The sequence below is a fragment of the Schistocerca gregaria genome, chromosome 2, assembly GCF_023897955.1.
Source record: "Schistocerca gregaria isolate iqSchGreg1 chromosome 2, iqSchGreg1.2, whole genome shotgun sequence".
Taxonomy (NCBI): domain Eukaryota; kingdom Metazoa; phylum Arthropoda; class Insecta; order Orthoptera; family Acrididae; genus Schistocerca; species Schistocerca gregaria.
In genome coordinates, this window is record NC_064921.1 from 494063384 (window position 1) to 494124331 (window position 60948).

Consider the following 60948-nt stretch of genomic DNA (forward strand, 5'->3'; position numbering starts at 1 on the left):
ATTGCTATCAATCAGGAAACTGACGTGGCGAATGGTTTCTTTAAAGCACTATACAATTCATAAATTGGTTCTCTCAGGTACATTTGTCCTACTGCATGATAGGCTAGAGATAACAGCAAATACCACTGCAAGACAGAGTCCACTGTGACGCACTGAGAAACTCTCAACGTGACACACTTAAACCACTATCCAGTCCACAGCAGTAGTTGTCATGGCTAGATGTCGGAGATCGCTGAAAACACCCGCACATCCCAGATGTCCACATGCATCGTGCCAACACCCTCATACGACGTTCAGAGATAAGTTAAAACTGCCACCGCGGCGCAGCTGCTGTGTTGGACGTGCGTGTATGCCAGAGTGCACCAGCCCCAGCCGTGGAGGGCATTCAGGAATGATTAGAGTGGCAGGAATTCGGATGTTATCAATACGTCCAGTGCAAACACACGACCATATTGAATATTCTCTCGTGCAACACGAATGTTTACTTATGTCGTACTCACCCGGCACACTGGTCACTTCGTCAGCCCTCGCAGCCGTGGGCAAGATCAGACAGGTCGGAACATTCCTTGTGTCCGTCACAGACTGAGCTAATTCGCAACTTCCGGTCGCTGATGCATCGTGACCACCACTGAAGCCAGCCGTAGTGCTCTGAGAAACAAGAAGCTGCATCTTGGACGTTTACAGTAGTTCTAAACAATTTCATCCTGACATAGACCCACCAGTTAAAAAAATCTGCTGTACTCAATCTGAGGCAGCGATGTTGTTGACCATACACCTCGAATTTCTCACGTGAAATGTAGATTTGTAAGAGTTAGTTTCGAGACAGAAGAAATCGAGGCATAGAGTCGTTCTTACATCAGTGAAGTATCGTTACTTGTTGTGAAAATCCTGTAACAATACGGAATAGGCTACATTTTCTATAAATATTTTCTTATCAGGTAGGGAAATATCTTTTTTGATCTGTTATGTCATGCATCATGGGACTAGAGTATTAAACGCATTTTTTGCTCATACTAAGACCTACCTCTATCACAGGACGCATCCTCACTTACGTACACCCTTAAAGTAAACAAATGCCTCGCCACATACGAAGTCTCTTAAGGTAACAGCAAAGATAAGATGTAAATATCAGATTTATACTACGTATCACTTTATAAATTAAGTAATGCTTCTGATTGTATTACGATGATCATCTCTCCCTGTGTAGGTGAGAGATTGAAATATAGCAAGAAGATATCACCGCAAGGATAAAAACGCCTGCTTACCACTGCAAGTCAAGAATCATATCTGCTGTACCCTGCCCACGTTTCCACTCGCCAGGTGGCACATCATTGATATCAATTTGATAGGTTAATTAATTAAATTGATTATAAGAGTCACTTTGCATGGCGAGTAATTTTCTTCCAGCAGTCGGACTACACTCACCAAGTAGCACAAATGGGAATCTCTGTGGGGAAGACAATGTTCTTTTTGAGGAACACTAGTGAGAACCAACATTTGAAGCTGACCGCAGAAGGATTCTACTGCCGGTAACATACATTTTGTGTGAGGGCTGTGCTATTTAAAACACAATCACAAGGACTATGTTACTGCGACTGCATAAAATGTGATCTTGGTTCTACAAGCACACGCAAGAGTCGCTGATAGTGTTATGCTTGTGTAGAAATGCTGTGTGTGATCTGGAATCAAGTCCATCCATTTAACCACATACTTCCCTTGGATCCTTTGGAGATGTCTTTTAATGATTACAGAACTGGTGAATCACATTCGTGACATGCTCATATCTCGAAACGAATCACCTTTTTTTTAGAACCTAACTATTATAGCAAAACGCTAGTGCAGTTTTTTGGACATCTCCTGTACCGTGTAATTGTTCCTCAGTCTCTGATTCAACCTCCCTGTAGCTTTGTGCATGATATCGTTCCAATTCAAGTTGGAACTGAGCAGAAGTCGGAAGGCGCTATATCTACCACTTTCTGCCACCCATGGAGAAACAGGGTGAGCTGAGTTAATGTAACGAGACTGTGTTTTGACCACTCAGTGGGAATGGGAACATGTCATATCTCCGCCAATTGTGTGCAGTGCGTAAGGCCAACGTCAAACGAAGCCTTTCCCTGCAACACACGTTAGTAGAAAAGATAGTAAAAGCATTTAGAGAACTGGAAAAAGGACGTGGATTTTGCTACTGCATTGTGATCCGTCTCGAAACTACAGACAAGTACTGCAGTCCGAAGGAGATCTGCGTCCCTCCAAAACGCATGTCACCAAAACATTCTCTCTGTTATCGTTATTTTATACCATCCAGCAGAGATAAACTATGAACTCTAAAAACTTCGCCAAACTTCCTATAGAGAACTCGATAAGATATATCAAAAACAAATACCGTCTACATGCTGGCGTCAAGCATACGTGGCAATCCTATTAAATACACAGGCAATGGTTCATTTGAGCAGGTGACCAGTGATCAAAGTCGCTTCCACAGACCTGTAAAAAGTTTCGTCATCTGTACTGTAGGAGGACAATATCCCACAGACTATCAATCACAAGAGAGGGTCCCTGTGTAGATGTCTGATTTTTTTAATCTTCTGTAACACATCCAAGCAGTGTATGACTACAACTACATACACCATCATCATTTCTTTTTTCTACCATGACTTTGAGGTCTGTATCAGGTGCTAAACCAATATTAATATATTTCGATCCATTGGCTCTCACAGAAAACTGGACATTGGAATCTGTAAATTATGCTATTATGCTGCTACTGCAGCTTCCACAATACATAGGATGATCGAAATAAAAGACAGGGGCAGTTTTTTTGTGGACAAAAAAAATGGAAGACATCATGATGTATGGAAACTAGAAGTGTTTTGTAGTGTTGTGGGGTGTTGCCTAACAGCTGTCTGAGGGTCACTGATGACCTGTATATTTAAAGTTATCTTTCAAGTGATGTGGTAGTAGATGTCTAGGTGTCCCATTGCGGTTGATCCTTCTTAGATGACCGCTGCATTTAAAGGTGTCTTTCACAGTGATATGGTAGCAGATGTCTAGGTGTCCCGTTTTGATTGATGCCCCATGTTCCAGTCATGTAAGCGATCACTCTTTCGGTGTAGGCCATCCCTGGAGAGTGTTGCTCACTCTAAGACTCTCTCCCCATCTCAAGAAAGTGATGTCAGTCAATCATCATGTGATAATCAACAGCATACCAGTGGATGGATGGGATGGAAAAGACACTGATGTTGTACTGTAATAAGTACCAGAGTTGACAGTATGGTCAATTTTAGCAGTTTCGCCAGTTTTTTCCGTAATTTCAGTGCTGACCAATGACATGGCAGCATGCTTCTCAGTTTCTGTACCATCACTAAACCACACCTCCAATACTTTGCAAGCACCATATACTAGATTGCGAATGTAGATAGATGACTGTGCAGAACGTCCATTCATCGTTAATTCTCGAACATATATATACCAAAGTACACTAGACAGAGTCCTATACCGATCCAGATATTTCTAGCACTTTCATCATAGTGCGTAATTTACGATTACAATTGCCCATCTTTCCCTATACGGATGGGAGTCATACAGCATTCTCACAATGTTAGGATAGTTATCTCCCTGCATTGTCTTTGACCAACCCTTCCTGCAACACTGTCACCAATTTAATTTACAACTGACCAGATGCAGCAGGTTCCCCGTCTCATGAAGGAACAGAGCGAGCCAATTCTGTAACTGCTGTTCTGCACCAATCTTACTCATGCTCCCATCCAAGTGGACAAGATTTCTCCAAATGCGCGCATGTCGAAGTGGTTAGCACCCCTTATCGGTGTATAGCAGATATGAAGGTGCTGTGGTGATATAACAGACAGTTAAGAGGAAGAAAACTGAGGTTTTTATGCATGATGGAACTCCAGATGGACATAACCTGAAGCAGTTTACGTAAATCAACTGTGCTATCAATTATAAAGTACGGTTCTAGTGTCTGGGGTCAGTACTAAGAAGATATTGGTAAGAGAGAAATGATTGTGGAAATAAACACATACATACCTAAGGCTACACAGTTTCGTACTTAATACATGACATAATGCTAGAGCAATGCGGCTTCCAATCTATTTGTCGTGAGGAACGCAATATTGTTAATATTCCAATGTAAGAAATATACCCCCAGCACATGACATACATTCTCCCTGCAAGTTTCTCTACGATAATCTATGACGACAAAATGTCAAGTGATAAAACTAGTACCTTGCACACCAAAGAAAACATCGCTTCTTTGTAACACGCTCAATAGATAGGCTTCCAGAGGTGTATGACGTCTGCTGTTTACGAAGTTCACTCCCCATTACGATTTGGAAATTATGATAAGTTTACGCCATCCCTATGAAATTATAGTCGCCAGCTGAAAATGCATTCAAAGAAACAATGACATCTTATGAGGAAATAAACACCATGATCAGTAGCCAGAGGAGATGTGACAGTATTGCTGCAGTTTACCACAGCCCCTGGTAATTTACCTCTCGCACACAGAAGTCATGGCCCGATTTTAGGCTATATTACTTAAGTGTGGGATAATATTGCCGTTTCGCCTTGCTGCACCTCTCACCACTATTGAGGTGTGTATATGTAGCATCAGTCTACTCTCCTCCCCCCAGAACACACAGTTTTATTGATTTTGCTCCGTACCCTCTGCATGATATTTGCTGTAATTTTGCGTATTTTCAGTCAATTTCCATAATTTTACTCGGTTTTGGCGATGTTACATATTTTATTTTTCAGTATCTCACATCAATTTTTCGCGATTATACCAGGTTTTCTTCAAATTATACTTACTTTATGTCATTTTGCATATTTCTTCCACAGTTCGCCATATGTATGTGGTCATACTGCTGACATACCCATGAGATAATTGATTTTATACTCATTGTTTGCGCATCTTATACACCACCCTATCAAAAAATCCTAAGACTTGCCCTTTCCTGACGAACATCAAAACTATCGCAACAGTCACCTAGTACCTGTATAAAACTGAAGATTAATGTCTAAGATGGGTAGAGAAATGGACTACTTCACATACATCGTCATTCGTCTAGAGGAGAGTGCCGTAACAGGATGGACATGTTTCATCAGCACCACACTTGAGTTGGAATAACCTCTGATGACTGTGGTCTGGAGAGATTTGTTGTTAACGATCACAGGTATATAGTTCTTTAGGTCACGCGCAGAACAGCAGTTGTATACAAGTCGAGTGCAAGTGATACCACACAACTGATACCCACTGATTGAGCAACGGAAAAAATGGTTAAATGCATGATAAATGGCCTGGAACAACATATCCCTCTCTCCCTTTCAACCACTCACTCCACCTACTTTCTATATTCTTTAACATGGATCCATGTTACTTTAGAGGCAGAGGGGTCTTTTTCAGGAAATCATCAAAGACAGTGGTCAACTTACATGTCACACTATTACCTCAACACATATGCACTAGAATAGAGTTAAAAAAACCACACAGCAACTGTTTGTTAGCTGACATTGCAAGATTGTGATTGGTGAAGAGCACAGAGAAGCATATTGTAAATACTTTTTGTTAGGGTTTGAAACACCTGAACAATACTGCACAAGGTCAAAAATGTGCTCCATTCTGTAGTTGTATATTGCAGTCATCCCATCTGGCAATACAACGCTTTTTAGTTAACGACACTTTATAAAAATCTATAAGATGGATTCTGATAACTTTGGGGTTAGACTTGGGCTTGTAATCCGACATATATAAATTTATTACTCTACGTTTGGAGACCAGCCAGTTAAACATTCCATTCCAACCATGTTATCACTGTCGACATAAAAAAGATTGCTTTCCTCGTCCCGGTGCTTACATGTCAACTTTTTGTCGTATTCTTCTTACTGTCGCATACTCGTTCCCATGTACAAGAATTGTCCTGTACCAGGCAAAAGACATGTAAGTACTCCCTCAATTTCCCTGCATTTCGGCGTTTTTTCCTTCATTTTGAACATATTTTTCGTCATGTTGCATAGTTTTCTAGGTTTTATATTACTTATGCCCATGCTGCCTCGCTCCGTATTCTAAAATTATTTATAAATGCAATACAGTTGCCAAAACCTAGCGCAAATGCACCATTTTTCTGGTCAGACAGCACAGTATAGCATTGTACTCGAATGCAACAGTCATCTCCAACCAGATACTCGATAGATGCAGTGCGTTTGCCCTGTTTTCACATGTCTGTGTCTGTGCAGGTGTCGCAGATGGCTCCCATGACCCAGTCCACCAGCCGGTGGATCCAAATTTGAACGCAGAACACATCTCTTGACGTAACGCGTGGTTGATCCACCTTAGAGCTCTATCACGAATGTGACGTATTGTGGATCCACCCCTGAACACTGTTGTAGGCATAGCGTGTGGAAGATCCACCTTCAAACCCTGCCCGCATTTGGCAGACTGTGGATTCGCATCTTAACATGTCTCTGTATATAAAACTTGACGGATCCACATTCGAACACTAACTCGTGTCTACTCTGGGTTATGGGAGCCGTCCGCAACACATGCACAGACACAGACATGCAGAAAACAGAGTAAATGCACCGCAGCTGTCGAATATCTGGTTCGATGCGACTGGATGCATTCAAGTCTGACCAATAAAATAGTGCACTTGCACTAGGTGTGTGCAACTGTACTACATTTACAAGCCGTTTTAGAATACAGAGCTGGAAGTGATGTCCTCATCGCATGGGCAGAAGCGACATAAAATGTATAAAATTACGAAAAATGACATAAAATACGTATAAATTGAGGGAAAATACACCGAAATGCAAGCAAACCAAAGAAGTATTTGTATGTCTTCTGCTTGGTGCAAGACGATTCTTATGCATGGGAATGAGTATGCGACAGCAAGAGGAATACGAGAAAAAGTTGACATGGAATCACAGAGAAATGGAGAAGCAGTCACTTTATTCCTTATTCTCTCTTCGAAAATAACTCGTACAAAAGGGAGAGATCTACATTTCACGTGAGAATTTCGAGGTGCATGGTCAACAACAGCGCTGCCTCGGATTGGGTAGCGCAGATTTTTTAAACTTGTGGGTCTATGTTGTGTACTATGACATATAAGAGCGCTCAAGACAACGGCTGCACCACAGCGTTAGTTTTCACCGACCTCTGAACGTCGGCGCTGGTGGCGTATGACGGGGTTGGCGCGATGCATGTGGACATCTGGGATGTGCGTGTGTTTTCAGTGATCCCCGACATCTAGCCATGACAACTGCTTTTACGGGCTGGATAATGGTTTAAGTGTGTCGTGTTAAGTGATTGTCAGTACATCACAGTCGACTCTGTCTTGCAGTGGTATTTGCTCTTATCTCTGTCCTATCATAAAGTAGACCATTCTCCTTCCAAATGTACCTGAGAAAACCAATTTCGAAATTGTACAGTGCTTTAAAGAAACCATTCGCCACGTCAAGTTCCTGATTGCAATCTCTGACATCTTGCCATGGCAAATTATTGCTATGGATTTGGTTGGGGATTAAGTGTGTGTTGTGTTTAGTGCTTCTCAATACATGGCAGTTTACTCTGTCTTGCTTAGGTATATGTTATTGTTGTTGTTACTATCGTATCACACGGTACACTTTTTCCTCCTCGTTCTTTGTGTTTGTGAAGCTGAGAGAACCAGTCAAGTTAGAAATTCTATTGAACTTTTAAAAAAGAAAATATACTTAGCAGACCTGTAGGGGCCAGGAACCCTATAACTGTGATAGTATAAAATCACGTCAAAATTTGAAGTTCTGACTATCGATTCATACGTCACTGGTTCCAGTCGTGACGAAAAATAATAATTGGTTTGGAATATTTAATGAAATTTCTCATAAAACAAATAACACTATTTTTTACCCATGCAGTGCCAGTCATTTTTTATTTTGAGTGGATTTAAACTGTGTGAAGCAAATTGTTTAAATGATATATTAACGATTTAATTAACGTTTCCAGATGCACATCTTCTGAAGCGACATCTTCAAGATGTGATATTCCACACCAGATTTAATAATGCCTGAAGCAGATCATGAATTGCAACACAAGGAAGTGTGCAAGAAAGGCTGGGGCAGCTTAGAACCCACGGCAGAATGAAATATCGCATGCTAGTTACTATGTCATCTTCAAACCACAGCTATCTCTCTCTCTCTCTCTCTCTCTTCTCTCTCTCTGTATGCAATGATTTTTTTAAAAGTGTATTTCGAGTCAGCCAGGTGGCAGCTCTGTGACATCGTCAATTTGTGCATATGGAGTAGCTACCTCATCTGCCTTACATCCCCTACATCATGATTACGTGACAGGAAATCAAACATTTATTAACTTCAGCAGTATTTCTGGGTCGACTCCCACTCAGGTATTTGCTTTGGATGGCAGACATCTCTCGCTTGTGCTGATATCCAACAGGTTGTTTCATGTGTTGTGGTTGGCAGGAGAGCCAACCGCCTTCCTAAAGGAGGCCGAAATGCACGCGTTTTGGCTCACGCAGGCTGGCGTGAGGTCTGGAACATGACAAGGGAATTAGAATTGAGAAAAACGGACGTAGCTGGTGGAATACTTAACTTTAATCCATTAATGACGAACGTCGCTCTTGACGGTAGATGATTTACAACATCAATAGAAACTGATCATGGCGCCTTGCTAGGTCGTAGCAAATAACGTAGCTGAAGGCTATGCTAACTATCGTCTCGGCAAATGAGATCGTAATTTGTCAGTGAACCATCACTAGCAAAGTCGGCTGTACAACTGGGGCGAGTGCTAGGAAGTCTCTCTAGACCTGCCGTGTGGCGGAGCTCCGTCTGCAATCACTGATAGTGGTGACAAGCGGGTCCGACGTATACTACCGGACTGCGGCCGATTTAAAGGCTACTACCTAGCAAGTGTGGTGTCTGGCGGTGACACCACATCATGCATACAGACCACTTAAGATCGCAGGGAATTGGGGGTGGGGGGCGATAGCAGTTTCTCAGGAATCAATATCAAAGGGTTGCCACCACCCGATGCTTTTGTTCAGGAATTAGTTTGGTATTCCTCTTAGCTGTGGAGCCACTTTTTCTTAATATGGATAATGTGCATATTTCTTTGTAAGACTGCTTCGTAATTTCAAAGGTGTTTTCACGAATACATAGAAATGAAATTTTTCGATACTTCACTACAAACACAGTTCAAATGCCTCTGAGCACTGTGGGACTTAACATCTGTGGTCATCAGTCCCCTAGAACTTAGAAATACTTAAATCAAACCAACCTAAGGATACCACACACATCCATGCCCGAGGCAGGATTCGAACCTACGACCGTAGCAGTCGCGCGGTTCCGGACTGAGCGCCTAGAACCGCTAGACCACCGCGGCCGGCAAAACACAGTTCAATATTTATTTTAGTTTCTAATAGAAATCCGGCAGAGTGAATAACTGGCAATGCGGGTTTGTCAGTTTGTATTTACACAGTAAAGTCAGCCACCGATGACGTGAGTCACAAATACACGATCGCGTTCTCCGTAAAAAGTTACCAATACTATTCGAAGTTCCTCTGTACTACTTAGTTCTGAATATTTAATAGGATTTAGGAAATCTGAAGTCTGTTAACAGTATGTTTTAAAGAAGTCCCATCTAAGTAGCAACACTAAAACTCCGGTCACCAGTTTCATAGCTATGAATATTATTACTCGATAACACACATGAAATTCTCTCATATAGCTTACTCACTGGCGTTGAATCATTATTCTTCCAACACGACACCGTAACCAATCACGACCACACAAATCTAAAAAACCGAATAACGATTTACATACGTTTCACAATAGTACGGTTAGGTAAAAAAAGAGACGTTGTTTTATAATTCACGCTCGTAATAACTCGCGCCTAAGAATGTTCGTATTATTAATAGATGTCAGTATGAGAAACTTCGCTTAAAACTTAAAACTGTCTGTCTGCAGTTTTTGAAAATTAACTCTCGGGGTCTTTTGAGACTAAATTTTGTTTTTTTTTTCATTATGTCTGCTCAGTGCTTCAAATTTCCAAGTTCGTAGGAGGTCGCTGGCCGCCAGCAGGAGAACAACATCGCGCAGCTACCTCTGACGCAGCGATGACCATAGCTGGCTGGAATACCTTGTCGTTCCTCATGATGGATATGAAACAGATGAAGCAAATACACCACATCTGTACAAAAACTGCGGTAACATTAACAGCGTAGCTGCACCAACAAATATCAATACTTAGCTGGAAACTTTATACTTAATGTCTCACGAATGTTCGTAAACATTAAAAGCCTCATCTGATTAAGGTCCCCGACTAAGGAGTAATATTGAAGAGCCAGTCGTACGAGGCGTTCTCAAGCTATCTTCTTCACTGGTTGACTACAATCCCTAGGAGCAGTTTTACTTAGTCGTTCCACTTTAAAGCACTGCGCATTAATATTGCCATAGATTTAATAGAAGCTACGTTTGCAGTTGTAGTTTGACAGTCGTGTAAAAAAGCATAAAAGGGACTTTCCACCTACATATGCGCAATACGTCATATTCGTTAATACTGAGGGTCAACTGCTAATTTTTGCACAAAACGTCAATCCTCTGCAAGTTCTTCCTAATTTCGCTAAAATTTTCTAATGTTGCAACTTCTCTATATGCAACACCACCACCTGCGAACCATGGTATCTACTAAGTCATTTGTAGATTCATACAGTAATGGACCTATAACGCCCCCTTAGAGTACGTCCGTAGCTACTTTTACGACTGAAGACTTCCCTCATTAGTTTTAGTATGATGTACAATATGGAGTAGATTTTATTTGCACTTTATAAATGATTAATAGTACATAAATTGTTAATCAGAATAATTTGGTGTTGACTATAATGAAAAGTTGATAAAATATCCCTTCCCAGGAACTGTGTTTTAATTATAATTTTGCATTCCATTTCCTAGCTTTGAACAAAATAAACTCATTGATTATGTCAATGAAATCAAGTTTAGTGGTTGTTTCAAACTCTTTTGACTGTCTTCTTTTACTTATTCTCAAACTTAAGTAGTTTTCTTATCACCTTCACTGCACTGAGACGGCACTCACAAGATCCTGAAATCACTGTACTTGTCACAAACACTCAAAAAGCTGTCCGATGTTTGGATAAGCCTGTCTTAGCACATAGAAGTTATTTGGATTAGTTCCGCTGTAGCAGCATCTGTTCTACATATGTCACGAAAATCAACTGCATATTCTTTTCTAGATAACTCCAGTGGCACGTTGATAGAATTAATAAAAATGACCTCCTAATAATACGTAGAAATTTTAATGCACGAGTAGGTAACGCGCCAGTGCCAGGCGTAGCAGGATTATTTGGAGAGTCATTACCATAATAATACTAAAGAACTCAAACAATTTGCTTCTACGAACCCTTTAAAAATGTAAAACATCTTCTTCAGGACAAAGTGTATCCACAAAATACACGCTGTGCACGAGATCAATAATACATTATATCCTAATAAATGATAGGTTAAGACCTCTGTTGAAAGATGTGCAGTTCTACAGAATGTGCATTTGACCACTATGTACTACTGACAAAGCGTGACCTGTGGAAACAATAGAAGATACGAAAACTTGGTTAATGCGGTCCACCGAATGAAGGGTACAAAGTACACTTATTGAAAGAAGAAAGCATAAATAATTTCTGTGAAAGAAGACTGAAGCAATAGCTATTAGAAACACCCACTGAAATGATCTGAAGGTGGAGTGGCAGAATGTTCGCTACTGCACAGCAAAAGCAGCTACAGAAACCCATGGTGAAAAAGAAGAAAATAAGAAACTTCTTATCCTTGAGCGAGGCGTATCCAGCCACCCCCTATGTAGAGTCCTTTTCTTCATAAGGTCCAGAGGAAAGGGGTTCGATAGGATCTAGAGTACTTTATTGGAGCAAATTCACTTATTTATAAGTATACAAAATGGTTCAAATGGCTCTGAGCACTATGGGACGTAACATCTCAGGTCATCAGTCCCCTAGAACTTAGAACTATTTTAACCTAACTAACCTAAGGACATCACGCACATCCATGCCCGAGGCAGGATTCGAACCTGGGACCGGAGCGGTCGCGCGGTTCCAGACTGAAGCGCCTAGAACTGCTCAGCCACCAGCGGCCGGCTATAAGTATACATCTACATATATTTCCCATGATGTACGGGGGACTCCTAAACCGTTTTCTCTGAGGATTAATCGTGTGCCGAGAATAATTTTTAAGTGTGCCTTCTGGTACTCAGAACGCCCCAATGGGCAGGAGGATCCTCGAATAATGCGCCTAAACAATTTGATAGTCGTGTGCGGTACAATGCATGGTGGTGGAACTGAGCGTAGTATCTCCTGCCCTCTAAGTTCCGTGGACGAACTGAGCAAGTTGCCTTTCAAGATCGTTGAATCGATGTCGATTCCTACAGAGTAGATTTCCGCTCTCTAGAAGATCCGCAATTCGAGGACATAAATCGCTTCCCAAGTATCTATGATTCTATGGAAGACTGGCATCAGTAGCATAGGCCCAGCGTTCTGTGCATGTGTTGGATGATCCTTTTTGGGAAACGTTAATGACCTGCACAATTTCCAATCAGTTGGGAAGCTTCGTTCCTCCAGTGACCTTCGATAGTTTGTTCATGTTAGTTTTATTTTATTTCTGACCTTTCTGACCTTATCTCTAAAACTTCATGTACCCGTAAAACGCTATCTGTCGCTTCTTCTCTTAGTGTTTCATGTGCTCGCCTAATGTCACTCAGACTACAATACAATGGATTAATGCAATGGGCTATCACATACTATTGCACATGTACCCTGTCCCTGGGTGCACTAATAAATTTTCATAGCTCTTGCTCGACACAGACGTTAAAGGAATCAAGTCGGCCTTAGACAGTGAGTGACAAACATAATCTAGAGCACATGAAGAGTGCCAATATTGGAGAAGCAGAGCAGTTCACACAGCAAGCATAGCCATAGTAAAGAGCGCAAACAGTGTAGTATGACCACATCCAGAATGCCATTCCCAAAAGTCTACAGGACGGAGTAATGACATACAACGTCCGAGCTCCTCCGCTCCAAGGCGTTATAGTGCTGATGAGAAATGCACATGCAGGGGAAAACCGTCCGTAACTGAGACACCACGGATCGTACACCACCGCTGTCACTGCAGGTTAAACGAGGCCAAACGGCTGCCTAACCTGTTACAGTGACGTTGTGTGTTTCAGATGCGTCCGGGCGTTCCATCTGCGTCACCGATTTCTCAGCGCAACTCACTCTGCAACACCTTACAAGCTTTTCATACTGTTTCTGACAAAGCTGTAAATACAGGGTGGTTTTCCTTAATGGGGAAAGACTGTTGGAAACGCTCCCTGCGCGAAAAAAATTGAATGGACATATGGCCAGAGAAGCATTGCAATGGAGGCACACCCACTGGAAGATGGAGGTAAAAGATTTTTGACAGTGACCCCAGTATCAGCACCAAGCAATTGTCGCAAAGAGTGGGATAAGCCGGAGGACGGTGTGGTACATTATCCACAAGTACCAGTATCAAAATGGTTCAAATGCCTGTGAGCACTATGGGACTTCACATCTGAGGTCGTCAGTCCCCTAAAACTTAGAACTACTTAAACCTAACTAACCTAAGGACATCATACACATCCATGCCCGAGGCAGGGGTCCAACTTGCGACCATAGCAGTCGCGCGGTTCCGAACTGAAGCGCCTAGAACCGCTCGGCCACAGCGGCCGGCTTGCCGCCACAGGCCACCACAGTGTTGGGATTTTTGCCATTCATCCTTTGCAGAAATGAGGCTATATTTATGAGGTGCAGTATCGTCAATCTTCAGCACACCCACCTGTGGGCTACGGAGAATTCACCTCAGCCGAGTGCTGCTATGTAGCTGAATTAGCGCCTGCTAGTCGCATGCAAAACTTAATGGGTGTTGCAAGGGATGGCTGCTGCTTTGGCGCGTACAAATCTGTGAATGACTGTATCTGTGTAGGAACATTTTTAAAGTGCCCAACAAAGGTGCGCGGATGGCGCTGAGAGTGTTGTTGAAGAACAGGAGGCGGGGAGTTCTGCCGTTTTATTCAGATATGTGTTAATGTGGCCGTCCTCCTCCTCCTCCCCCCGCCCCGCCCCCGTCCTCAACGTGATCACACCACAGGAGGGAACGAAACAGGACGGCTGAAAAAGCATGAACACCCTTTATTGCTTCGGATCGCGTTCAAATTTCGTAGAATGGTTATTTGAAAGGTCGCTAGTGATTCCACCCTGTACACCAGAGCAGAAATTTGCGATCTTACTCCACTGCAAAGGGGTGCGATCACTTTCTATGAGGTTGCCCGGGGGGTGGGGGGAGGAGGGTGGGGGGGGGGGGGGACTGTTAAAGGTTGTCAAGAGCGTCGTCCTCTTGCTCATCGCACTGCGGCCTGTTTTCTACCGTGAAATGTGCGAATGGCTGGTGGCATTTACGCCCTTTTCGTGTCGATTACGTGCTTCCGTGTTCTGAAATCTCTTCCTAGGCCACCCATAAGAAAACCGCGAAATTTCCACGCTGGACGTCGAAGTTCTGACTCCATTGCAGAGGAGTCAAAAGAAGGGGATAAGAAGGGATGTGACGATCTTCCAGTCTCGTGATACGTCCACGATGGCGCTGAGCAGAACTGTGGTGAGATTCGGCGCCAATGGGACGTCATTAACGCATCTTACACCTCACATGAACTAAGCTCTGGCCTTTTTTTTAGGTTTCTGTGTCTGAGTCTGCGAAAACGGAACCCTTATAGGATCGCATTGTTGTCCGTCTGGCTGTTTATGTCTGTCTGTCTGAGTACTCAGAACCATTTTTCTCTATCAAGTTGAAATTTATGTCATATATTAAGATCTATGGTCTCTTATCAGAGTAAAACTTTAAAATTCTAAGTCACTACAATCAAAAGATATGGTCATTTGTGTCAGATATTTTGATAATCCAAAACACACTTATCAGAACGTATGGGGTGCTTCCCATTTAGCTAGAATCATGAAATTTGGCAAGATGCAAGGTTCCACAGTACACTAAAGGGAAAAAAATCTGAAAATTCTTTATATTAAAGGAAAAAATCCGAAATTTCTTAATTTGTAATTATATAATACAAAAAAATTTTCTATAATTTTTTATCCGTCTGTCTGTCGGTCTCGTCTGTAAAGCCCTTTTTCTTTGGAACAGTTTGGCCTATGAAGTTAATATCTAGGTCATATGCACCGATGAGACAAAACATTATGACCACCTGTTTCTTTCTTTCTTTCTTTGGCTTGTGCCTTTTTCCCGCAATGACGCAGGGTCGGCATGTTTAATCGTATTTGGCCAGGTTAATTTAAGGGGTTGCCGGATGCCCTTCCTGCCGCCACCCCATACCCCCGGGATGGAATTAGTGGAGCCCAACTGTCTGTGTGTAGTGGAATCCGTGGAATAGTGTGAATGTGTTCAAATGTATGCAAGCCGTGTAACTGAGGCGTAACATGGGGACCAGACTGGTATTCAGCTAGTGGGATGTGGAAAACCGCCTGAAAACCATATCCCGAATGGTCGGCACACCGGCCTCCATCGTTAAGCCACCGGGCATATTCGATCCAGGGCCGCCGCACCTACCTGAGTCCAGTAAGCAGCGCATTAGCGCTCTCAGCTAACCTGGCAGGTCTATGACCACTTGTTTAATACCGTGTTATTCCACTTTTCAAACGCGGTTCAGTAGGAAGTGCAGGGAAGCTAAGACGAAATGGCTGCAGGAAAAATGTGAAGACATCGAAAAAGATATGATTGTCGGAAGGACAGACTCAGCACACAGGAAAGTCAAAACAACCTTTGGTGACATTAAAAGCAACGGTGGTAACATTAAGAGTGCAACGGGAATTCCACTGTTAAATGTAGAGGAGAGAGCAGATAGGTGGAAAGAATACATTGAAAGCCTCTATGAGGGTGTGAAGATTTGTCTGATGTGATAGAAGAAGAAACAGGAGTCGATTTAGAAGAGATTGGGGATCCAGTATTAGAATCGGAATTTAAAAGAGCCTTGGAGGACTTACGGTCAAATAAGGCAGAAGGGATAGATAACATTCCATTAGAATTTCTAAAATCATTAGGGGAAGTGGCAACAAAACGACTATTCACGTTGGTGTGTAGAATATATGAGTCTGGCGACATACCATCTGACTTTCGAAAAAGCATCATCCACACAATTCCGAAGACGGCAAGAGCTAACAAGTGCGAGAATTATCGCACAATCAGCTTAACAGCTCATGCATCGAAGCTGCTTACAAGAATAATATACAGAAGAATGGAAAAGAAAATTGAGAATGCGCTGGGTGACGATCAGTTTGGCTTTAGGAAAAGTAAAGGCACGAGAGAGGCAATGCTGACGTCACGGCTAATAATGGAAGCAAGGCTAAAGAAAAATCAAGACACGTTCATAGGATTTGTCGACCTGGAAAAAGCGTTCGACAATATAAAATGGTGCAAGCTGTTCAAGATTCTGAAAAAAGTTGGGGTAAGCTATAGGGAGAGACGGGTCATATACAATATGTACAACAACCAAGAGGGAATAATAAGAGTGGACAATCAAGAACGAAGTGCTCGTATTAAGAAGGGTGTAAGACAAGGCTGTAGTCTTTCGCCCCTACTCTTCAATCTGTACATCGAGGAAGCAATGATGGAAATAAAAGAAAGGTTCAGGAGTGGAATTAAAATACAAGGTGAAAGGATATCAATGATACGATTCGCTGATGACATTGCTATCCTGAGTGAAAGTGAAGAAGAATTAAATGATCTGCTGAACGGAATGAATGAGAACAGCGAGAAACTTAACATCAGGATTGATGGTCACGAAGTCAATGAAGTTAAGGAATTCTGCTACCTAGGCAATAAAATAACCAATGACGGACGGAGCAAGAAGGACATCAAAAGCAGACTCGCTATGGCAAAAAAGGCATTTCTGGCCAAGAGAAGTCTACTAATATCAAATACCGGCCTTAATTTGAGGAAGACATTTCTGAGGATGTACGTCTGGAGTACAGCATTGTATGGTAGTAAAACATGGACTGTGGGAAAACCGGAACAGAAGAGAATCGAAGCATTTGAGATGTGGTGCTATAGACGAATGTTGAAAATTTGGTGGACTGATAAGGTAAGGAATGAGGAGGTTCTACACAGAATCGGAGAGGAAAGGAATATGTGGAAAACACTGATAAGGAGAAGGGACAGGATGATAGGACATCTGCTGAGACATGAGGGAATGACTTCCATGGTACTAGAGGGAGCTGTAGAGGGCAAAAACTGTAGAGGAAGACAGAGATTGGAATACGTCAAGCAAATAATTGAGGACGTAGGTTGCAAGTGCTACTCTGAGATGAAGAGGTTAGCACAGGGGAGGAATTCGTGGCGGGCCCCATCAAACCAGTCAGTAGACTGATGAAAAAAAAACAGACATTCTGCTTGTCATGAATTCTGCAAGTCCTTTACAGGGCTCCAGAAGTAGGTGTCTACACGTAGGTCAAGCAATGCCCGCAATTCACGGGATGGTGGTTTACGGGCACGCAGCTGGCTCCCATATACGTGTTCCAGCCGCACAGATCAGGCACATTTGATGGCCAAAACATCAATGTGAGTTCACTGTAATGCCCCTCAGACCGTTTCAGCACGATTCACTGCTGTCGTGATGCCTTCGATTAATTCCACATGTCCCATAGAAGCACAACTCAATGTACTCCGTAGCATAATTCTGCCCTCACCGGCCTTCATCAGTGGCGCGGTGCATGTTTCGTGCAGCCATTCGCTCAAATGACGGCTTGTACGGACCCAGCCATCGACCTGGTGTAACGAGAAATGCGACTCATCCTACAGGCGACACGTTTCTGGTGATCCACGGCGAAAACTCGGTGATGGTATGCCCACTGCAGTCATAACTGACGATGTCGTTGGGTGAACAAAGGAACACGTAGGGGTCGTGTGATGTGGAGCTACAGGTTCAACAGTCGCCTTTGAACGGTGTACTCCAAAACACTTGTGCCTGGTCCAGCAATGTACTCTGTCGTCAAATCTGTGACAGATCGCTGCCTATCCTGGATTACACTGTGGTGGAGTCTCCGACCTCTGCGTCTTGTGATGAGACGTGGTCGTCCAGTACCATACGGTCTATTTGTTATTTCACCATCTTTCAACTGCTTTCCACAGGTGCTCACGGCAGCTTCGACGTTTCAGAGATTCTCGTTTTCAGCCGCAACGCTACAAGAGTGTGCCCTTTGTGAAAACCGCTTGTATCAGTGGATTCGCGCATTTGCGGCCCGTATCTTCCCGATATTGACTGCCCATTGGTCTCTCTTCCGCTTACATTCCCTTCTTAAGATATTATTTCGCTGCAACTGCCGGCCGTAGCGGCAGGCAGTGACTGCTAACAGTTGACTACTGCTCTTGAGCAAAGCATGTCGTAACTGCTCGGCAGTCAGCGGTCGTGACGTCAGCGCGACTGATGCGTCTCGGCCGCTGCAGAAGCAGCCAGGTGTGTGACGACTGCAGAAATCAACGACGCGCTATGTTGAAGAAAAGTTTTCACGATGACGGCGACGAACAGTTAGTGGAGTATGTGAGCAGATACTCTATACTGTATGATCGTAGGCATACAGATTTCAGAAATGTGATGGCAAAGGATAAGGTGTGGAAGTAGAAGAAGCAATGAAAAAATATGGTAAGTGTTTTGCATATACACATTCATTTATATATGTTTTTTCCCTACTGTGACACATTGTACAATATGGAGGCTACAATAATGCTTCCATTGTTTCTGTCACCAAACTATTACAACAATAGTCGTTACGAGTAGTAACAATAATTTATTTCCCTTATTTGAGCCTTAGTTCTTTTCCGGCTGGTCCCGGCGGAGGTTCGAGTCCTCCCTCAGGCATTGGTGTGTGTGTTCGTCCTTAGGATAATTTAGGTTAAGTAGTGTGTAAGCTTAGGGACTGGCGATCTTAGCAGTTAAGTCCCATAAGATTTCACACACATTTGAACAGTTCTTTTCCAGGTAGTAATCATTGATTTGTAGGTTCACAGCAGTAATTCTTAAATGTATCTCGTACCTGAAACCCTTCAGCTTGGTAGAATCCCCCTGTTCGGGGCAGGGGAATAATGTTCTGTGGTAAACTCACGTCATGGTCAAGTTCACAAAAAGGTCGTTCTCTTATTTTCTAAATAGGCGTCCCTGCGGAGATTGTGTAGACAGCAACAAGCTGTAACGAGTTTATCAAATGTGTTAGGTTACAGATTCAGATTTGTGTAGAACACTCGAAATACCTGACACAAAAGTCCAAAACCGTTTTCGGAAACTCGGCGCGCTCGTGACAATTTATAGTTGAAGGTCGCTTTTGATTTATCTTGCTGGGCAGACGAGCGAGTATAAGGCTTCAGAATATGCTTTCGCAGAGCGGAATGCCTCGTCGCCTACTATATCGAATGGCATCTTGATGCCACTTAACGGAAGCTCTTCATCTGCTGGAAACACGTCTCCTTTCATGATCATTTTCCCCATTGCTGACTTATTAAATATGCCACTGTCTCCTTCTTTCCCATATGAACCTACGTCTATCGCAACGAATTTACAGTTCGCATCAACCAATGCCAGAAGTACTATGGAGAAGTACCCTTTGTAATTCCAGAAAAGGGAACCACTTTTTCCAGGATACCTATCCTTATATGTTTCCCATCAATCGCAGCACATCAGTTAGGGAAACCCCAAAGAGTGTTGAATTCTTTCGCACCTTCCCTGAAAGGTTCTCGAGATGGAGGAGGCAGGAAGATAGGTGCCAAGTGTTGGCACATAGCTTCTACTGTTTTACGAACTATGATGCTCACGTAGCTTGGTGATATCCGGAAACTATATCCAAGGGACACGAAACTCTCCCCTGTAGCTAGAAACCTCTAACACAAACCATAATTATTATTAATTAGTGAAACATAAATAATATGTCTTGTCCTAATTACACAGCTAAACAAATATCGTTCCGTTTTAGGTAACCAGTGTAAGAAGAGATGGAAAGACATCAGAGATAACTACTGGAAAACAGTTCGAAAAGAACAACGGCAAACTGGTTCTGCAGCACCAAGTTCAACAAGAAAATGGGCGTTGTTCAGCAGACTAGGCTTTTTGAGAGATGTAGAAAGGGAGCGGTCGTCTTTTTGTAGTGCTCCGCTAAAGGAGCCAACAAGGAGTGCTATCTGACGAAGACGGACAAAATGCCAATGAAACAGGGCCTGACACTCCACAAGCCAATGCGTCCTTGTCCTCTAGTGACGCAGCTGCTGCCAACTCTTCCATCTCAGCTCGCAGATCGAGGAAAACACACTGGGATTCAACCAACCAAAGGGGCCAACAACGATTGGAATTGCTGCAGCGCTTGGCTAATAATTGGGACCCGGAAGATGATGTGGGGCTGTTGATGAGAAGTAGCGCACAGTCCATTAGGAAACTACCTCATTAATAAAGTGAAAATTGACATTTTAAGCTCTGTTACGGGACTTGACAGTTCTTCAGAATCATCTCATGTGCCACTACCTGTCATCATCAGTCCTTCCGGCTCGTCTTCCCTTTCATCCCCGTCTGAACGAACTTCATCTGTTGGAGACGGTACTTACACTTTCACCCCATTAATAAACGTCGAACCGTAAGCAGGTGATACTACTTTTGAAAATAATTACTAATCATAACGTAAACACAGTGTAAATATAATGTAAAAATAAACAACAAACTGTACAGGCTTTGAGTCGTTTCCAAATAAACCTATTATTTTAATAGAAATTTATGTTATTTCATAGAGATACAAAATTATCCCTTTTAAACCATTGTTGATAAATACCTAGGTATATTTTTATACAGCTACTTACCGTAAAGTCACTGCCATTTTTTCGTCGGCTTCTATTGGAGTTTGCACTGCACTGGTAGCTGTTCCTGCTATATCTTCTTTCACCAGACTTAAAACAAAATCGAACTGAGATGGGTTAAGTCTAAAGAAATTTCTGAACCTCTCTTCATCGTTTCGCAAGTGACCGGTTACTAAGTTAGCATAAATTCCTTCACTTTTCCGTGTTTGAAAAATGCTGTGGGGACAAGACCTTGTAAGCATTGCAATAATTTCCTCTTCTTCTTCCTCGTCCACCAAAAAACCTAGAATGGTATTAGCATCCATGTTGCGAACCCGCGTGCGTGTTCCTTTTTACAGAGGTAACTCACTGAGTGGCGTGGCCGCTGCGGTCAGCAGTCTCAACGAAATACACAGGCAGTGACGGTCGGCAGTTACGTTTGGCAGTTACTACCCGCCGCTACGGCGGGCAGTCACAGCGAAATAGTACCTTTACTGCGTCACGTGCCCGCAACAGCAACAGGAGGCACCCAACCTCGCGGTGGGTAGTGCTCACAATGCCTTGGCTTATTAGTGTTGTAAGGTCTATGGCACTTTGGCTGTGTAAAACTTTTAAGCCTCTACGTGAATTCAGTCAAGGGATATGGCCATTTATGTCACATATTTTGATTGAAGGCATACATGAAAATCTGGCAAGACATAAGGTTTAAGAGTATAAGGAAAGGAAAAGATCTGAAATTATTAAGTTGTAATTACACCACACAAAAAATATTTCTTTTTGTCATTTCTTGTCTCACGTCAGACTTGAGGTTAAAACATTCTCGAAAGTCTTGGAATCCCTGGGACCCATATCTTGCCAGTATCAATGTCGGTCACAGGCAAAACTCGTTAATACCTTCGATCTCCCGAATGGATGAATCGCCTGCATACATAACTAAGTTTGCACGGAACCCAGTGCGCGAGTCTGCTCGCACCTGACCAGTTTCTTGGCGTGTGTCGACACCTAACTGTTAGAAGCGTAGCCGAGCGTGAGCGTGACGTCTCGAGGCGTCTATCACAGAGGAAGGCTGCAGGCACCAATGAATCAAAATTCAAACCTCTGCGTTGGGAGACAACTGTAGTGACATCGTGCAACAAGAGAAACCTACTGTCAGAAGACAGAATACGTGTTCCCGGTTTCCTACAGACGCAATTCTTTTGTGTACCGACAATTTGACCAAGGCAACAAGGACGTATGTGATACTGCCCAGGATGCAAGGTCTAGCGTAACTCGATCTACACCTCTTCGGCAAGCTAAAAGAACATTCGGAGAGAAACAGATTTTTCAACGCTGAAAACCTTCACACAGCCCTTCTCGAATTACTCCGTGACCAAGGGGCGGATTTCCGTCGTCGAGGTACCGAACGATTGGTATAACGTTCCAACCGTTTTTTACAGAGGCTTGGTCACTGCGTTGAAAAATAGAGGCTCATACCTATCAATTTGACGTGTACTGCAGCGTTCAATAAAAGTTAAGTAGCCTGCCGTAATAATGTGTAACTTACTCTTTGAAGTTCAAAATGGGTAAAATGGCTCTGGGCACTATGGAACTTAACATCTGAGGTCATCAGTCCCCTAGAAATTTGAACTACTTAAACCTAACTAACCTAAGGACATCACACACATCCATGACCGAGGCAGGATTCGAACCCGCGAACGTAGTGGTCGCGCGGCTCCAGACTGAAGCGCCTAAAACTGCTCAGTCACAACGGCCGGTACTCTTTGAAGTCCCCTCGTAAATTCCTATATACATAATTCACAATTTTAGCAGGTGATACCTTTAACTTAACAGGGTACTGTATTTCGATACATTGTTTTCGTTTTTTGTTGTAAGTGCGATATTCTAAGACAAAGAAAACGACGCTTCACGAAATGATTATCCCAGTGTGAAGGAAATCAATAGATGTGATGTACGCGAACAGACAAACAAAATTACAATTTCAGAAAAATTGGACGATTTATTCAAGAGAAAGAGCTTTACAAATTGAGCAAGTCAGTAACGCGCTGGTCCCCTGCTGGCTCATATGTAACCAGTTATTGCACTTGGCAAAGATAGAGTTGTTGGATGTCCTGCTGAGGGATACTGTACCAAGTTATGACCGACTGGATCGTTAGCTCATCAAAATCTCGAGGTTATTGGAGGTTCAAAATGGCTCTGAGCACTATGGGACTTAACATCTGTGGCCATCAGTCCCCTAGAACTTAGAACTACTTAAACCTAACTAACCTAAGGGCATCACACACATCCATACCCGAGGCAGGTTTCGAACCTGCGACCGTAGCAGTCGCGCGGTTCCGGACTGAGCGCCTAGAACCACTAGACCACCGCGGCCGGCTGGTAATTGGAGGGCCCTGCCGAAAATGCTCCCGTGCTTCCCATACCCTTCACATATTTCACCATTTCTTCAGATTCCTAGTGAATTATTCTTGTTCCTAAGTTTTCAACAAGGGCATATAAACCTTTATGTAGGATGATCTGATCAATGATTGCTGAAGAAAAAGAAAAGACAAATCCAGAACAAGTCAGAGACTTAAAACGTTTGCAAGACTTTAGTAACAATACAGACAAGGGGACCATCAGACCTGTTAATCGCAGATTTTGATGTGTCTTCGGCGTGCCGCAGAGGGATCTGTCCTGAGTACGTAGTTAACGCCCTTCCATGTGACGGCCTCTAGTTTCATAGAAAATCGATGCTGAAGTTTTATGCGTACCTCCTGTACTTGTAGCACCAAACGTGGTTCGACCAAGCGAGGGTGGCGCAGTAGCTAAGGTTCAGGGCTACCACACTGGCGCTATCGGTTCAAGTCCAGCATGTGTGCTTTTTCTTTTTTTCCTGTTTTATCTTTCAGAATATCATTAAGTAATATATGCTATGGCCGCCCGATTGGCCGTGCGGTATAACGCACGGCTTTCACGGCGGGAATGAGCGCCGGTCCCCTGCACGAAACCGCCCAGCGGATTTGTGTCGCGGTCCGGTGAGCCGGCCAGCCTGTGGATGGTTTTTAGGTGGTTTTCCATCTGCCTCGGCAAATGCGGGCTGGTTCCCCTTATTCCGCCTCAGCTACGCTATGTCGGCGATTGCTGCGCAAACAAGTTCTCCACGTACGCGTACACCACGATTACCCTACCATGCAAACATAGGGGCTACACTCGTCTGGTGTGAGACGTTCCCGGGGAGTCCACCGGGGGCCGAACCGCACAATAACCCTGGGTTCGGTGTGGGACGGCTGGAGGGGTGAAGTGGACTGCGGTAGTCGTCGTGGGGTTGAGGACCACTGCGGCTCCAGCGGGGACGGAGCCTCTCCGTCGTTTCTAGGTCCCCAGTTAACATAAGATAACTAACACAATATATGTTATTCCAGACGAAAGTACTGACGCCTATTTTGTCCTGATAATGAAATCAGTACCGATGCCAGTAGCAATCTACTTTCAATAGATCTCTTTCCGAACAAGGAGCGAAAACCGAGTTCAACAAGATTACTGATTCTTTCACTGCAAGGTACACTATAACCGCGTCAGAAAAGATATTCACTTACGTTTTCTCATGTGTTCTAGAACCGTCAGGGAAATCTGGTCGGTTTGCTCAAAAAAGAATTGACAAGTTGACTCATTAACCAAAAAATTTCACGAAAAAAATTCAAAATGCTCCTCAGGTGCTAGAGACTACCAGAGAAATCGCTTAGAGGGAACATGCCATAAAAATACAACAGTTTAGTGCATCTGCTTTCACAGGAATGATCAAGTACTAGTGGTTCGCATCGAAGTTGATTGAAAAGAGAACAATCTTTTGAAAATTAAACTATTTCTTCCGGTATCGCTTCTGACTACTCGGCGTGCAAGGTATTAGCTTTCATTAAATTCATGTGGTGTTTCACGAATTTGTGTTCTGGGTGCGGCTGCGACCCCTACCGTCATCAATTCTTTTCTAGCACGGCGAGCGATAACGAGTAAGACGATTCAGGAACGTATTTCGTAACAAACAGAATACCCATTAACTGAAGATAGTTTGCTGCAATGACTGATTTATTAATGGAAATACTACGGTGAAAATGAATATTTTTGAATAATTTTGCATGACATATACTACTTATTGATATTCTGTACGATGAAATCGAAGAAAAAAGTTCTCAGTGTGGTTCAAATGGCTCTGAGCACTATGGGACTCAACTGATGTGGTCATTAGTCCCCTAGAACTTAGAACTACTTAAACCTAACTAACCTAAGGACATCACACACATCCATGCCCGAGGCAGGATTCGAACCTGCGAGCGTAGCAGTCGCACGGTTCCGGACTGCGCGCCTAGAACCGCGAGACCACCGCGGCCGGCTCCCAGTGTGGATTTGAATACGTATCACTAGCGTGATAAAAATGGTTCATATGGCTCTGAGCACCATGGGACTTAACTTCTGAGGTCATCAGTCGCCTAGAACTTAGAACTAATTAAACCTAACTAACCTAAGGACAGCACACAAATCACTGCCCGAGGCAGGATTCGAACCTCCGACCGCAGACTTCAGCGCCTAGAACCGCACTGCCACTAAAGCCGGCACTAGCGTGATAGCCGTCTACCTTAGCTGCTTCGCTACACTCGTTTGGTCGACATACTATTACCGTTAAGGGCATAGGACGTATATATAAAACTTCAGTTTCGATTGTCTCATAAACTAGGGGCCGTCGCATGAAAAGCCGCTACGTCGGCCCCCGGCGACTGAGTGATCGTCGCAAATTCCAAACTTACTGCCGGCACGGTAGCTCATCGTGTTCCGGCAGAGGGTTAGCTGTCCTCTGTAATAAAAAACTTAGTCAATTGCTCAAGACTTAACTTGAACGGGTGTCAAGGGACATTCGCACCGAACAAATGCAACAAAAGAAATCGAACAAAATGAGAAGAATTTAAACAAAAAGTGGTCAGCGCGACAGAATGTAAATTCTAAGGGCCCGGGTTCGATTCCCAGCTGGGTAGGAGATTTTTCTCCGCTCAGTTACTGGGTGTTGTGTTGTTCTAATTATCATCATTTCATGCCCATCGACGCGCAAGTCGCTGAAGTGGCGTCAAATCGAAAGACTTGCACCCGGGGAACGGTCTACTCGACGGGAGGTCCTAGTCACACGTCTCTTACACTTTTTAGCCAGGTACTCAGCACGAGTCCCTGTACAACGTCCCGAAGACTTATAAAAATCCATGATTGGCAAGTCTGATGGTCCCTTGCAGATTGTGGTGTATAAGGAGCCACGAGAGACGGAGTGATATTAATTCAGTTGTGAAGCAGAAAATGCTTAGACACTACCTGAGATTTGGTAGACGGTGTCTTATTAGTCTTTGCAACACAATAGAAATTGCTATAAACCTACATTCTCCAGAACAGTTGCAGGTTGTTGCTACCGATGTTTTGCTGTCATTGTTATTCCTTTGAATTGGATATCATGCCAGATCAGTCTGTAGCCTCTATTAATGAGAATTAAGATGATGTCTACCGTTGACTCTGGGCGTCGCATTAAATACTGTCTGCAGTTTGGTTGGTCTGATTCCATGTGCACACTATAGAAACAACATCAGTATTCATATCTTCAGAGAAAACGCACTTGACTACTCTTTGAAGAGGCAGCAGATGCCCCATGCAATATGACCTCCGCGAGCATATCCATCGTAAGTTCTCCTCGACATCAAATTGTGGTAGATAACAGTAAAGTCCATTAAAAAAAGTATCATATCACGACGAATAAAAATGTTACGTGTATTATCCTTACAACAAAATGTGCAGTCTTTAGCATAACATTTGCTATAAATCTCATTTCAAAAATTTGAACCGATTATGAAATATTGGCATGTGGAATACCTATCATAGCACAAGCTTCAGTATTTATTTACAGCCTGAGAGTTTGTTTACCCTGGATATAGTATGGTAGTTTGTGTCACGGCCACCAGGAAGCGCGACACCAGGTTTTCTGTTGCGTGGAAAACAGAAACCTCTGCAGTTTCCTTTCACACAGCAATCATCGTCGTGCCACAGTACACGTCGCTTAACTCGCCGCCCAGTTCCATCAACAGCCCCGAACTGCGGGTAATTGTTAATTCTTAGAGAAGTGTAATTTGGCACAGGATATCTTGTAACTCGTAGTTTTTTGCTTAACAGTAGATAGGCGGCAAATCATATTACTCCTGTTATACAGGTTTACTGGCGTTGGGCACGAGAATATAAACTCGTGAGATGTGATTTATAAATTTTTGTCCATATCTTCACAGAAAATCTTGATAGTTAACACCGATAATTTCTGAACTTAATTTTGTTCTGGCCAAGACATCGTTAGCTGTTAAATAGGTCCCTGTGTGAAATGAGCGTCTAAATGTATTTTCATTGTTCATTAAAAAAAGCTGCACTTCGGCAAGCTTGGCAGGCGCGCACGATAAACTCGTGCAAGCATATTTGATCGTTTATAGGATGTTTTCGCGCAAGCTTTCGAGTTGTCTTAGCTATCTTAGGCATCTTTTTCAGTCACGCAAGCTTGTGCGAGCATACCGACATACATATGCTGGAATTTGCTTATCGAGTCTCTGCAGACTGGTACAAGCAAATGCCGCATGCGGGGCAGTTTGTATACGTCAATTAACAGCCGAATCCAGAAACATCAACTAACGTTAAGAGCTTGTGACGTATTTCTCTTGCTCACTAACAAGCAAAAATACTTACAGTAATATTTTAGAAGCCACTTAATTCTGATTGACGTAGGTGAATTCGCCCGTGAGCTAAGTCGTGTACAGGGTGGTATGTAGCGTGGCCACTGTGGGGTTAATAATGTCATGTGGGGGGGGGGGAAGGTTTTGTTTTCCAATGATATAGCATAAATGTCAAACGAAAGTAACATGAATTTGTGAATGCGCATTATAGACTGTCATCTTCAAATTTATATATATATATATATATATATATATATATATATATTCTCACACTAATTGATGTAACTAATATAACGTACTGCTCATTATTAGTAAGATCGATAGGGGAAGGTGTGGTGAAGTGGCCAGGAGCGGAAAAGTGAGTATTGTGTGTGTGTGTGTGTGTGTGTGTGTGTGTGTGTGTGTGTGGTTTTTTTTTTTTTTTTTTTTCTCTGTACATCGAAATCGTCAGACGTTATTTGCAGTATAAAGGTTTGTCGTCTGACAGATTAGTCATTTATATTATTCTTGCTATCTCACTTGTACGGAGAGTGATAATTTTTCGATCACGATCTTTAAACATACTCCGGCTTACATAGTTCCTTGGTATTTATTTGTTCGATAGTTTCTTCTGTGTACCGCTAACGCCGACATGGCGTCAGACCCGGAAAAATGACCAAGGTGTTCACCCCAGTGAGCGTTACTTCCAAAAAAAAATACGGATAATAAAACAAATAAAATTGACTTCTAAACCATTTTATGTACAAAGCTATCATCCATCGTTCTATACCTTTGTGACAATTTTGAATTAAGTATTATTCTAAAATCTGTTCTGTTAAATTTGGCACAATACAAAAGACAGATTGTACACGGTCTACTGCAATGCATGTTGTTCTTTCAGACACTAAGACGTGAAGACGCTAGAAAATGTCCTGAAATCAGAAAAATATGGGATCCTGTTGTGATGTCCCTGGCCACAGTACCCGCTTACATACGGAAAATTGATACGTAAGCCTTCAGGAAAATGCCCGTAGTTCAAATATATTTTTTCTCTAAAAATATTTGGCGTGATATCGTACAATACGTAGGCTGAAAGCTGTAAGTAAAGGTTTGACGACCAGTGGTGTAGAGGCACTAAGTTGAGCGATATCAATTTTTCACTGCTGGAAATTTGTACGTGAAGGGTTGATTTATTTCAAGAGCATTGAGAAGAGTGCTTTGAGTCAGAGGCATACAGCACACTCCTAGTATTTTTATACCACTTTAGTCCTGTGAGAGTTTGTCAGCGCGAAAAATGGCGGGTAGCATTGATGTTTAAAGTTCACGTTAAACTGTAGGTCCCCTTCTAGCTGGTCGGGTCAGTAAATTCAATGGTCTGAAGGCAATGACATACCGCCCCTTACAGGACCATGTATGGTGAAGTGCTGTGGTGTTCAAAACAACATTGAAGTGCCCAGCTTTAACTATTATAAGGATAAATCCTCTCGCGACTTTTTAAAGGAAATGGTGAGTAAATTTAATGATCTGCGGAAATGTCGGCGCTCGCGTATTGCAAATTTCTCCTTTAGCTCTCAGTAATGCGGTCAGTCTCGTGTGATATGTTACACCACTCATTGTACGCTACTTTTTAAGATAACATGTTCCGAGCGATAGATTTGTTTCTACATTTGTTGGTCAAATTACGCAATGGATTTTTCTCCAAATTTTTTATAGCTAAATGAAGAGTGCGATGCAGGCAAATAAAGTGTAAAATGGAGCAGCGTGAGATCTAGTTTTGCAAAAAAACAAATTGAAAGTAAAAGGTGATTGAGAAAAAGTACAATAATCATTTCATGAACTTATTTTCGATGTATCTGATAACATTCTGGTAATCGGAGTACTTTAATTTGCCTTTTCTAAAGTAAAACATCCGTAGGTCTGATTAGTAATTGAATAAGTATGCACTATAATGTATAGGCAGTTATTCTCATCGTGATTCATGACGTTGTACATAGGACTTTCGTAGATGATTCTGAACCGTCCTGCACCGTGGAAGTGACGCCATTGCAATCTTTCTCATTGTCAATCGTGTGTTTACTTTTTCCGATCGATTAAGAATTTCACCGCACGACTTCAGAATCATGAGACACCACAGGAGAAAAGTGAATTGAGACAGGGCGGGTGCTATCAAAATTCATGCGTTGGTACGTAACCAGTTGTCCGTATGCTTTTATACGTTGGATACGCACCCAAATTGATATTTGATAGATTTGTTTTTAGTAATGTGAATCAAATTTCTCACGAATAATGTACCGAAAACCGTGTCAATGCAAAGAGATTTCGTTCGTGTGTTGGGCGTGGTGCGAGAAATTTGTTTCGATATCACTCTGTTTGCGAGAACGCTCACGAATAGACAATCAGTAAGGATCATTTCGTACTATTTATCACGATGAAAATAACTGTCCGTAAATTATCTTTATTAGATGTTTACACCAGATATTTTACTTAGTCACGGGAAAAGTATTCTGATTATCAAAATATCAGATACACTGAAAAATATCGAATGGAAAAATTGCCACGATCAAGAAACGAACACAGGCTAGCGGTTTGGTAGTTTAATGCCTCGACCGCTCGGACATCGATCTCTCACGGTTGGACGCGTAGAATGGCTGGTACCCAAGCTACCGAACGAAAAACACTAAAACGTAAATATCGTAAACATTATTCATTTTGGCCCCCATATTAATAAATGTTTTAGACGCAATTTCAATGTATTGCATTGAAAATACTTTGTCACAAACTAAGACATAGATTTTTTGCCTCAACAGTTTGGTCCCGTAGAAATTCGCACACATTTGAACATGTAGATTTTTTCGAAAACTAAGGACTGTCTAGCAAAAAAGTCGAAACACCTATGTGTCTATTTTCACTATAGCATGTCCTTGCAAAACTTAGTCAAAATCTGTGACCCGCGTTTCAGACCTTCCCCTTGTTTGAATCAGATGTCTCGTTACGTCATTAACATGAGTACTTAAATTGCTGTACGTGATTTCGAGCATCATTCCAAAGTGTATCAAAAGATCATATATTCTATTTCTTATTCTTAGACATTCATTCACTGCCAGTCTTCCTTCACGCCTCTGTATGTAATCGTAGAGTTGTATTCGGCTTAGGCAGTAAGAATGTCATAGTCCAGGCGATGCGTGTCTCAGGGTCTCGACGGCATACTTTCAAAGAAACCATGCCTATTGAAGTAAAGATTTAGTAATCAGTTAAGCTTCCTTTAAAACCAATTCAGAGCCTACACGTTTGAGGACGATTAGTAATTGAAGTCAGTTATATTAATAATCTAATTACCAGCTGGAGTGGTGGATTTCAATGAAGTCACCAATTACGAGAGAGGAAAGGCAATTAGAAGGAATGACAGTTAAACCACACTCATTACTATGTCTCTCAGGAAATGAATTTTTCATTGAGAGCGACGCGCAGTCATTATTAGATTGAGGTAATTATAAAAAAGTTAATTTTAAAAACTATATTCTTATAAATTTGCAACAAGTTAATTATGCTTTTAAAAACACATTACGTGATTGGTACTACGGAAGTAATCATTCGGCAGGATTTTCTTGTCGTGAAATACGTAGATGCTTCGAGCTATCAGCTCCGTTGTTGGCAATTAGAGTAATAAACGTCTCTTTAAATGGACAAAGTGAATAAAACGTGTAAGGTCTTTAAATTAGGCAAGCAAATGGCTAAGCAATAGTGACTGCTTGACACTCCTGAGGCTTCTCAACATAGACTTGTCCTCTGCAACCAACACAAATGTTCTGATGGACCATTATGCTGGAGCCAGGTGCTGCTGCTCAGAGAACTGTGCTGTCTTAAACACCTGTATGTTTGGAGACTAAAACTGATGTCATTTTGTTCTTGGTAGTACAGGTGTTTGCAGACATTAAGTGCAAGTATTCAAGGAAAAACCTATCTTGGTGCGGTAAAGCTTTATCACGCTATCGGAAGTGCCTATTTCGACATGGCCTACCGGATAGCACACTCGTCTCGTATTTGGGACGAGGCAGGTTTAGATCTGCCATCTGTCAATCTAGATTGATTTTCCGGGGTTTCCTTCAGACGCTAAAGGCAAATCATCCCGATCAAATACTTTCTTAGCATCTCGTGGTCGACGGGACTTCAATCCATACTTTCAATGCCCTCCTTTCGGTGTGTTAGAGTAACACTGAAGGTTCATTGCTTTTTCCAGTATTTCTTCTGAGTAACACTTCCTCTACTCACAGATTTCATGGATATATTCTGTGCACGGACTTTTATAGTTTATATTCTCTACACCTCCAAGTACCATGGAAGTTATTCCTTGGTGTCTTCACACACGCCCTATCGCCCTGCTTCTACTTGTGTTTTCGAAATGTTGCTCTCCTCCCAGATCCCTCTGGGAACATCACTCATTTCTTAATGAGTGCAACTAAGTTCGCCATCTTCTGTAGCAGCACATCTCCATCGCTTCGATTGTCTTCTTTCGCAGTTTTCTCAAAGTTCATTATTCACTTACATACATTTCTGTGATCCGAACATATATTCTCAGAAATTTCTTCCTCATATTAAAGCCAGCATTTGATAATAGTTTGCTTTTGACGAGGAATGTCGTCTTTATCTATGTCTTTTTTTTTTTTTTTGTCCGTCCGTCATGGTATTTAGATTCCAAGGTAGCAGATATCTTTCGCTTAGTCTACTTCGTGGCAGGCAGTTTTAATAAGTTCATCGCCAATTTCATTTCTGCTACTCATTACTTCAGCCTTCCTGCAATTCTCTCAATCCATAGTGTTTGCTCATTGAGCTGTTCATTCCATTCAACAAGTCTTGTAATTTTTGTTCACCTTCGCCGAGGATAGCAATGTCATAAGCAGAACTTGAGATTCAGATCGTTTCACCCCAAATTTTAAGGCACACCTGAACTTTAGTTACGTCTATGCTTATTCGATGTATGAATTGGGCAGTAAGGCTGAGACTACGTCATTGTCTGCCATCTTTTTTTTTTTTTTTTTTTCAATCAGAGCACTTCGTTCTTGGTTTTACGTTGTTACTGTTACCTCTTCATTTGTAATATTGTATATTACTCCTCTTTCCTCGCGACTTACACTTATTTTCCTGAGAATTTCGAACGTCGTTTTTTCTAGGTAAACAAATCCTTTGAAGATCCTTAGATTTTGTTAAATTTTGATTTTATCGAATGCGGCGTCAGACCCCTCTCTGGTTGCTTTGCCTTTCCCAAAGCCAAACTGATCGTCGTCTAACAGATCAGTTTATCATTCTCCTACATCCTGTCCAGCAAACTGGATGTCTGAGCTGTAAAGCTGATTGAGTGATAGTTCTGACTCTAATACTGGACCTCCTATGTCTTCGATATCGACTCCCATATCTTCTATAATGTCGTTCGACTTTTCTTGCGCCCCCGCCCCCCTCGAAAAGGCTTTCAAAGTGTTCTTTCCACCTGTTCCCTCTAAACCCTCTACGTTTAACAGCGGAATTCTCATTGCACACTTTAAGGTTGACGCCCTTGCTTTTAATTCCATATAGGGTGGTTTTGACTTTCCTATATACTGAAGTAGTCCATCGGACGGCCATTTCTTTTAATATTTCTTCAAAATTTCCTGCATCCATTCCTCTCTTCCTTGCACCTCCTATTTACTTCCTTCCTAAATGACATACACTGATATATTATTTTTCCATGAGTATTTTCCAGTTACGTACTTCGTCGATTGATTGATTGAAGTACTTCCATTAGCCAAGATTTCTTCGCAGTTATCTGCCTTATACTTATATTTTTCTAGCTTCTCTGATGACCTTTTTCAAGAATTCAATTCCTCAACTGAATTTCCGATTGTTATTTATGACCGAAGCGTCTACAGCCTTAGAGAACTTTATACATAGTTCATTATTCCTCTGTACTTTAGTATCCCAACTGATTGTTCCGGACGACTCTTTCAAACAGTTTAATCATCATTAGTAAATTATGTTCTGAATCTGTATGTGATAATGGGTACAGCTTAAAATTCAATATGTAGTTTCGTAATATGTCAATCTAGTTTGAATCTTCACGTGTCTCCAGGCCTTTTCAAAGTATATTGCCATCTATTGATTTTTGAACAGTGTAATAGTTATTACTAGCTGTAATTTGTTGCAAAACTGTTTTTCTCCTCGCTTACTCCTATTACCGAGACTTTTTTCTCCATTAACTTTCTTATTCCTCCCTCTAAAACAGTGTTACAATCACATATTATTCTAAGTTTACTTTGACGTCGGTATTTATACTTGAACTATTGTTGGTTTGTTGTCGATTACGATCAGAATAATCTTGTCGCTGAACTGTACACACTCATTCGCTGCCCAATCCTCCTATTCCTGTTACAACACTTTCTGCTGCTGATATTTGTATTCGTCGAGCTATAAATCCTTATCTTCTTTCCATTTCACTTCGCTGACCCCAACATTTAGACTCTTTACATTTCTCTTTTTAGACTTTCTAGCTTTCATATCAAATTCTTGACGTTCCACCCTCAGACCCGTAGAATGTTCGTTGGTTTATTCAATTTCTTCCCATGGTCACGTCTCCATTGGCAGAGGCCTCCCAGTTATGAGTGGAGGACTAATCTGGAATCTTTCTCCAATGCAAAGACCATCACGAAAGTTTTTCAGTTACAGGTTGCTATTCCACCGCTATCCAGGGCGTTTCCAGACAAGTCTTCCACCTGGAATCTCATTGACTGGACTAGAATTTTCTTCAGTGAAGAGTCCCGCTTCCAACTGAGCCTCTTTTAACAGCGAAGACGTGGCTGGACGCGCCCCAGACAGCAGTGGTGAACGTAACTGGCCGTCGCCCGCCATATGGTCCTACAACCAGGAATGGTCAGCGGTGCCATTTCTTTTCATAGCTGGACCCCTTTCGTTGCCATCAGCTGCACCCTTACAGCACAGCGGTATGTCGATGATATTCTACGCCCCGTTTTGTTGCCCTTCATACAAGGCACACTGGGTTCATGTTGCAGCAACATAATGCCCGCGTGCACAAGCAGAGTTTCTTCTGATTGTCTTCGTGATTGCCACACTCTGCCTTGGTGACGAAAGTCGCAACTCTCTCACCTTTTGAGGTGGTTTGTAGCACTATGGCAGGGTCCTCCCACCAATTCGGGATTTTGACGATCTAATGCGCAGAGATGGACAAAATGAGACATGTTACAGCCTCAGGACGACATCCAACAACTTTCAGTGCCAAACTGAATAACTGCTTGCATATGGGTCAAAGGTGCACCAACGCGTTATTGACTTGCTCGGTTTGTAAAGCTCTCTTGAATAAGCCATTCAGTTTTTCTGACACTGTAATCGTGTTTCAGTACATGTACATTAAATCTACCGATTTAGGATACATAATTCCTTCGTGTTGCGTCGTTTTTTGTCTTAGAGCTTGCTTTTTGTATTAATTACCGAGATTTCATATGTTCATATATAACTCAGTATGTTAATTACGTTTATTTCTAATACAATAATAAACGTAACGTTCTTCTTTACGTTAATACCCTCGTGATTAAATTTTTTGTTATGTGACTAATATATTCTGTTAATTTCATAGTTTTCGAAATTTCTCCATAATCCGTAGGTTAAGGATTATGTGCCAGTAACAAACAAAAGTGCATATTGGAAAAAAGGGAATAGATAGGTGGTAATGGCCATAACTATTTGAGTTACTTGTAATTGTACAATCGCGTTATTTACTTACCAGCTAGGTTCTCGTCACTATCTTGGACTTTCTAGAAACAATTTTTTACCTTAAAACTTTTCTCCTGTGCAATTTTTGGTCAGTCGCAAATTCTCAAAAGTTGCACGTAATGTAATCCAATATAAGAATTTTGGTACGCAATCGATGCAGATGCTCTACATTTTTGATAATCTTAGCTTCTTTGATTAAACGCTTCGTTTCTGATGAATATAAAAGACTCGAAGTCCACAATTTTTGTGGTATTTTTTTATTATGGCTGAAGCATAACTGTATAACTCAGATCATTCATACCGTAGGCCCACTTGAGTGATTAAAAGTTTATAGAATTCCACTAATTCTTGGAAAGCAGACACAAATTTTCTTTGTGTGAATGTGGAATTTCAGTGAACTGATTCAAACGTAGCAGAATGGAACAGCTCGTGGTAAACAAGTGGATGGCAGTGATCACTGCGGTTTGTGATACTGGATTACTGTATTGCGGATATACCGTAAAATAGTGTGCCAGCTTGGTGCCCTTGTAAAGTGTGCATAGTGTTTAATTTCACAATCAAAACGTTGACGAATGAGGAACACACACAACGCAATTTATATTCTGGGAAGGATGGTTCCGTAAGTATGACATATATTAATAAATGTTGTTGCTAGCAGATCTTTACCTTTTTGGTAGAGAATGCTTCATTTATAACAGTGGTATTCTGCTGGGCAAGACTACATGATTCTTCAGGGTCTTCAGCTTCTGTAAGCCTTAGGTTCATTACATAAGACTGTAGAGAAATTCAAAGTTCTGCAGGTAAATGACCTTGATGGGTGATGTTTTACACTCGGTTGCAATCATTCGGCATAGGGTACTTCCGTTGTAAGCTGCAAACGAAGACCGCAGACGTCATGTTGGGATCTGTATAGACCTAGGCTTGCAGATACTACTATGAATCCTATCCTCGAAGCTTAAGGCGGGTCTGGTCTAATGTTTAAGTCGTCTTATTGCTACGGTTGAAAATAATTTCGTTTCGACCCATTACTTAAATTGCCTGACCCTCGCGGTGAAGACTTTTTGTCACTAAATCAGCAACATGGTTATTTCAGAAACCGCCCAACAATCACAAATAGTACTTTTTTAACTTGATGGTTTCCACGTTCACTTTTTGTTCACACGATTTTTTACTGCTACTGGCATTTGAAATTCTATATACATCAACATTTGTTAACAGCACAATAGCCGAAGTATACAGATTACTATTTCCACTTATCGCATGTATTCGCGTGAAAATTATGCTTCAAAGTAGGCTAAAGATGCGTGTCTGTTAACTTTAAAGTTCGTCGATAGCAACGATATTTCGGAAGTTTGTACGATATAATTTTAATCAATCTCGAAATGTTCATCTGTGGATGTTACAGTTATGCTTTCTACAGTAGTCATGGTGTAACACAGATGGGGTGCAGACGATCCTGGAAGCAGCCCAGGTTGTTTGGCTTACAGTGTGGGTTCTGAAGCTGCTGAATCGACAGATGTCATTTCAGTGAAGCATGTCCTACTCGTTGGGTAGGACGTATTTGTGTGTCAGCTTGTTCGCTACGTCTTAACGACTCGTTATGATCATTATAGGAAATAGGCGCCTTGTGTTCCACAATAACTAATTTCTCAATTACGATTGCCTCCTTCAACAACCTACCATTTAGATTCCCTTGATTTTACTGTGAATTATTATTTAAAAAAGGCTGAATTCCTTTTGACGCTTGTTGAAATGTTATCCTGTCATTCGCAGAGGGGTGATGACCACCTCATATCCCCCAGAGGGCTCGCCACTCTTTGATGGGTTATTGCTTGACTACCACCAGACCCCAGCCTTTGCAACATTTATTCCCTTCAGTGCTGCATGTCTATTTTCTTGCTTTTCTTTTTCCCCTCCCTTGGGAACATGTCTGGGATGTTATTGGGAACGCTCTGCATTGTCTGTCGTTGATGTAAGAACAGTCTTATCTTTGTTTTTTGCCCCCTTTTCCATTCTTTGTTTCCCTTCTCCTCTCGTTCCTCCTCTTTGGCGTTTGAGGTTCCTCTTTTTCTTCCTCCCTCTCTGCTCCTGAGGGACGGCCCACGCATTTGACGCATAACAGGGTACTGGGTAACAGTAATTCCCAACCCTGGGTCAACAGGTAGGGTTCGCATGTACCTCCTGGTACAGGCCAGACTCAGACCAAATTGCCAATTGGTCCCTCTGTCAGATGTTTGGGAGGTGTGAACAATAACCTAAGGTGGGTGCAACCCCTTGTGAAAGGGGTCACCAGTTGGAAGGAGCATGCCATCGGAGATGCTGGTAATCATGGGAATTTCCTCACAATGAGTCAATCATCTTCAGTCAGCGTCTATGAAACATAAACACAAAGAGGCTAATGATTCAAAGACCCTTCCTGCTGCAACATGGTTCCTCGTGGTCTCATGTACTGAAGGTCAGTCATTCGCCATAGTAAATCTGTTTATTATTAAGAAAGGTGTTGATGCAACTGCTGGCTTTGTGAAATCCTGCTCTCGTTTACAGAATGGTACTTTGCTTTTGGAGACCACTACTGACTCTCAAGCACCACAGCTGCTTTCTGTCTCGCTTCTCGATGTCTACCCATTCATGTCGAGGCTTATAGAACTTTAAGTTCTTCTCGACAGTCTAAGGAAGGCCAAAATCCAATCTTACCTCTCTGATCAAGGTGTCGTTGCTGTCCATTGTGTAACGAAAAAGGTAGATTTCTCCTTAGTGCCCACCCACACTTTTTCTCACCTTTGATAGTGATTCTTCCATCCAAGATCAAAGCCAGCTATGAAATTACCACAGTCTGGCTGTATATTCCAAAACCGATGCAATGCTACCAGTGTCATCGATGCAATCACATTAGAACGTCTTGGCAACACCCAGCCAAATGTGTAACCTGTGGGAGGGAGTCACACAAGGATGACTGTCCTCCATGTTGCCTCTCGGGATTGTACCGTGTATCTTGATGAGTGGGCTGTACAAGAGATCCCAGTAAAGGAATGTGACTTACCCAGTCGCTAAAAAATTATTGGCTAGTTGCAAACACTGTGTTTGACACCTATAGTTCTGTTCTTGTTACCCCTCGCTCCTTGAAGGACATGGCCATGTAGACATCCGACATCCAGTTCATTTCTGAGGTTGTGAAATCTCCCAGTGTCAAGGTAGTACCGCCATCCCCCCCTCTCCCCTCCAGCTGTACAAGAAGCCATATACTCTTGCCTCAATAGGCGAAGCCGCCAGTTACACAACCAGTAGGCCACTGGGGCTGGAGGAGTACTCCTGTGAAAACTTTCTCCAACCCTCCAGCCAAACATCTGAACTTATTGTAACCAGAATGGCTCGAAGACCACCAAAAGCAAACGGTCTTCTTCACCAACTCAAAGATCCTCAACAGGTTTGCCATGTGATACCTTAGCCCAGCTGGCCTCTGTGTCGCTGGTGCGCACCACCAACCATTTTTCAGCGTTGTATTCCACATCCCGACGGCAGAAGCAAGCGAATGCTTCTGTGGACCCCATGGGGTAAGATTCTCCTATTTCTGTGACCTGTAGTGGAGACGCTTCACTGGCTGTCACTTGGCAGCCGCTGAGGTTACAACCCTACATCTCATGAGTCTACTCCAATGGAAGGTTCCCAGCCTGTAGTTCCACAGAGGATTTACAGCTGCATTTAGCATCGCAGCATCCTCTTGTAGTCTGCCTTTTGGAAACGAAATTGCGCCATCAAGACTACTTTGAGCTTTCATATTTCTTATCAATTAGTTTTGACCTTAACCCTGAGGTCGGCATTCCATCTCCTGGGGTCGTCAAGTTGCTCATACAGGATGACTCATAGTCAACCCATCTCACTGACTGCCCGTTACAAGCTGTTGCAGTTCTGTTTCCTTCCCCACCTGACTTATTCACTCTGTAATATTTTATGTCCCTCTGTCATTCCATGTCACAAGGCTAGACTTCCTTCAGCTTATTAGGCATCTACTTGGTTCGTGTGGGTTCTGCCTTGTCACACACCTTTATCCAGGAAAACTGTGTGTGCCTCATGGTTCTGTCCTGAGAGTTGTCGTCTTTGCTATCACCATTACCCCTATAATGATGTCTCCTGCTGGGCATCTCCAGCTCCCTTTTTGTTGACGATTTTGCCATCTATTGCACAGCTCCACGCACATGTCTCACTGAGCGTCGTCTTCATCGATGTCTTGATAGTCTTTACTTCTGGAGCATCGACAATGGCTTTCGCTTTTCCACTGACAAAACCGTCTATAAGAATTTCTGGCAGCGCAAATGATTTCTCCTGACATCTTTGCATCTTGGGCCTGTTGGTCTTCCATTCATTGTAACAGGGATATTCCTGGGCTCATGCTTGATAGGAAACTCTTAGTCCTTCCATGTGTCTCACCTGGCAGCCCACTGTACACGGTTCCTCAATAGTACTTCCTGGGGCGCTGATCAAACCCCCGTCCTCAATTTGTACTGGTCCTTCGTCTGTTTGAAACTCCACTATTGGTGCTTGGTGTCTGCAGGCCAATCCTGCTTATGCCACCTCAACACTATCCATCATCGTGGCATCCCTTTGGCCCATGGCGGCATTTACACTAGCCCAGTTGAGACTGTATGGTGAAGCTGCTAAACTACCACTGTTCTACAGTCATAACTTTCTCCTCAGCCAGTATGCATGCCACTTGTATGCAATGCATGGCCACGCATCCTATGCCTCCTCCTTTGATCGCCAGTATGGAGTGCGTCCCTTTTCAGTAACCTCCTGGAGTCCACTTTTGGTACTTGCTATGGTGGGGTAACTTCACACTACCTGCACCTTTCCCAGTGGGTGTGAGCCCTTCACCACCTTGCCTTTGTGAAGTGGCCCATGTTAACCTTAGCTTTCATTTACTTCAAGACACTACTCTGGCCTCAGTCTATCATCTTCAGTTTCATGATCTTCGCATGGTACGTCACGGTAATACCTTTGTCTATATTGATGGCTCTGACTGACCTTGGGGTTGGTGTACCTTTGTCATTGGCATCATTGTCTTTCGATATTGGCTTTCGACAAACTGATCAGTATTTAGAGCCGAGCTCTTCACCCTGTATCAGGGTGTACAGCACAGATTTTTCAGTTGTCCTCTACTCATACTCTCAGCGCCCTTCAAAGTCTATGTGCGCTTTACACTGCCTGTCCCTTAGTGCAGTGGATACAGGAAAACTGTCACTTACACACACTTGGTGGAGCCAGTGGGATGTTTGTTGGTTCCTGGTCATGAAAGGAAACGAGGTTACTGATGCTGTTGCAAAAGCTGCAGTCTCATACCTCAGTCCCCCCCCCCCCCCCCCCCCTGGTTTGACAAGGGGTTAGAATAGGCCTGAGGAGTTCCTGACTGTTGTAAGAGGCGACCTCCATCTTCAAAAAATTTTCCTGAAAAGTGAGACAATTGGGAAGGGTGCCTTACATGATGCATCACATCTATAGTTCATTGAGATCTTTAGCCCACTCCCTCGTCGCCTCATTGCGGTCCCATTCATTCTCCATCTCTTGGGCGAGGACACATTCCTGTTGTGTGCGTTTTCCACCTTCCACCATGCACTATGCATTCTCTCTTTCTGTGCTGACGATCATGAACTACTTAACACCTCATATCCAGCATGGTAGCCAGTTTGTTGCTGTGTGGCCGCAGAGTGCATCATTCACATTGCTTGCCAGACTGCAGGATTTTACAGAATGAGAGGAAAATCGTGTAATATGATCCTGGACTGACTGACGTACACTGAGGCTAAAAGGAAATTAGTGCCAACATCCTATGGCTACAACCTCCTTTTATGCGGCCATAAGTTGTCGCCCCATCAGTTCCTGGCATTTCTGTCGCCTCTCAACCAGTAGACTACACCTGTCCCCTTGACAGTGGGGAGCACTTCTCTCCCTGTTGCTTCTGCACAACTTACTTTGGGAGCAACGCCCCCCCTTCCCCCCCCCCCCCCCCAACCATCGGGGATATCAGTCCTCATTTCTGAGCCAGAGGAGTCTTCTTTAGCTCCTCTCTCTAGGAAGAGGACCCTTGGATCACTTTCTTCAGGTTTTTTCTAGTAGTCATGACACCCATCGGTGGCTGAACAGCCCAAAAGCAGCTGGTTGCAGGACATCACACTCATTCTCAGCCCTGGAGACTGAATCAGTGAAGTCCTCCCAGCCAGGAAACCCCAAGGAGCAGAGAGATACAAAAAGAAGGTCCCCAAGGGAATTGCGGTGGCACCCACACCACCGCTACCTACAAGCTCTGCGTCTGCAGAGATTGTGGCATCTACTGAGGACTTAGATCTCGCCAGACCATCAGACACAATGGATATACACTTCTCAGGCAAAATGTCGGTGGCAGCAGGTGGCCCTGAAGTGCAGAACCCTCATCGAATGTTCTATGCCTTCCCAGTCTCACGATGTCATCCTCCAGTAGAATTGTGGCGGTTTGTTCCACCACTTGGCTTAGCTATGGCAACTGTTAAGTTTTAACTTGCTTTCTGCATTGCCCTCCAAGAAACCTGGTTCACAGCAATGCGGATCCCTGCTCTCTGCGGCTATAAGGGATACTACAGGACCGATAGCGACTATAATAGTGTCAGATGGACTTTGCGTCCATGTCCTGAACTCGGTATGTAGTGAAACTGTGCCCCTTCAAATTCTTCTTGAAACTGTGGCTCTCAGAATGACGACACAGGAAATAACTGTCTGCAATGTATATCTTCCTCCAGAGCGAGCAGCATCCCTGAATGGATTAACTGCACTGATAAACTCCCTAAACCTTTAGTACATTTGGAAGATGTTAACGCCCAAAACACCTTGTAGGGTGGCACAGTGCTTACTGGCCGACAGAGATATCGAGGCTTTACTGTCTGTTCGACCTCATCCTCTTAAATACTGGACTGCGACACATTTCACTGTGGCACAAGGTAGTTACTCAGCCATTGATTTATCAATTCGCAGCCCAGGATTTCTCCCACTTACTCACTGAGGAACACATGACCTGTGTGGTAGTGACCACTTTCCTGTCTTCCTGTTACTACCCGGGCGTCATGCCCATGTTTGCCTGCCCAGATAGGCTTTAAACAACGCAGACTAGAAAACTTTCACCTCTGCTGTCAACGCTGAATCTCCCCAATACGGGAACATCGATGTGATGGTTGAGCAGGTGACTATCAATCGTTTCTGAGGCAGAAAACCCGATCCCTCGCTCTTTAGGGTGAGCCTGGAGAAAGGCAGTCCCTTGGTTGTCTCTGGAAGTCGCTCAAGCACTAAAGGAGCGTCGGCGAGCTCTACAGCGGCATAAGCGACACCCTTCCCTGGAGAAACTCATAACCTTTAAATGGCTCTGTGCCCGCATTCGCCAACTTATCAAACGACGGAAGCAGGAGTGTTGGTCGCTCGTTGGGTGCAATACATCACCTCTCCAAGTCTGAGCCAAGATGAGTTTTTGGTACCAGACCCAAACAGGTGTTCCTGGTGTAAACATAAATGACGTGTTACGTACTAACGCAAATGTGATTGCCGAGCACTTTGCTGCGCACTATGCTCGCGGCTCTGCGTCGGAGTATTAAGCCCCCCCCCCCCCCCCCCCACCAAGCCTTCCGCACTCTCCAACTGCAGCTGGAAGGGAAAGGCTTCTCGTTCACTACAAGCCAAAATGAATCCTATAACCCACCATTTACAGAGTAGGAACTCCTCAGTGCCTCTGCACATTGTCCTGACAGCTCCTGGGCCAGATCGGATCCACAGTCAGATGTTTCATCTCTCACCTGACTGCAAGCGACATCTCCTTGTCATCTTCAACGGCGAATCAGGTGCAGTGGTGTCTTTCGGAAAAAACAATCCTTCAGGTGCTCAAACATAGCAAAAACCCGCTTGATGTGGATATCTATCGGCCCATCTGCCTCACCAACCATGTTAATAAGCTGCTGGAACGTATGGTGTGTCGGCGGTTGGTTTGGGTCAGGTCCTGGAGTCATGTGGCCTACTGGCTCCATATCAGGGCGGATTCCGCGAGGGTCGCTATACCACTGACAATCTTGTGTCCCTTGAGTCGGCCTCTGGAAAAGGCTGGTTGCCTTATTTTTTTGATTTACGAAAAACGTATGACGCGACCTGACATATCCTTGCCACATTATATGAGTGGGCCTCTGAGGCATGCGCCTGATTTTTATCCAAAATTTCCCTCCCCCTCTTACTTTCCGTGTCCAAGTTGGTGCCTCCCATAGTTCCTCATACATCCAGGAGAATGGAGTTCCACAGGACTCTGTATAGTCTATATTTTTAGTGGACATTAACAGTGTAGCAGCAGCAGACGACATCTAAATTTCGTTCTGCTCCACCAGTACTGGTGTTGCTGAGCGGCGCCTACAGGGAGCCATCCTCAAGGCGCAGACATGAGCTCTAGCCCACAGCTTCCAGTTTTCGGCCGCAAAGTCGTGTTATGCATTTCTGTCTGCGTCGTACCGTTCATTCAGATCGAGAACTTGACGTTAATGACGATCCGCTCACTGTAGTGGAGAGATCGATTCTTAGGACTGGTTTTTGGTGTCCATTTGACTTGGCTTCCTCACTTTCGCCAGCTCAAGCAAAAGTGCTGGCAGCTCCTCAATGCCCTCCGCTGCCTGAACAACACTGAGGTGCAGATAGCTGTACGCTGCTACAGCTATACGGAGCCCTTGTTAAATCCCGCTTTGACTATGGGAGCATGTTTTATGGTTCGGTGACGCCCTCAGCGTTGCTTTTACTCGACCCAGTGCACCACTGTGGCGTTAGACTAGCGACAGGAGCTTTTAGGACGAGTACAGTGACCAGCGTCCTGATGGAGGCTGTGGCCCCTCCATTGTAGGTTAGGCATGCACGCCTGCTCACCAGTTACGTTGCACACAATCGTAGGTCTCCTGCACATCGGAATTACCATCTCATTTTCCCACCCATGGTGGTTCATCTCTCACATCAGCGGCCCAGGTCAGGACTTACAATTGCAGTTCATGTCCAATCCCTTCTATCGAAACTGGAGTCCTTGCCTTTACCAACTATACTTGAGGTCCATTGACGTACACCTTAGCGCTTAGTGGTGTACACACAGGCCGCGACTTCGCCTGGACCTACCACATTGCACTAAGTACTCAATTAACCCTGTGGGTCTCAGCTGCCACTTCCTATTGATTCATGACATGTACCTATGCCACGAAGTGGTTTACACTGACGGCTACAGCGTTTTCGTTGCAGAGCTGGTGGCTATATCTCATGCTCTTGAGCACATCCGTTCACAATCTGGGGAGTCGTTTTTCTGTGTACTGACTCCTTGAACAGCTTACAAGTTATCGACCAGTGCTACTCTCATCATCCTTCTGTAGCGACCATCCAGGAGTCCATCTATGCCCTGAAACAGTCCAGTCGTTCAGTAGTGTTGGTGTGGACCCCCGGTCATGACAGTACCCTATCCAACGATCTTGCCCCCAGGCTGGCCAAACAGACTATGTGGAAACCGCTTCTGGAGATCGGCATCTCTGAAGTTGACCTGCGCTCCGTCTTACGCCGCATGGTTTTTCGGCTCTGGGAGGCAGAGTGGCATAACAGTACACACAAACTGTGTGCCATTAAGGAGACTAAGAGTGTGTGAAAGTCCTCCATGCAGTCCTGTCGCAGTGAATCAGTTAGGCTCTGCTGGCTCCCCATTGGCCATACGTAACTAAACCATGGTTACCTCCTCCATCACGAGGACCCACCTCGGTGTTGCTGTAGCTCACAAATGACGGTCGCCCATCTCTTGCTGGACTGCCCACTTTTGTCCGCTTTGCAGCGGACATTAAACTTTCCAAGCACCCTACCTTTGGTGTTTGGCGACAATGCCTCGACAGCAGCAGTAGTTTTACGTTTTATTCGTGAGGGTGGGTTTTATCATTTAATCTTTGGCCTCCAGCCTAGCGCTTTTAGGGTGGAGGTTTTACTGCGTTGCAGAGTGGCTGGCTTCTCCTTTTTATTCTCGTGGTTGGCCAGCCACTGTATTCTGGTTTCTTTTTCTACTCTTCTGTTTTTGCGTCCGTAGTTTTCTTATGCTCTTTTGTTCCTCTTAGTGTTTGTTATCTTTCCTCCATTCTTGTGGTTTTCCTTTCTTTCCGTTTTGTGTTGTACATCTCATTTGTTTTTTCTCCCCCTTGTGGCATTGTTTTATTCAGAACAACTTTCTCCACTTGACTTTCCCTCTGTGCCATTTATGTCCATCTGTCATTTCATGTCACCAGGGCAGACTTACTTCAGTTTATTGGGCAGCTATCTTCCCCATTTTTTCTACTCAGTGACTTCATTTTGCACCATCGCCTATGGGGGTTCTCCCAGGACCTGTCAGAGAGGTGCCCTCTTGGCTGACCTTCTTAACAAACTTTTCTTCTGCCATAACACTGGTGCACCCGCTTTCCTTACCAGCTACTTGCCAACTTATTCCCATTTGGACCTATCCTCCTGCACTGCCCAGTGTGTCCATCTTCAATCTTCCATTCTTTCGGACACCTACTCGAGCGACTATTTTACGAGTGCTATGTTTGCTGCATCCTACCCCATTTGCGTGCACACCCAGATGGCAGCTTGCTAATGCTGACTGTCACCATTACTCCTCCTTGCCGACCGTTGAAGAACAAATTTCTCCACTTGTGATGACCAGTTGGAATATCTCTAACCTTATCCTTACTGCTGAAGGATGTTCCACTTCTCGCACTTACTGTTTACCACGCCGTGTGCCAGTCCCTTGGTAGACTAAGGAATGCTGCGACGCAATTTGCGCGTGGAGACGGGCTCTCCGCGTTCCTAACCGTCATCCTACGATTGCTGACTACATTCGTTATAAACAGATGCGTGCAAAGTGTCGTCGCATTCTTCAGGATAGCAAAAGAGCTAGAGGGATTCCATTCATTAGTTGTTTCAACAGTTCTACCCCCCCCCCTTCCTTTGTTGTGTGAGCCAACCTCTGACGGCTCTCTGGGACCAAGATTTATTCCCCAATTTCTGGCATTACACTAGCAGACGATGTAATTGTGGACACTTTTGGTATCTCCAACACCTTGGGCCGCCGTTTTGCGGAAGTATCGAGCTCTTTCCACTATTACCTTGCCTTCCTCTGTCGGAAACGAGCGGAGATGGCTCAGGTGATACCCTTCTCTTCTCAGAATCATGTTACAATGCCGCCTTTACTATGAGGGAGCTATATCATGCTCTGTTCATCCTGATATTCCTCCCAAGGGCCAGACGCCATCCACATTCAGATGTTACAGCACCTTTCTCTTGAGGGCAAGCACTTTCTGCTTAACACATACAACCGCTTCTGTGCAGAGGCCCCATTTCTGGGACGCTGGCGTGAAGCCACCGTCATACCCATACCTAAGCACGGTAAGGACAAACACCTTGCTTCTAGCTTCCGCCCCCATCTCTCTGACCAGCTGCGTTTGCAATATCAGAGGACATATGATTCATGCCCGGCTGGTGTGGTGGCTAGATTCTCACAATTTACTGATGAATGCACAGTGTAGATATCTAGCGCGGCATTCTGCAGTTGACCATCTCGTTAGTTTGTCCACCCATCTCATGAATGGTTTTCTGAGATCCCAGAATGTGGCTGTGTTTTTAGATTGGGAGAAGGCTGACCACACCTGCTGGAGAACTGGTCTCTGTACTCTTTACACATTGGGGCTTCTGTGGCTGCCTGCCCTGTTTCCTTCAGGCATTTTCACAAGACCGAGATTTCAAGGTGCGTGTGGGTTCTGCCTGGTCGGACATTTTTTACCCTTGAAATCGGTGTGCCTCAGGGTTCCGCCCTGAGCATAGTCTTCTTTGCTATCGCCATTAACCCTATAATGGCCTGTCTCCCGCTAGGCATCTCTGGCTCCCTTTTTTTGTTGACTATTTTCCTCTATTGCAGTTCTCCATGGACCTGTCTCACTGGCGTCTTCGGCGATGTCTTGATCGTCTTACTTCTGGAGCATTGACAAGGGCTTTAGTTTTTCCACAGACAAAACCGTCGGTATAAATTTTTGACGGCAAAAATGGTTTCTCCCACCATGTTTACATCTTGCGTCTGTTGCCATTCCGTTGGTTGATACTACGAAATTCCTGGGGTTCATGCTTGATCGGAAACACTCTTGGTCCTCACATGTGTCTTATGACAGCCCACTGTATGTGGTTCCTCAATGTCCTACATGTCCTCAGTGGTTCTTCCTGGAGGTGCCGATCGAACCACCATCCTCCGTATGTACTGGTCTCTTGTCTGTGGGTGCTTTGTTAATGCATCTTCACACCCATGCCTCTTACGCTGTCACAACACTAGCCACCATTATGGAATCCATTTGGCCACTGACATCTTTTACACTAGCCCAGCTGAGAGTCTGTATGCTGAAGTACCACTGTCCTACTGCCGTATGTTTCTCCTCAGCAGGTATACATGCCGTATTTCTGCCATGCATAGCCACCTATCCTATGCCTCCTTAAATGATTCCTTTGGTCGCCAGTATGGGGTGCGTCCATTTCTGTTGCTTCCTAGAGTCCACTTCCATCACTTGCTAAGGCAGATTAACTTCTACTACCTGGAGCCTTACCAGTGGATGTGAACCCTTCACCACTTTTGCTTCGTGAAGTGGCCCATGTTACCCCTTGGCCTTCGTTCACTTCCTGAGGACACTACTCCAGCCTCGGTCTATCACCTTCAGTCTCACGACCTTCTTATGGAACTTTGCAATAGTACCTTTGTCTACACAGGTGGCAATGAAGGCACAGCCGACCCCAAGGTCAGTCCGAGAGCCATCAGTCTTTTGATATTGGCTTCCGACATACTGCTCAGTACTTACAGCTGAGGTCTTTGCCCTGTATCAGGCCACGGAGTACATCTGGCGATATGGCCTTTTCAATTGTCCTCTGCTCGGACTCACGCAGCGCCCTTCAAAGTCTATGCTTCTACAGTATCCATCCCTTAGCGCAGGAAAACTGGCACTTGCTCACTCTCAGTGGAGCCAGTGTGATGTTTTTGTTGGTTCCTAGTCATGTCGGTCTCCCAGGAAACTAGGCTGCTGACGCGGCTAGCCATGACGGAGTCCTCGTACCTCAGCCCGTTAGTTCGTATATTCCCTCCGATCTCTGTGTTGCCGTCTGTCAGGAGGTGGTGTCCATTTAGCCCCGCCAATGGTCCTCCTTTCATTGAAATAAGCTCCTCTCGGCCCTCCTTCTGGGAGGAGGTCAATTGGCTGCACCCTGAGCACTGCCTTTTTAGCCATCGTCATTTCATACGTGGCGCTACACCACCACTTGGTATACATTGTGCCCAAGTTGTAACTGTCCGCCACTTCGTGATGGAATGTTCATTTTTTTAACTGTTAACATTCCCGCTTGGGTTTGCAGTTTGGGATATGGGCCTTTTTAGCAAATGACGCGCAGGCTGTAGACCGCGTTTTACTTTTTATCCGCCATAACAGTATGGCGAAGACCATTTGATTTTTAGTTTTGGATCACTCACGGTAGCTGCTATGAGAAGGAATGTTTCTAGTGCATAAGAAATGCACACATCTAGTTTTTTAAGCTTGAAATTTTTGTTTCTTATGCCCTTAAAATACACAAAATACGCTACTGGACATTAAAATTGCTACATCACGAAGATGACGTGCAACAGACACGAAATTTAACCGACAGGAAGAAGATGCTGTGATATGCAAATGATTAGCTTTTCAGAGCATTCACACAAGGTTGGCGCCGGTCCGGTGGCGACACCTGCAACGTGCTGACATGAGGAAAGTTTACAACCGATTCGTCATACGCAAAGAGCAGTTGACCGGCGTTGCCTGGTGGAAAGTTGTAATGCCTCGTGGAAGGAGGAGAAATGCGTACCATCGCGTTTCCGATAATTTGATAAAGGTCGGATTGTAGCCTATGGCGATTGCGGTTTGTCGTATCGCGACATTGCTGCTCGCGTTGGTAGAGGTCCAATGACTGTTAGCAGAATATGGAATCGGTGGGTTCAAGAGGGTAATGAGGAAAGTTGTGCTGGATCCCAACGGCCCCGTATCACTAGCAGACTAGATGACAGGCATCTTATCCGCATGGCTGTAACGCATCGTGCAGCCACGTCTCGATCCCTGAGTCAACAGATGGGGATGTTTGCAAAACCACCACCATCTGCACGAGCAGTTAGACGTCTGCAGCAGCATGGACTATCAGCTCGGAGACCACGGCTGCGGTTACCCTTGACACTGCATCACAGACAGGAGGGCCTGCGATGGTGTAGTTAACGACGAACCTGGGTGCACGAATGGCAAAACGTCTTTTTTTTTTCGGATGAATCCAGGTTCTGTTTACAGTATCATGATGGTCGCATCCGTGTTTGGCGATATCGCGGTGAACGCACAATGGAAGCTTGTATTCGTCATCGCCATACTGGCGTATCACTCTGCGTGGTGGTATGGGGTGCCATTGGTTACACGTCTCGGTCACCTCTTGTTCGCATTGACGGCACTTTGAACAGTGGACGTTACATTTCAGATGTGTTAAGACCCGTGGCTCTACCCTTCATTCGATCCCTCCGAAACCCTACATTTTAGCAGGATAATGCACGAGCGATGTTGCAGGTCCTGTACGGGCATTTCTGGATACAGAAAATGTTCGACTGCTGCCCTGGCCAGCACATTCTCCAGATATCTCACCTACTGGAAACGTTTGGTCAATGGTGGCCGAGCAACTGGCTCGTCACAATACGCCAGTCACAACTCTTGATGAACTGTGGTATCGTGTTGAAGCTGCATGGGCAGCGGTACCTGTACACGCCATCCAAGCTCTGTTTGACTCAATGCCCAGGCGTATCAAGGTCGTTATTACGGGTACTGATTTCTCAGGATCAATGCACCCAAACTGCGTGAAAATGTAAACACATGTCAGTCTAGTATAATATATTTGTCCAATGAATACCAGTTTATCATCCGCATTTCATCTTCGTGTAGCGATTTTAATGGTACCTGCAACATGCTGTCGTGCATTATCCTGCTGAAATGTAGGGTTTCGCAGGGATCGAATGAAGGGTAGAGCCACAGGTCGTAACATATCTGAAATGTAACGTCCATTGTTTAAAGTGCCGCCAATGCGAACAATAGGTGACTGAGACGTGTAACCAATGGCACCCCATCCCATTTATTCATTCTTATTCAAAAATTCGTCTATCGTATAGGAGTTATCAAAGAGATAAAATTTCAATTTATTTTTTAGAACTGTTACTACTGTCTGACATTTTATTTCATCTGGTAATTTATCAAATGTTTTGCAGCAGCATATTTTACCCCTTTTCTGTGCCAAAGGTAGGTTAGGTAGAGGATAGTGTTAGTCTTTCTTCTGGTATTATAGTCATGAATGTCATTTGTTTTTAAGCTGGTCCATATTGCTGAGAACAAATTTTATTACTCATTAAATTTGCTACCAAGTTTGGTATTCGTGCGGAATTAGTTTCCGTGCCGTAACGTGTTAAATAGGGAAAGTTTAATAACAACCAAGGGAAAATGGCCCCGCTGCGGGTCTGGGGTAAGAATAGGCCCGAGGTATTCCTGCCTGTCGTAAGAGGCGACTAAAAGGAGTTTCAACCGTTTCGGCCTTCCATGTGATGGTCCCCCTTGGGGTTTGACATCCATTTTTCAAAATTCTACAGAAGTACGAGCCTTTTGGGGAAGGATGCCTTAAGTCATGTATCACTGGTCCTCAGTGCACTAAGACCTTGGCACTCAGCATTGTAATGGCGTTGTAACCGCACCCACTATTCCTCAAATTGGGCATCAACGCCTGATGGGTTGCACAAGTTACGCTCATAGTGCGTCCACATCTGCACCTACGATCATGACTTTCCATGGCACCCGAAATCCAGCACGGTAGCCAGCCCGTTGTGGTGGGGTCGTCATGTACCCTCTAGGTTGTAGCCCCCTGACAACATAGGGATCGTACTGCCGATACCTGATCTGCACCCTCCCCACGTTGGCCAAGGAGTAGATGCTCGTGTCCTTGGGGCATCAGGACTTCCGGCAACGGTCATCCTGCCAGGTGACCCTTGCTGAGGCTGGGTGGCGCCCGTGGGGAGAGCCCCTGATCAGAGTGGGTGGTACCGGGGTGGACGTTTTGCAGATGAAACGTCAACATGTATCAGGTCGATCTGCGACCGAGTCTTTTAAAAAGAAAGGTACTGTCTCTGGTTCTGGTCCTCCTGCCCTTTCCCCCTTGGCCACTCCCTGGGAGGAAGGACAGGACCGCCGGCTTGGGGCGAAGTACTTACCCCGCTATTTAGTCTGTTCTCGGACCGATGGGGGGACGTTCGCCACCTCCAAGCCCATGTTCTTTGTCAAGCATAACGAGGACATCTTCGGGGAAATCGAGGCTCTCAGTAAAATGCGTTCGGCGTCCGTTCTTATGAAGACCACCTCCGCCACACAGTCGGCAGCGCTCCAGGCGTGCGATCGACTAGGGGACATCTCAGTGTCCATTATGCTGCATCAGGCACTGAATAGGATGCAGGGGGTTATTTTTCATTGGGACCTCCTGCTGCAATCTGATGAGCAGCTCAGGGCCAACCCGGAGTGCCAAGGCGTGCATTTCGTCCGGCGAGTCCAGCGCGGCCCCAAAGACCGTCGCATCGACACAGGGGACTTTATCCTCGCCTTCGAGGGGGACGTTCTCCCGGAGAAGGTAAAGGTGATGTGCTACCGGTGCGACGTGGGACCTTATGTCCCGCCTCCTATGCGCTGCTTTCGGTGTTTGCGCTTCGGGCACATGTCGTCACCGTGTGAGGCTGACCCCATTTGTGGCGAATGTGGACGTCTTCTTCGTGAGGAACATACATGCACCCCACCACCTCGGTGAGTCCATTGTCCTGGCCTCCACTCGCCTAGATCTTCAGACTGGCCCCTGTATCAGCAGAAGATTCAAGAATTAGAAACTTTGGACCGTCTCTCTTATTCTGAGGCCAGGAAGTAGTATGACCACCTCCATCTCGTGATGTTGACAACTTCATTTGCCTCAGTCGTGTCCACTCCTTCCACAGTATCCTCACCCCTATCCTGTCCTCCCTCACATCCTCACCCCATCCGGGGTCTATGCCTCCGCCTCCCGAATCCCTCCCTTCCAAATCATCCTCCCTCGCGGCTCGGCTCCTGCCCCCTCTGCTCTAGGGGCCACCATTCCTCCTCCTCCTCCTCCTCCTCCTCCTCCCCCCCTACCCCCCCCCCCCCCCACCGCCGCCTGAGAATCGATCCTCTTCTCAGGCATCCATCGAGGAAACGTTCTGGATCCCGGCTTCCGAGGTCCAGCGTTCCAAAACGGACCCCGCGTGTGAGAACCTTCTTCGCGTCCAGCCCATCATCCCCGTGCCTCATCAGACTTCCAAGAAGTCGTCTTTATCCCCCTCTCCACCCCGGCGCGTTTCGTCTGACGCTCTATCCGTGAGTCGCTGCACCCAGCCGTCCTCAGTTTCGCCGGGACGCTCTACCAGGCGCTCAGCTGGCCTGTCGTCGGCGAATGATGCTGCCCCTCCTACGGAACCCAGGAATGCGGCCGCAGCTGGCGACGACTCGATGGAACAGGATCCGCCTCCCGCCGGTTGTAGCGTTGTTCTCTCGAAATCTGGCCCTCCTCGGGCATCGAGGTGACCAGCTCTTCACCCGTTTCGTTCCTTTTTTTCTGACTGACGATGGCTTTGTTACATTGGAACATAAGAGGTATTTGATCTATTTGGGATGAATTACAACTGCTCCTCCGCCTACACTGTCCACTCGTCCTTGGTCTCCAGGAAACCAAGTTGCACCCAACTGACTGTATTGCTTTTGCCCACTATACCTTGGAGCAGTCTGACCTCACCCCTGTGGATGGTATTCCAGCTTATCTCATGGTGGGGTCATGTTGCTCGTTCGGGATGATGTCTATTACCATCCCATCCCATTGACCACCCCACTCCAAGCAATAGCTGTCCGTATTACTCTTTCTGCCTTTACTTTTTCTGTTTGTACTGTCTACACTCCATCGTCATCTGCAGTTAGTCGAGCTAACATGATGCACCTGATTGTTCAGCTTCCTCCGCCGTTTTTGTTGGGCGACTTCAATGCCCATCATCCCCTTTGAGGCTCTCCTGCATCCTGTCAGAGAGGCTCCCTCTTGGCGGATGTCTTCAACCATCTCAATCTTGTCTGCCTCAATACTGGCACCCCGACTTTCCTCTCGGACTCTACTCATACCTACCGCCACTTGGACCTCTTGATCTGTTCTACCACTCTTGCACGTCGGTTGGAGTGGTATGTCCTTCCTGACACCTATTCGAGCGACCATTTCCTCTGTGTCGTTCGTCTGCTGCACCACACCCCATCCCCATGTCCTTCGAGCTCGAACATACCGAAAGCTGACTGGGGACTTTACTCTTCCCTGGCGACCTTTCTGGACCACAATTTTCTCAGTTGTGACAGGTCGAATACCTCACGGCTGTTATCATCAATGCTGCCAAACATTCCATTCCTCGTACTACCTCTTCTTCACGTCGTTTCCGCCCCCTGGTGGAATGAGGCTTGTAGAGACGCTATCCGTGCTCTACGACGTGCTTTACGCACCCTTCGCCGCCATCCTACGTTGGCGAATTGTATTGGATACAAACGACTCCGAGCGCAATGCCGTAGTCATTAAAGACAGCAAAAAAGCTTGTTGGGCCTCTTTCACCAGCTCCTTTAACAGTTTTACTCCCTCTTCTGTCGTCTGGGGTGGCCTGCGCCGGCTGTCGGTCATTAAGGCCCACTCCTCGGTACCTAGCCTGACTTCAGGTAATGAGGCACTTGTTGATCCTGTGGATGTCTCCAACGCCTTCGGCCGCTTTTTCGCGGAGGTTTCAAGCTCCGCCCATTACCACCCTGCCTTCCTTCCTAGGAAAGAGGCAGAAGAGGCTCGGTGACCTTCCTTCCACTCGCTGAATCTGGAAAATTAAAATGCCCCCTTTACTATGCGGAAACTCGAACGTGCACTTGAACTGTCCCGGTCCTCTGCTCCGGGGCCAGATGCCATTCACGTTCAGATGCTGACACACCTTTCTCCGGCAGGAAAAAGCTTTCTTCTTCATACCTACAATCGCATCTGGACCGAAGGTAAAGTCCCCATGCGTTGGCGTGACGCCGTCGTTGTTCCTATACCCAAACCCGGGAAGGATAGACACCTTCCTTCTAGTTACCGCCCCATTTCTCCTACAAGCTCTGTCTGTAGGGTGATGGAGCGCATGGTTAACGCTCGGTTAGTTTGGATTCTTGAATCTCGACGGCTGCTTACCAATGTTCAATGCGGCTTTCGTCGCCGCCGCTCCGCTGTTGACCACCTTGTGACCTTGTCGACATTCATCATGACCAATATTTTGCGATAGCGCCAAACGGTAGACGTGTTCTTCGATTTGGAGAAGGCTTATGATACCTGTTGGAGAGGGGGTATCCTCCGCACTATGCATAGGTGGGGTCTACGTGGTCGCCTGCTCCTTTTTATTGATTCCTTTGTAACAGATCGAAAGTTTAGGGTATGTGTGGGTTCTGTATTGTCAGACGTCTTCCTCCAGGAGAACGGAGTGCCTCAGGGTTCCGTCTTGAGCGTAGTCCTTTTTGCCATAGCGATCAATCCAATTATGGACTGCATTCCACCTAATGTCTCAGGCTCTCTTTTTGTCAATGACTTCGCAATCTACTGCAGTGCCCAGAGAACATGCCTCCTGGAGCGCTGCCTTCAGCGTTGTCTTGACAGCCTATATTATGGAGTGTGGCTAATGACTTCCGGTTCTCTGAAGAGAAGACGGTTTGCATCAACTTTAGGCGATATAAAGCGTTCCTTCCGCCATCCTTACATCTCGGTCCCCTTGTTCTCCCATTCGTGGAAACAACTAAGTTTCTAGGGCTCACACTGGACAGGAAACTTTGTTGGTCTCTGCAGGTATCTTATTTGGCTGCCTGTTGTACACGTTCCCTTAATGTCCTCAGTTCTTAGTGGTTCATCTTGGGGAGCGGATCGCACTGTCCTGCTTCGCTTGTATCGGTCCATAGTCCGATCAAAGCTGGATTATGGGAGCCTCGTCTACTCGTGTGCTCGGCCGTCCCTCTTACGCTGTCTCAACTCCATCCACCATCAGGGGTTACGTCTTGCGACCGGAGCATTCTACACTAGTCTCGTCGAGTCTTTATGCTGAAGCTGCAGAATTACCATTGACCTACCGGCGCGACGTACTGCTTTGTCGGTATGCCTGCCAGCTGTTGTCAATGCCCGACCACCCCTCTTATCAGTCCTTCGCCGATTCTCTCGACCGTCAGTATGGGTTGTACGTGCCTGCCCTGCTGCCCCCTGGAGTCCGCTTTCGTCGCCTGCTTCGACAATTGGATTTTTCCCTCCCAACCACCTTCAGAGAGGGTGAGAGCCCGACACCACCTTAGCTCCAAGCTCCGGTTCATATTCATCTCGACCTCAGCTCGCTCCCGAAGGAGGGTACTCCGGCTCCAGCGTATTGCTCACGGTTTCGAACTTCGTGCGTGACTTGCCAGTCACACCTTTATTTACACTGATGGCTCCAAAACTGACGATGGTGTCGACTGTGCCTTTGTCGTCGGGGCTGTCACCTTTAAATACTGGCTCCTCGACCAGTGTTCCAGCTTTACGGCCGAGCTTTTTGCTCTCCATCAGGCCGTTCAGTATGCCCGCCGCCACCGCCATTCATCTTATGTACTCTGCTCTGATTCACTCAGTGCTCTTCAGAGCCTTGGAGCTCCATATCCAGTCCATCCCTTGGTGCAACGGATCCAGCAGTCCCTCCATTCTTTTGCTGATGATGGCTCTCGTGTCAGCTTTCTGTGGGTTCCCGGCCATGTAGGAGTGCCTGGGAATGAGGCTGCTGATGCTGCAGTCTTCCTGCCTCGACCAGCCTCCCATTGTCCCATCTGGCATTAGTGGGGTTGTCTGTAAGAGGCTTGTCATTGTGGTGAGATACTTGGTCATCACTTCAAGGAAACAAGCTCTGGGCCGTAAAACCATTCCCAACTGCTTGGACAACCTCCTCCCGACCATCTCGGCGAGAAGAGGTCCTTCTGACCAGGTTGCGGATTGGGCATTGCCGGTTTAGCCACCGCTACCTGCTCTTCAGTTACCCAACCCCGCAGTGCCCTTGTGGTCATGCATTGATAGTGCGCCATGTTCTATTGTTGTGTCCCCGTTTTAGTCAGTCTCGTGTTGTCCTGTCTCTGCCATCTACTTTACAGGATATTTTAGCTGATGACGCTCGATCAGCTGCTCGTGTTCTTTGTTTTATTACTTTGACTGGCTTGTCCAAAGACATGTAACTCTTTCACTTATTTTATCTGCAACTTTATAAGAACTATTTGGTGCCCCCCCCTCTTGAGTTTTACTGGATTCTATGTGCTCTTATAATTGTGAGTGGGCGCTAATGACCTCAGTAGTTGAGCGCCCTTAAACACCCCCCCCCCCCAAAAAAGGGAAAATGGAATGTCCTTATGGCTCACAAGTGTCTCATTTACAGGTTCCCATCCATGACATAGGAAGTACCAGCCGACGGCAGCAACCATAAGAGCAACGATTTTCACTTCACAATGGAGGATAGCGTTACCAAGCCGACAAACCAGCAGTCAGAATTAACAGAAAAGGAATCTGCTGGTGAAAGGCAGCGTTCGGAGGCTGGAAAGATTTTGGAGAGCAGTCTGGCGACGGTAGGTGCCGAGGTGGAACCTGCTGAGCAGAAAGTCTCCCTACCTTCTGCAAGCAACCCATGCAAACAGCAAGGAACTGCAGCGGTCGGGGATACGGGGCCTGCGAGCTCCAGCGGCGGGGGCAGCAGCCAGAAGGGCAGCGGGAGCAGCAGCGGCAGTGGCTTCGACGCGGATGTCGATGAGACGGACTACACAGTGTCTGTAGCATCGTCTGCGGATCTAATTGAAGCTCATGACAGTGCGTTGGAAGCACTTGAGCTCGGTAATCAAAAGGAAAGGAACACTTTCATTTGGATCGACAAATGTCTGGATAGAGTAGGATCCGCGAGTAGCGAGCTCCGCACGTTCGCCGTAGCTGTGTTAAACAGTGCTTGCATTGGTAACGACAATGTGCAGTCGATCATTAACGATGATGAAAGTCCTCAGAGTGTTGCCGACTATAAACAGAGATTGCAGGCTATTCAAGAGTACTTGCTTGCCGCCTACCAAGATTTTGCTGTGCAGGAGAATGCGAAGATGGTAGACTTGGAAGCTAAGAGTGAAGAGACTGGAAGCTCGTCAGAAGATATGAAAGTAAGCAGCAGCAAAGATTTTATGGAGAGTGCGGTAGGGAATCAAGGTGATACGGATGCATGTGGAGAGACGAAATTGATGAGCAGTGAAGGTGACGGAAAGACTGATAGGTCAGATGATGATTTAGAGACGGAAAGAAGTGGTGACCGCGCGATGATGACAGTAAAAACTGATGGAGGGATTGCAGAAAAGAATGCTGCCGACGACGTATTAAACTCGGTGGCCCTAGAACCAGATTTGGTTAACAGAAGTGGAGGTGAGAGGGGGAGTGTGACAGCATGTGGTGGTAAGAAGCGTGATCATCAAACTAGCTCCGGTATCGAAAAAGCCATTGAGGGCGGTGCTGTCGAAGACGGTCATCGCCAACCAGCGATTAATAGCAGCAATAGCAAGCCGGAAGAAGCGAGATTGGCGGTAGCTGGTGAACAGGAAGCGGGTGAGGCGGCGTGTAAGAGAGCTCAGATAATACGAAAGCTGGTCACGAGGCAGCGGGAAGCACTGTCTAGGATGAGTGCTACGGTCGGCACGTGCGCATTTAGATTAAACTCGGCGTGCCATTTCCTACTTACCTGTGTGAAATGTGCTGCGTGTGTGTGCAGTTCATGTCTGCATGCACACGGCCTGGCCGAGCTTGCACTGCAGATAGCAGAATCCTCAGGCATTGCAGACCTCGAAACTGTGAGAGAGGCTGCCACCACTGCGTCACAGAACACAGACCTGGCCTTAGCAAGCTGCGAGAAAGCTGTCCAGCTCCACAAGGATGCCTTCAGTATCCTGGAAGAGGTAATGACGCCGCTGGTTAACATCCGGGCTGACGACGAGCTGGGAGAACACACTCTTCGCGAAGTCAGCGAGGAAGCTGAGGACGTAAAACAGATCTTAGACCAAAGAGCCAACGGTCATCTGGCCGTGCTAGCAAATAAACTCACTCTAATGGAGTCTATGATGGACACATTGTCTCACGCTGTCAAAAGGGCGAAGGATGTTAGTAAGGTCACGAAGCAGCTGGTCAAGAAGTTCGATGACGCCGCCTTCCAGTTCCCTGTTGTGGCGGCCGCGTTCGGGACAACCCAGTTCGCTCTCCGAACGATGACAGCAACGACAAATGCTCTTAGACCGCTGTCACAACTGGGGTCAGATGTTAAGAGTGAGCAGCCTTCAGACCAAGAAAACCCTCCGGAAAATGGCCTATCTGCAGGTCATGGAAACATCCAACAAGAGAGAACACCTGTAGATCAGGCAAACGATCTACAGAATGCGGAGTGTGAAGATCAATCGAACTCGGCAGCAGAAGTCAGGATTGGGACAGACAAAGATGCTGATGCAAGTGATTAGCTGTGTGGGTGCTGAAAATGTCCATAAACATCACTATTGCATGTAAAGTTTTAATACAGAAATAAGAGGAGCCAGTTTAAACTGGTTTCCCCAATACTAAATGACCACGAAATTTTAGTCTCGAAATATTTTATCGGTTTTAGTGGAGGATTGTATTTTAAATATAATTCGAAGATCGCTAGCTAGTGATTTTCAAATTTTATAACGTAAAACGATTACTCTAACAAATATTCAGTGCGCCCTCATAGGTGGCGAACCTTAAATTTTATTTTTATAGTAATCAACTTAATTGGGAGTTTCAGGAAAATTGTGTAACACTTCATTTAAAAAATGTTGGTAGTCGTTAAAAATGGAGAAAAGATTGCAAATTTGCTTTCCCGATTCCAATAACGACTGCAAAAATCTGCTGCAAAGTTCTGCAGACGAACGCAGTGTCAACGTGAAAGAAAACAGTGGTATGTCTTGATTGTTTCGAAAACACACGCATGTAAACTGTATATTTATTTGTCCTTCATTTCAGTCTAGCTGTTGAATATCATAAGTGCATTAAATAACACCAATTCATAATTCTTGCTGATTCTTTCTGTGAACTCGTCTTGAGTACAGTGAAATTAAATGTTTTTTTCAAGGCGGTGACTTAAACATCTGTTAAAATCACGTTTAACTGTAATGTTGTAGAATAAGCCGACCATATTGAAAGCAACTGTGTAACAATGTGTACTCGTAGAATTTGTGAACTACTTTCTAAAACATAATAAATGCAGTGTTAACAAGTCTTTAGTTTTACTTGTTTCCGAACCTACACCATTCCACTTTCTTTCTCCTACTGAAATTACAAGTGGATCTGATATGGTTATTTATTCATATTCACAACGAAAATTGAAGTAATCGTACCATCTTCATTAGGTCCAAAAACTTGCATTAAAAGAAATGTTCATACTAAAAACATTAATTTTTCATTATGTGAGGGCAGAAATATTATTGAAATGTTTATATTCTGACATAGGTGCTGCAGGTTAGAAAGTACTTCGTGGTACTTAATACTAGAGAAGCTAGTCAATATTTGACTCGAGCCGTCCGCGGTGGCCGTGCGGTTTTAGGCGCTTCAGTCCGGAACCGCGAGACTGCTACGGTCGCAGATTCGAATCCTGCCTCGGGCATGGATGTGTGTGATGTCCTCACGTTAGTTAGGTTCAAGTAGTTATAAGTTCTAGGGAACTGATGACCTCAGATGTTAAGTCCCATAGTGCTCAGAGCCATTTGAACCTTTTAACTCGACATGTTGATGAAACTGTACTTATTAATGAATATATAGTATGAGTAGTGATTTTCAGGAACAAAAATGACTGCAGTGATCATGGTATCACATACACATGGACTCGAGTATATAGATGTTTAATTAGTGTTTAATCCAGAAGGAAAATAAAATGCATTGAAATAATGCGGAACAGTTCACAAAGAACCACAAACGTGTTGTACACCCTCTGGTTTTATGAATGACTCTTTACAGGATTCTCTCATTTTACTGACCATTCATTTTCCTAGGTGAGTAGTGCTCTTGTTGAGCTACACAAATTGTAAGCTTCGGTCACTACAGATTCTGCTCTTTTTATTAAATGGCTTTTCCAGTTTCATGTGGAAGAAAACAATGGTAGCACCAGAATGTAGCTGGTGTATTTGAAGAGCTGCTTATCACTTTTGACTCCATGGACTCGGTATGCAAACGACACTAGTGGAGTGTTACCAGTTAATGCTTAGGTCTGTATTTGTTACTGACCGGTGAGTTGTATTTCAACGAGACAGCTGGTCGTCATCTTAAAGTGCTTAGTGACTAGTTGCCGCAGTTGCTCGCCAACTTACGCTCTGACTTGCTGGTAACAGAGGACACACACATCCAGAGCCCCCTGCCGAAGAAATATGCG

At 44.7% G+C, this 60948-nt stretch overlaps 1 protein-coding gene across 1 annotated transcript; it reads left to right on the forward strand.

Moving 5' to 3' along the window:
- The first annotated feature begins 26767 nt into the window (after positions 1-26767).
- Positions 26768-59799, forward strand: LOC126328094 (uncharacterized). Its single transcript, XM_049995980.1, has 2 exons — positions 26768-27009; positions 56932-59799. The coding sequence occupies exon 2, from the start codon at positions 57002-57004 to the stop codon at positions 59024-59026; it is 2025 nt and encodes a 674-aa protein (XP_049851937.1). The 5' UTR covers positions 26768-27009; positions 56932-57001; the 3' UTR covers positions 59027-59799.
- The last annotated feature ends 1149 nt before the right edge of the window (positions 59800-60948 follow it).

What these genes read in the sequence shown, in the direction of transcription:
- LOC126328094 (XM_049995980.1), top strand. Translation starts at nt 57,002, where the DNA reads ATGGAGGATAGCGTTACCAAGCCGACAAACCAGCAGTCAGAATTAACA.